Source organism: Vicia villosa, unplaced genomic scaffold, assembly GCF_029867415.1.
Source record: "Vicia villosa cultivar HV-30 ecotype Madison, WI unplaced genomic scaffold, Vvil1.0 ctg.003413F_1_1, whole genome shotgun sequence".
NCBI lineage: Eukaryota > Viridiplantae > Streptophyta > Magnoliopsida > Fabales > Fabaceae > Vicia > Vicia villosa.
Genome location: NW_026706200.1, coordinates 43,897 through 115,985, shown reverse-complemented (window position 1 = coordinate 115,985; position 72,089 = coordinate 43,897). Strand labels below are relative to the sequence as shown.

The following is a 72,089-nucleotide window of genomic DNA, read 5'->3' as shown; positions in this document are numbered from 1 at the left end:
AAATTTAATTTTTTTATAGTAAAAAAAACTGCATATTTAAGAAAAAGTAAAAATAAATGATTATTATTGTTTGATTTATTATTCAAATAATTATACTTTTTATGATGTTGAGCCGGCCCCATGCAAGAAACAAACTCTACACCATAAAATTCTAAATTTTAGGAGACCCAAAATTTTAAAGGATCCAATATTTTTATAAATATTAATAGAAATAAATAATGTTATAATAAAAATTTAAGTTAAAAAATGACATGACAAAAACTCAATATATAAAAAAAAAGAAAAGAGATTGATCAAAAAGTCAAAATAATAATTATTAATTATATTTTTAATACATGTTTTTTAATTATTAAAATTATGATATTTTTTTAAATTTAGATCATTTTTAAAATTAGAAAATGCCTTCGAATTGATTGAACAGTACTGCTAATCAGGGGTTCACCTACTATTATTATTATTATTATTATTATTATTATTATTTGGTAATTGGGGTTCACCTATTGATTAATGATTCACATCTGAATATTATGCATTTGTTAGAAGAAACTTGATATCTCTAAAGAGTAAAACACAAATGTAACCGAAAATTCCAATAATGAGGCAAAAAAAAAAAATAGAACCATGACACTAGTATCACGTGAAATTATTTGATTGAATGAATTGCTCAAAGACTTACATAATTAAAAGAGTGAAGATCAATAATACTAATCTAGGATAACCGAATTGCAATTCATATTTCCTCATATAATAGAATTCACGTAATGATATTTAAACCTACGGTTTTGTCACAAGAACAAACCCTTAAATTTTAAAATAAACTTATTTTTGTTTAATAATATATTTATTATTGAATTAATAATAAATACACTATTAGATTTATTGATTTTTTTTATATTATTAAACTTTAGTGCATCAATATAAAAATATTGATTCCTATTTTTAACATTTGATTAAACATGTGCAACGACGTGTTTCTTGCACCAGATCTTGACAATTACATTGATGAACCATGCGACTTGCTCCATAGGTGTCATTGAGTTCGTCCCAACACGATCGAGAAGAATCACTGCACTTTCCAGGCACGGTCAAACTTTCAGGACAAAAAGGGCCAGGGCCAACTTCATCTACATCTACAACGTTAAGGAAAACAAAAATATGTCAAAATCACTTAACTAATTTAATTTAGAATTTTGAAATAATTAGGAAAAATATTTAAAATTACAATATTTATAACGATAATAACATTAAGTTATGAAAAGCTTACCAATAGGACCTCTAGGTGTAGGAGATCCGTAAGTGTGACTCAAAAGAGCAAACAAAACAAACACCATTAGAGACATGCTTCTTAGCTTCATCATGATATATGCTTCAATAAACCAAAACAAAAAATACTTCTAAAACAGACAATATCAACTAAGAGAATACAAGACATATATATATATATATATATATATATATATATATATATATATATATATATATATATATATATATATATATATATATATATATATATATATATTATTTTTTTCAATCTATTATAATTATTAGATTATATAAAACGAAATTTGTGATTTCAAATTGTATCTTACTTAAAATAAACAGAACCAACAATAATACTCAATTTCTTATTTTAAAATGTCAATATTAATTAGAGAATCTATTTAATAAAGTCAATCAATTCTTTCAATATGACACTATTGATCAAATATATTTTAAAAATATTTTAATATAATAAACTCTCATGATTTTTTTAAAAAGAATTTCTCAATAATAATTTTATGAAATCTATTCAAAAATACTTTAAATTATAATAATATTTTAAAATATTAAAAATAAGACAAAAAATATATATAAAAATTTAAATCAAATTATAATGAGAATTAATTTAAAATATTTTTCTTAGGAGTTTTAAAAATCATGAAAATAATTATTTTAAACTTTTGTAGATAATCAAGTATAATTGTTTTAATAAAATATTTAGTTAATCAATTATAATTTGATGTTTTAATATAATTATTTTAAAACTTAATTACTATGAGAAACGGCAATAATCAATTATAATTATTAGATTATATAAAATGAAATTTGTAGTTCAAATATTTGAAGAAACTTTCTAATAAAATTAGATAATTCTTTTAATATGACTCTTATAATATTTATCTATTAATGATTCTTTTTTTAAATAATTATTTTAATGATTTTTAAAATTTTAATATCTCAAAAAAGAAACTATTTTTTATTAAGAAGAATAGTGAAAAATATTTAAGAATTTGATTTTTTAAAATATTAAAATGAATAGTCTAAAAAGTTATTTAATAACCTTTAAATTAAAATAAAATTAAAGATTATAAAGGAGTGTAACTATTAGTGTAACTTAATGCTGTAATTTGATTCTTCCTCGTATATGATTTCAAATTACACTTATAAATCACACCAAAAATTACACTCTCTATTAATCCTTGTTTTTTTTAATCTAATGATTATCATATCATTTTTATTAAAATAGTTTCATCTTATTTTGGTAATAAATAAATTCTATTTTATCAAATCATAATATCTTACTTTTATAAAACAAAATAGTCTTTTCTCACTTTTCTTTAACAGCTCGCGTAATTTTTTAATTTTTTTTTAAAAATGTGATTCAAAATATTATTTTTTAAAAATTATGATTCTACATAAAAAATAGTTTTTATTTAAAAAATTGCACTTTTTAAAATTAAATTATATTCTACTAACTTAAAATGATTAATAAAACTGATTCATTTTTATAAATTATTAAATAATACAAAAATTATTTATAAAAAATTAATTATAAATAAAGAGTATATAAGAAATTTTGAAATGAGAGAAATCTTATCAATTTCATTATTTTTCAATTTACAAATTAATTATTATAAGCTCATTACTCCGAATTTTATTTTTATTTTTTACGTAGATTTCAATATAATTTTCTATTCTATCTAAAATTCTATAAAATTGTATAGTTTAATTTAAGGGAATTAAAAATGATCTATTAAAATAAAAGAAAATATAATTAAAATGATCTATTCATTTAAACTAAAATATTTTTTTTTACTAAAAGTGAAAGATTATTAAATCAAAATATTTTTCTCTAATATTTGTTTACAACTCTCATAATTAATGTGATTCTTATTAACTTTTTTTCTTAATGAATTATTTTTTTAATATTTTAATAACAAATTTTTTATAAACATTTGTTTCCTAAATATTTTGAATAAATTTTACAATTTAATATAATATTTTATTTCAATAACTCATTTTCCATTCTATTAAATTAAACCATATATTTTATAGAATTTTAGATAGAGTAATAAATTATATTAATATTTATATAAAAAAATTATGAGTAATGAGTTTATAATAATGAATTTGTACATTGAAAAATAATGAAATTGATAAGTTTTCTTTATTTTAAAATATTATTAAAAAAATTTCATTTAATATATTTAAAAGTTATTTTAAATTCACAACTTTATTCTTATGTACTTATTATTTAATATTTAATTATGTATACACATTTTTATCGCTATTTTGTAATAAGAAAATTTATTTCTCTGATTATGTTATGCATAATAATAATAATAATAATAATAATAATAATAATAATAAAACTCTTTTTTATTAAACTAATTATAATATTTTATCATATTTATTCAAAATTTACCAAAAAATATGCCGCAACAAATTATTAACTATAATAATAATAATAGTAATAATAATGAAATATTATTTTACTTTATTTTATTTTATATTTTTTTATAGATTTTTCTACATATAATTAACAAATTTTTAATTTAAAAATATTTTTTAACATAGTATAATCATCTCAATAAATGGTATAAATAAATTTAAAAAATTTTCAATATTACTTTGATCCTATTTCTTAAATATTTTTATTTAAATTTTAATTAACTAATATATAAAATTAATTTTAATTTAAATTTAATATTTATGGAATAAGATCAAAGTTATATTAATAAATTTTTAAATATATTTATACCATTTATTGAGATTTTTATACTTAATGAAAAATATTTATAATTAAAGTTTTATGAGATTGTAGTTAGAAAAAATTAAAAAAGTAAGTATTGTATTTAAAAAATATTAATTATAAATATATAATAATTTATTGAAAAATTAAAAAATTATTTTATTTGTTGGAATTTTTTTTTGAATAATAGAGACTTTATTAATTCAAAAAATATATGAAAGTACAAAGCGATCGCTTGGATCCAGTTCACTCAAAAGACAAAAGAAAACAAAAAGTAACTACAGCATCATCAGATTCACAATGAAATCCTTTATTTTCTTACTATACCAACCTCAATAGATCATCATTTCTAGAATCGTGTTAACTATCTTTGTATTATCCACACTATTACCATAACATATGTCGTTACGGTATTTCCACACATCATAAATTATTTCAGCCACAACCAATTTCTATAGTCTACCTTGTTTACTCTTCCCACGAGTGGATGCAAGAACCCACTCTAGCTCCTCATTCCACTCTTTTGGTTATCTCTTCACTTGAATCCAATCAAGAATTTTGGGTCAAATAATATTGAGCTCAATGCACCCAAATAATAAATGGTTCAGAGTTTCCTCCTCATTACAAAAACAACACCGGCTATCATCAATCATTACAAACAGGCCTAATTCGAAATACTAATAACCATAGTATTTCAACACCCACATACTAGAACATACTTCAACAACAGTATGTAGGTCTTCGACACATTCTATATCGAAATAAGAAGCTACTCTTCGACCCACTAGAGTTCGATTCAATTCTCACAAGTTACTTGAAAGGAAATAATGACATAATTTATATCTCATCTTTCTTAGGCCCGACTAGAAGGATAATAGGACTAGAGATGGCCTCAGTTGATTTAAACATGGATTATTTCTTTGACGAAGTGATGAGCTTTTGCTTTGTTTTATCATCAAGTTCGGCCCGACGTGTCTTCGACGCAACTGTTCTGTCTCGGTCAAAGACCCGAGATCCATTTCTCTATGTCGGCCAAAGGCCCATTATCTAACCTTTTCATCAAGCCCAATTTATTGGCAACATGTGAAGCGAGATGTTCTGCTGAGGTGTGTGACATCTTGTCTCTATGTGATCAAAACACTTTAGTATAATGCAACATGTTAAGCATAATGCCCTACAGAATATGAGACATCTTGTCTCTCTCTGGGTTGCTTCGCGCACAAGATTGCTTGAAGTTATTCTCATGCACTTTTGATTTGTTTCCTATTAGATTGAGTTTGTACATTTCTGGATTAAGGAAAGATTTAATCTCATTCAAATTTAGAAAGATTGAATTTTTACTTTTTAGAGTTTCAGATTTATTTAAGACTTTATCATATCAATCAAGATTTAGGGTCAACCATTATTGAAGATTAAATTTGTGATTTTGAATGTTCAACCACTTTCAAGAGCTAAACCCTATTAGGCTTTAGAGCTTGAATTTTGTTTCTATTTAAGGAGTCATTATCCTTTTTGAAAATTCGTACCTTGCACTTCTAAGATTAGTGTGTTGTATTGTTCTTAAGTCTTTTGTTTGTTTGTGTAATACTTTATTCCTCCGTCTTAATTCTAAGTTAGAAAAATATAATATTTAAGTTATAATATAATTTCATCATTCAAATAATTTTGTAACTGTCGAAACACTTGGGAGAGTGTTTGTATGAAAGTTAGATGGGTATCAAATTCAGGGGGGGCCTGGATCGAAGTTCACGGGTAGTATTAGGAAAAGAGGAATTGAACTAGAAGAGTTCAAATCAGGCCAATTTGTACTTCTGACTATTGAGAGTGAATTTAATTTCACTGGGTTAACACATCCCAAAGGTAGTAGGTTTTCCATCGAACTGGGTTACTAACTAATGTGTTATTTATGTTCCACCTTTATTTTTCCTGTCGCATATTATACTAGCCATACACATTGTTCCAACATTGTGTCTGATATCTTGTTATTCATACAACATAATTTAAATTTGCATGAGAGCATGCATCTTATTCTGATTGGATGAGCTCCAAGGATTCTATATATTTTCTTCATAATTTACAAGGCTAAAGAAGGAGAATATGTAAACCGGCCACCTATTCTTGATGGCACGGACTATGGGAAAACTTGCATGATTTTCTTTCTTAAGCATATGGATAATAAAACTAGGAAAGCATTCATAAATGGATGAACACCTCCAAAGATTACAATTGAAGATGGAATTGAATCTTTGAAGCCTTAGAATGACTGGTTGAAAGAAGAAGATTAAGAAACACGTGGTAAGTCTCGTGCCCTCAACGAAATTTACAATGGAGTTGACAAGAATATCTTTAGACCCATAAACATTTCTTTTGGCATCAAGAAACTTGGGAAACTCTCCTAACTTTACATAAAGGATCCTCCAAGGTTCGCATGTCAAGACTTTAACTCCTCACAATAAAATTTGAAAATTTAAGGATGAAATAGGGTGAAACTAATGCTGAATTTAATGTTCGTTTCTATGACATTGCTAATAGCTTATTTTCCCTTTGTGTGAAAATATCTTTTGAGAAGCTGGGTAGAAAAATCTCAGTTATCTTTCTATGAGGGTTCATATGAATGTCATATCCATGTAAGTACTATCTAATTGACAACTTAATTGGTTCTCTACTCACCTTTAAAATTGAAGATGTTTTTCATGTTGGCTGCATTTGTGGTAAAACATACCCGAGTATTTAATGAATGATGTCATGACATGTTTGATATTGTGTTATGCAGGCTGAATATGTGTTAAGCTAATACAGGTTCTGTAGTGAATGTCATGAGCGATGTCATGACATCCTTGTGTGACAGCAGGAGCTGTTATATTTTATTAATTGTGTTTCCTGATTTCTCTCAATCTACAATTTAGGAAACCTTTTATTGTGTGCTGAATATTTCGTCCAGAAGATTTCGCTGAAAGCACATACTGTAACAACCAGATGGTGTGTAAATTAGGTTAACTTGGTTAACCCTAATGTGTTTCTAAAAAAGCCCAAGGCCCAAGAGCTGCATATAAAAAGTCTGCAATCCTAATTTGGAATGCAGAGAGAGTAGATTGTTAATTGTGAAGAACCATAGTTCTGTAGATGTCTCTTGTACTCCAAGCAATTGTCTTTGATGATTATGTTGGAATAGGTTGTGTTGGAATAGGTTGTGTTTGTTAATTGTCACTCTAAGATTTTAAGCACGAGTGTGTGTCTCTTGATTGAAGCTTATAAGCAGATCAAGGTGTGTTTTTGAAGTGTGTCTTCTCTCTGAATTTGTTTAATGTGTATTTGTAATCACTGTTGTGATTGAAGGGGGGGGGGGGGTGAGTGGAGATACTTAGGTCTAGGAATAGATTGGAATTATATTGGGTAGGTTTTAAGTGAGGAGTTGTAAACGAGGGAGTTTAACTCCGAATTAATTCTGCTTATATTGGATTCCCTCTCTGGCTTGATAGCCCCCAGAGTAGGTATTGTTGTATACCGGACTGGGTAAACAATCTTGTGTGTTCTTTATTATTTTTATTTGTTTCTGTTTTAATGTTTTGTGTTGTGTGATTATGGATGTCATAACATCCAGTAAGACATCCAACGTGAGTTACTAGAATTTTCAATTAGCATCAGAGCAGGCACTCTGCCTGTTTACATCTGGGTGAGATCTAGGCACAACAAAATTCTGGTACTATGGAGAAGGAATAGTTAGTCTTTGGGAATAGACCATCCATCCCGGATGGCTCTAACTATAACTACTGGAAACCTCGTATGGTAGCAGTCATAAAGTCTGTGGACATCAAGGCCTGGAGAGCTGTGGAAAGCGGATGGAAACATCTTAAGAAGGTTATGGAAGATGGAACAACTGTTCTAATTTCTGAAGCACAATGGAACAAAACTGAAGAAGAGGTAGCTTTGGGCAATTCCAAGGCCCTAAGTGCCTTGTTCAATGGAATTGACAAGAACATATTCAGGCTTGTGTAACACTGTGAACTAGCTAAAGAAGCTTGGGATATTCTCAAAACAGCACATGAAGGCACATCGAAGGTAAAGATGTCGAGACTTCAAATGCTTACCACTAAGTTTGAAAATCTCAAGATGAAAGAGGATGAAACCATTTATGAGTTCTATATGAATGTCCTTGAGATTTCAAATAACTCAGGAGCCTTAGGAGAAAAAATGTCTGAATAAAAATTGGTAAGAAAGATCCTCAGATCACTGCCTAAGCGATTTGATATGAAGGTGAGTGTCATAGAGGAAGCCCAAGACATCAGAAACTTGAAGCTGGACGAACTAATTGGATCTCTACAAACCTTTGAGTTGAGTATCTGTGAGCCTGTTGAAAAGAAGAACAAAAGCATAACTTTTATTTCCAACACAGATGATAATTCAAGAGAAAGCAATGGTGGAAGTGATGAAAATCTATCAGAAGCCATAGCCATGCTTGGAAAAAAAGTTCAACAGATTTATTAAAAGGGTTGATCAGAAGTCCAGAACCAATGTCAAGAACACTTCCAATGACATCAGCAATAACTATGATCCAAGCAGAAGACTCAAAGCTGAAGAGAGGCCCAATCAAGGGAAAGGAGTTCAGTGTCATGGATGTGAAAGATTTGGACACATTAGAGTTGAATGTCCTACCTACCACAAGGAGCAAAAGAAAGGACTGTCGGTCACTTGGTATGATGAAGACTCTGATTCTGAAGAAGAAACTGCAAGACATGTCACAGTTCCAACAAGAGTCTATGCATCTGATGATGATTCCAGTGATGATGAGCTAACCTTTGATGAACTTGTTGCCTCATATAAGAAGTTGTGTGTGAAGAATGCTGAAGTCTGCAAAAAGGTGGAGAAGCAAGAGATAATCATAAGAGAGTTAGAAACTGAGAAGAATAGACATCTTGCAACCATAGAATCTCTCAGTAGTGAAGTAAGCATGTTGAACTACAAACTTGATCAAATGACCAAGTCCTTCAAAATGCTGAATAATGGAACTGATACTCTAAAGGAAATTCTGGAGTCTGGACAAAGAACAGGAGATATGTCCGGGGTAGGATTTGTGGCTAAAGAGGAATTCAGCTCTGGGTTCAGGAGAGAAAAGCCCGAAACATGTGTGACTAACCAGATGTCAGCTCCAATGTCACAACATCAAGGAAACAGAAGAAGGAGCCATTAAAAGAAGAAATTCCAAAAATGGAGGTGTCATCACTGTGGAAGATTTGGTCACATAAATCCATTCTGTTTCAGACTATTTGGATATCCAGATCAAATTCATCAAGCCAAACCTGAATATGATACCTGTAACAGAAAGCAACGGTCGGTGGCTAAGAATGTTGCTCTAGTAGCACACACTTCTTTAAGAATGCCTGCCAAAGAAGATTGGTACCGTGACAATGGTTGCTCAAATCATATGACTGGGAGAAAGAACTCACTAGCAGACCTGAAACTTGAGGGAACCAACTATGTGACTCTAGGTGATGGAGAAATAAGAGAAGTCATAGGTGTTGGCAAGACAGAAGGTCAGGGTGTTCCTAATCTAAATAATGTCTTACTTGTACAAGGACTGGCTGCAAATCTTATAAGCATCAGCCAACTATGTGATGAAGGATTCAATGTCAGGTTCACTAAAGAGGAGTGTATTGTCACTAATGAAGCAAATGAAGAAGTCATGAAGGGATTTAGGTCTAAAGATAATTGCTACCTATGGAAGCCTAACACCCCAAACTACCCCTCCGACTACTCCATGATCAGAGAGGAGATAAAAGTTGACTGCCAAGAATCTGATGAATCTGATGAAGAATCATATGTTGGAGATCTTACCATAAGTGAACTAGCTGCTGGTTTTACTGAGACATGTCTAATGAATGAGAAACTGTGTGCAAGAGTAAGGGAGTACAGAAGTATCAATAGAGCCTAACACCCCAAACTACCCCTCGGACTACTCCATGATCAGAGAGGAAATAAAAGTTGACTGCCAAGAATCTGATGAATCTGATGAAGAATCATATGTTGGAGAGCTCACCATAAGTGAACTAGCTGCAGGTTTTACTGAGACATGTCTAATGAATGAGAAACTGTGTGCAAAAGTAAGGGAGTACAGAAGTATCAATAGATTCCTGCTAGAAGAAAGAGTAAGCCTTATGATAGACATTACTGATCGGGAAAGAAAACTAGATAAGTCAAATGTGAAGGATAGAAAAACACTTAGAAAGGGGGGGTTTGAATAAGTGTAGTCTAAAAACTTGAATGATAAAAACAATTTGCACAGTTATTTTTATCCTGGTTCGTTGTTAACTAAACTACTCCAGTCCACCCCCACGGAGTGATTTACCTCACCTGAGGATTTAATCCACTAATCGCAACAGATTACAATGGTTTTCCACTTAGCCCACGACTAAGTCTTCTAGAGTATCCTGATCACAACCTGATCACTCTAGGAACAAATGCTTAGACACAAGCTAAGACTTTCTTAGAGTATCCTGACCACCACGTGATCACTCTAAATACAACTGCTTAGACACAAGCTAAGACTTCCTAGAGTATCCTGATCAACACTTGATCACTCTAGTTACTTACAAATTAATGTAATCAAATAAGAGTTTTACAATGCTTCTGAAAAGCTATAATCACAACAGTGATATTTCTCTTAACGTTTAAGCTTAATCTCACTAATATATTACAACAGCAATGTAGTGAGTTTTGATGAAGATGAAGTTTCTGAGCTTTGATTTGAACAGCGTTTCAGCAAGTTAATTGTTAGCGAATTCGTCAAGAAATTGGTAACCTTGCTTCTCATCAGAACTTCATTTATATAGGCACTTTGAGAAGATGACCGTTGGGAGCATTTAATGCTTTGCGTATGTTGCACCCCAAAATTTGCCCTCTTTATTTGAGCTATAAGTTAATAATGACGTTTATTTCGTCATTCAAAAATGGAAGAAAAGTTATTAAAGAGTTTTCATGAGTTTAAGAAGATAAGGTGTGAAAAATGGTTTAAACGGTGGAAATACGAGAAATTTCGCAAGTCATATTTGGAAGGTGATATGAGCTGAGTTACCGCGTTGTCCCCACTGTTTCGACGATATCTACAACTTTCGTGTTCGATTCGGAAGCCAATTCTTTGAGGAAGGTCGCCAGATTTGCAAATTATTTGAGATTTCACAGTGAAAAACAGTGCTGAATGTAGGGTTTCGGACCTCAGAAAATTCATATCTCCCAATCCGCTCGTCGGATTCACTTGAAAATTTAACTGGAGCTCCGTACCATCATTACCAAGATTTCATATGTTCGGACCGAAGGCCAATTATGCACGGAAAACTCCCAGAATTTTAAGGATCGTAACGTTCTTTCGGTAAAAAGTGTGTTTTCGAGTATGTCGCGCCGAGTTCGAAAATTCATAACTCCTTCGATTTTTATTGTATGAAGTCCATTCCAGCGGCATTCACTCGGAAATTTCGTTATCTTCGATTCTTCGTCACACGTGCTAAGTCAAATTTCGAGCCGAAGTTTGAGTTTTATCACGTTCTTTGAACGGTACTCGCAAAATTCTGCACAGTCGCATCAGATGAACCGATTTTTCTCGTCATTCAAACGCGCATAATTTCCTCACCGTTTGTCGGATTGGGACGATTCTCGCGGCTACGATTCACAAATTTGGCCATCTTCACAGTGATGTTCGTTTTATTTCCGAATTTCGCACCGATTCACGTTTCCCCGAAAATGAGCAAAAAAGAGATACGTCGGGGGGATTTTTGACATTTCACCATTTAAACTATATATACTTTTTCCCTCTTTTTCTTTCATAATTTTCATCTCACCCAAAAATTGAAAAAAACCTTTTCTCTATTCTCTCTCAAGTTTCTCAAAATCAAAACTATAGAATACTAAAAATCTCCAACAACTTCATACATATTCATCAAGAACATGAAGAACAAATAACAAAAATTCACAAATTCAAGCAAGAATCTCACTCTCTCATCTTCAATCTGCGACCAGCCACCACCGCCGGACTCACCTTCTCCGGCCAGCCATTGCGATTGCGTTCTTCTTCTGCCAGCAACCACTGCGAAGACGCGACACTTCCTCCCTTCGGCTTCGCACAAGCGCGCGACTTCTCGCTTTTGTTTTCGAAGCTCCAATTGACTCTCTTCTTCGGCAATCTCCTCTTCGCATCTTTCGGTAACAATTCTCGCGTCTAATTCTTGTTCCGTTTGACTATGAGCCTTAATTGTTTGGAATGAAATTGAGTTGAACATTGATTATGTAATATTCGTTTTGAGTTATGCGAATCGGATGCTGAAATGAATTTGTGATGATGACGCATGATGATGCTTGTTATAATTGATGTTTGATTCATTTTAATTAGTGATAATTGTAGTGTTTGTGTTGATAATCTTGAGTTTGACTATGAGTGGTTGATGTTGAGAGGTTGGATTAAATCGATGCACATTAAGTGTTTGTGAATTTGAATGTGAGAATTGTAGTATATAGGTTGCATTGTAGTGTTGTTGATTAATGTGTATGGTGCTGGATTTTTTGAAAACAAACTTGTGTTGGTGCATTTTGGAACATAATTCGTGACTTAAGCATGACAATATGCATTGATACTAGAGGTCACAATTATATGAATGTTGCTGTTTTTTTATTGTCAATTTTGGTTGTTTTGATGCTTGATGACAATGATTGAAGATGGACATAATACTTGCCAAAATATGAAGTAATTGGTGGTGACACTTGGTATTGATTCATGACATTTGAACTTCATTGCTTAATTCTAGATGCTTAACTTGTTTCGTGAGAAATTTGATCGTGAATTGTTGTGTTCATAAACAAATAAATAAGAGTTGCTCAAGGTGTGGTTGATGGATAATTGTTGTGAATTTTCGGTGTTGATTGTTGTTGTATTTTGTTCAAGAAAACTAGTGAAAAATGTGTTGATATGAACTAAGGTAGTGCTGGAAATTTTATGTGAATTTGTTGATGTTTGTTTCATAAGAGATTTGGAATTTGGAACTTGAGTTTGATTGTGAATATTTGTTGCTAAGTGTTGTTTGATTCATGGAATAATTGGACTGTTTTTTTGGTAGTTTCTCTATTTGAAAATCTTGTTTTCATGCTATTTCTCTATTTGCAAACATGTGGTATCTTATACCAATCAATTTGAGACTTTGCATTGAACTTAAACATGTTTTGTGAGCATTCATGGGACTGTTTTAATATCAGAATTATGCAGAATTTTTGCTTTGGTTCTATTGCTTAGCATTTCCATTCTCATAACTTCTAAATTTGCCATTTTCTTACACTTTTGACATGAAAATTGATATGTTTGGTTGTTGGTTGATTTTGAGTGATTATATGGTTTGATTAAGTGCTAATAGATGTGTTAGAGGTGCTGGAATTTTTCTGTTTCACTTGTTTGGTGCGTTTCTACTTGTTTTTGAGCTTACGCGCGCGGTATGTCGGCTTTACCAAATTGGTCATAACTTTTGATTTAGGAAGAATTTTTGAGCATGTGAATATTGTTTTTCACACGTAATAATATTTTCAGAGTTGTTTGTACAGTTTATTTTCGGTTTTGGCCGACTTTTTTTACCGTTTTTGCTTCTGCCCCGTCTTGAAAGTCGCGCTTCCGGGCCGATTTTGTAAATTCTAATCGCATATTTGACTTCTTTAGCACGTTTTAACCTTGCAATAAAATTTTGGTTTAATTCTGACGACTTTAGTTTTCACTGTTTTTACCCGGTTTCGCCGTTTCGGTGTACTGTTGTGCATGTAAATACTTGTTTTGCCTTCCGTTGTTTTAGTGTACATATCTGATTTGCTTTTGAATACTATCTCATGTTTTTTCTTATTCGCTTTTGTTATGTTTTCACTTTCTATTCCGTTATCCATTTCCGGTTCAGCTTATAATTCAATAACGTAATTCCGATTGCGGTGTCTTGTTATCTCTAACGTGTGTGCTAGTATGCAAGGCAACATGGAGGCTCTGGTCGATGCCCGCTCTCGTGTTCCGTTTTATTTGCGGGACACGACATTTATCCTCTCTCTGATTCGCGTTTCTACACGCATCCTTTATACTTGCTTGTCCGGATTTCTGTTTCCCTTGCAGGTGTATGGTATTTGTTGTGTCCGATGCACACGTTGGCGCGTGATTTACTTTCATCGCGCCGACTCTTGATTGCTTATGCGGATTTTAATCGGAGTGCTGACATGTTTGCTGTTGCTTTTGCTAGCTCGCTCGCGGGATCCTAGTTTTCTTGCTCTCGTCGCTATAGTTTACGGATCATCATCCGTTCGGTATTGATCCCGTATCATTTTATCTTTTCTCGCACTTTACCGCTTTTCGCATCATCCTATAACATGAGAAGTAGGACTTAGACATGCATCTGGCCAAGTCCTCGAAAGAGGCTCTGTTTTTGTCGGTGTGTTTATATTTGTGCTTTGCGGCAGGGAGTCACGGTGTAATAAGTCCTATATGGTACTCCGTTAAGTCCTCATGGAAGGCACGCGGAAAGGGTTAACAATCAACCCCTGCCTAGTCTCATCGAGTCCGTTCGGTATGCGCACGCTACGCGTGGCTCGCTTTTGAACCTGCACAAGATCTTGTTATCGAGTATGTCAGGAAAAGGGTTCATGCAGCCGGACCCCCGCCTTTCCTATAGCTCGCGTCGCTCGACGTTGATGCTCAGTGTACGCACGCACCGTTTTCCTTTACGATCCGTGACGACTTGGTTGCTGAGAGGGGACCGCCCTCTTGTCTATGGCCCGATCATTTTCGCGAGGTCTAATGCTTGGTTGGCTTGGGTTGAGCTGCTCCCCTTGACTATGGCGGGACCGCTTTTCTACCATTCGGTCAATACCGTTGGTTTGTTTGCTTTACGAGCGGATGCTCGTTTGTGTGATATTATTGTATGCTTCCCCTTTTTCTCGTAGGTTGTTAGTTTAGTTTAGATTTGTACCCTTTGTATGATAACATTAGGTAGCAAGCTTTCCCCCTTAGCCTAGGTTTTCCTCATGCATCTTTTAAAACACAAACCACACTCTTTGATCTTCTTTTCTTAAGAGCTTGTTATTTCCGCTCCATTCCCAAGCATAAGTCTCCAAAGGTCGAGCAGCGGAGTGTGAATGTAACTCGTTCACCTAAAAAATACAAAACAAACAGAAACTAGTTAGCCGAGCTACGGTAGCTCTGATTCTGCAAAACAGATACGTAGGCAGCGGGGTAGGGCCCGTGCGAGCACAATCCTTTCTTTTCCCTACATTCTGCATTCATTTTAGTCCAGATTAGCATAGATTTGTTACACACCCATAGACTTAGACACAGGCGTGGTTACCATCGAGTACGATGGGCGCGAGGGGTGCTAACACCTTCCCCTCGCGTAACCGACTCCCTTACCCTTTTTCTCTGGTCGTGAGACCGTTGTTTTGTTTTGTGGTTTGCTGGCATTCCCTTCCTTTTCAGGATAAATATGTTAGTGGCGACTCTGTTAATTTTCGCGGGTAGCGACAGCTGGCGACTCTGCTGGGGACGTCTTGACCTATTGCGGGTCCGGACTTAGTGAGTCGATCCTAGCGCTTGTGTGTTTACCTTTGGGTGATTTTATTGCTTTGCATATTTGCCTGTTTGCATTGCATTCTATGTGCGCTTTTACTTTTCTGCATCATATTCTGGGCTGGCTGGATCTCTGTCTGTTGGGTGGGTGTTTCAAGAGGTAAAAGGCCCAATACCCAGGCTATGAGTGTTACCATAGGAACTAGGAATAGAGTGGCCGTGACGGACAGAAGGCGTATGCCTGATTGATCTGATCACGTATCCACGGGCAGAGCTTGGTGGAATGAGGCAATATCGTATGATAACGCCTACATTGGATCCACTATTTGCTTTTTGACCTACCCTGACCTAGATTTACCCGTGAGTGGGGTGGGAATCAATGATTATATAACAGGTACATTGTTGGTGACCGCTGTTCTCGTTCGTGGGTTACCGCTGTTCTCGTTCGTGGGTTACCGCTATCCTCGTTCGTGGGTTACCGTTGTTCTCGTTCGAGGGTTGTTACCATGGTCCTTGTTCGTGGGTTACTGTTGATCTTGTTCGAGTGTACTATTGGTTCCTGTTCGTGGGGTACTATGGTTCTTGTTTGAGTGGTAATCTATGTTCTATTCCAGTGTGTTGGTGACTACATGTTCTGGTTCCGATGGTAACTTGTTCCGTTGTTGACTTGTGGTTTGTGTGGTGATATGAAGCTGCGCCGAACCTTTGAACTTGCGCCGTGTGATCTCTCGGAATCCCAGATATATCCAGTATTGTGGTTCTCACCACTTTGCATCATTGCATATTTACTTTCCAAAAAATGATGTACAAAAAATAACTAGCATACATGTTCCTTTCATTTCCAAGGAATCATATCTTTAACGTGTCGAGCTTTTCCATCTCTTGCTTGCTAAAAAATCAAAACACGAGGATTCCTTGAAAATTGAATGAACATGGCATATCATGCATCTCATACATTTCATTCATAACAGGTGTTCAGGGTCGAGGATTTTTTATTCAGACTTGGTATTCTCACCAGACTCAGAGGCTTGATTTGTTCTTATTGTATGTTCAAAGATCATTCATGGAACAACTTTGTGGGGTGACCAATATGAAAGCTCAGTTGAGGTTCTTTTTGAAGACTTGTCTTATGCTCTCTTGCTTCCATGCTTGCTTTATTTGCAACTGGTTAAGCTTCATATGGTGTGAATGTCTACAGATTCTATGCTTGATGACGATGACACTAGGTGCGAGTTCTATTCTGGGGAACCTGGTCCTGATTTTAGTATCTTCAAGTCTTTGAAATTGCTTGGGGCTCCCGCACGAGGGATAAGCAAGACATTGTCTATCTTGAGCATTGCACCATTTGCATTGCTCGAATCCCTAAAGCACTTACAAATTTCGTGTGACTTCGTCGGAATCTTCTACCAGATAGTAATCAAGAGTGATCTACAGAGACGCCTCTCATTCTCAAGGTTCGGCTTCATATTCCGAGTCATCTCCTCATCCTGGAGTTTCCTTGTTAGTAGCTTTCGCTTGTCAACAGAGACGGAAAGAGTATAAGAAGCAAGCTGATGTGATCCTAGTGCCATTATGTTCAGTTTCTTCTGTGCTTGATGGAATTTCAGTTGGTTAAGATTCTTGCTTTGGATCTTTCTCACCACAGATAGCTCTCCTGATTTTGAAGACAATACTCAGTGTTTTCCATTCTCGAGGCACCTGATCATAATGTCAAACCTTACAAGGTGTTGAGGTACAAAGAGTCCAAGACTTACTCGATGCAGAGATGTTTGAGTTTATTCATAATGGTTTCTACTGCTCAATCCATTTTCATCTGCTGCAAGTAGAATGTTTGATCCTTCTCGAGGAAGTAACTCATGAGAATCACTTGCAATTGGTACTGCCAGAAGTTTTCTTCTCTAGCTATTGTATGTTCCAAGTAACGACTTTCCTGGATAAACGTCAGAGGTTATTGTTGTACGCCGATAGTAATACAAAGTTTCTCCATTCATAATAGTGATTTCTCTTTCAGCATCTATATTTGGGGCTCCCGACCGAGGGATAAGCAAGACTCCGTGTTCTTGAGTTTGCAACATTGGCAACTCAAATCCCTAAAGCATTCACAAAATCCCGTCGCTGTTTTTGAGGGCTCCCGACCAAGGGATAAGCAAGATGCCTTGTATCTTGAGTTTGTGCACCACTGGCACAACTCAAATCCCTAAAGCTGAGCACTTGCAACTTCTGTATGACTTTGCCGAAATCTTCTTCTGTGAAGTAATCTAAAGTGTTCTACAGGAACATATGTTGATGCTTGGTGTGTTCTCCATGCTGGGGCACCTGGTTATCTGATTGAGGATTGTCATCCGTTCAAAGACAAGGTTCAAGACCTGATTGATTCAAAGGCTGTCACATTCGCACCTGAAGGCCAGAATTGAAATTCTCTTCTATCTCACTGGATCTTCTGAAGCAATAAGTTAATACGGAGAATCTCTTCAACATTGGCAATTCCTAAATCATCATGCATGTTCATGTTTAAGCTTTCTTGTTTTGTTCAATACTGTTTGTATGTAAAACTTGTTTATTTTTGAACTATAATCATAATGCATTGGATATGTTTGTCTTAAAAAAAAAATCCATTCGCTTTTGCTCTTATATGTTTTTATGTGCTTTTTGTGATACTAAACTCTTGTTAATAAAGCATGATAACTCCGTAGGGAGAATGATGAACATAATACCAATAACCTCAAATGGTATGCTTTTGAGTAGAACCCTGTTGATGATGTACATGCATTGTTTCAAATTCCCAAACACTGGAGATATAAGGGAGTGAAACCTTCATTAACCCCTCTGAGCCTTCGAAGTAGGAGTTTCTTTTCTATTAAAAAAACCCTTATTTTTAACCCAGGGGCCGGGTAGTGTTCAGTTAACCTGGTTGAGCATTCAAAATTCATCAGGAGTGTGCACTTAAGGATACAACAATGGTTATCCCTCGCATCAGGAGGACGAAACGTCAAAACCACAACGGTTATCCCTCACCTCAGGAGGTTGAGACATCAAAAAATTATTCCTCACCTCCGGAGGTTGAGACCAGCATCAGAGTCGCGGTGGTTATCCCTCATATCGTAAGGTTAAACGATGAGGATACCACAATGGTAATTCTTCATCTACCAAGAATTCAGGCAGTCACAATCACTTCAAACAAAGCAGAGGTATTGCGGGATCACACGACTTGGTAAATAAAAAAAAAGAAAAAAGAAAAGGTTAAAAAAAAAAGAAAGAAAAAAAAGAAAGAAAAAAAAGAAAGAAAAAAAGAAAGAAAAAAAGAAGAAAAGGGAAAAGGTGATGAGAATGGATGATAAGAAAGAAAAAAAAAGGAAGGGAGACTAACAATGAAGTGAATAATTTGATGAAATTGCTGAGCAAGGACGAAGTCGTGTGATGTTAAATCAGGGGATCAAGAAAGGTGAAGTGATTGCCGTGTCCAGAATACCTCATTGACTCCTCAATCATTTTCAAACTCCTGTTGAGAGATGAATGCTCGTGTCAAGTTAACTGAACTTAGAAATGGAGAACATCACGAAGGGGGTGGGCACCAAATAATTTGAGCCTAAAATCTTTTTTTCTAAAAACCGCGAACCTGGCCACGTTACAACCCTGAAAAGTCCTAATTGAAGCAGGGTTAATTCGAAAGCAAGCTATACATGAGAATACGGTAAGCTGACTCCTAGAAGATCCGCTAAGCGCTTGAGTTGGTATCACACCATCTTTCTTTCATAAAAACTCGATGTTACGACATCCTTTCAAAAAGTTTCTTTTAACTTCGAGACAAACATACTCTTTGCATTAGAGTTATATTTCTCATAATAAACATTCTTTGCATGTGAACAAGTGCTTAACATCAAGAAAGTTTCCATCATGAACTTCAGATGAAAAGTTTATTCCTCCCGAAGGGCAAGTTGTCTTCAGAACTCCGTTGAGTTGAAGCAAGAATATTTCAAAGTTTGATCACCCTCAGGGGCACAAGAAGCGTTTGAATACTCTATCGATTAAGTTTTCAATCAATCTGAGGCAATCAGGTCAAGATTCAAAGAATCTCTCAAAATATTGAGTAATCAGGGGCATTCACCCAAGCACAGTCGAAGCTACTTCCAATACAGGTCAATCAGGGGCATGATTTCAAAGTACATGATACTGGGGCAAGTTGGATATGATAGCACAGATCTCAGGAAGTATTGGCAAGACAATTTTCTTCAAAATCCATACAGGCTGAGGCAAGACACTATGCATTGGCATTTTTTTTCTTCTCATCAGGAGGTGTTCAGTTTAAAGTTCGGGGGTAAGCTAAACAACTTATGAACTTGAGAACCGTCAGGGTTGTTATCCTCAACAGTTAGAAGCTGAAAGTCCAATACTTGTTGGCATTCTTACTACCAATACAAATATGCAGAATGCTATAAAAGCCAATGCCTGTTTGGTCCCTTTGAAGTCAAACACTTGTTTGACCTCTTAAGCCCACTTCCTGGTGGTACTCTCTCGGAAAGTCAATGCCTGTTTGATACTCCGACTGATACTTGTTTGGTGTTCTACTAAATGCTTGCCTGTCAACTCATTGAATCCATTGCCTGTATGGAAAGTTTCAAAGCCAAGATGGCTGACAATCTGTTTGCTCTTGCATTTTCCCGTTGTGGGTACATATTTTTAAGCGCATCACATTAGCACGGTGGCGGATCTAGCCTAATGAGGGATTCTCACTCCCCAACCGAGTGCTTCCTAATGAGAGATTCTCATTCCCCAACTGAGTACAATCAGATGAGACTTTCTTTGTTCCAAGATTCTCATATCCTCAGTAAAGCACATCTTGATGCATTCTCCCTGCTCCAGAAGTCTTGTTCCTGGCGGAATGTCTTCTCCCTAGTTGAATCATGATAGAATGGTATCTGATTCCCCAGCAGGCTCTTAATGAGGTTTCTTGCCTGAATCCCTCGTTCTCCCTAGTAGAGCGCTTCTCTCTCCAACAGATTGACCTGTTTTCCCCAAGAGAGTCATCTTGTTCCCCGGTGGAATTTTCTTAACAAAGGGTTCTTATGCTGAGTTTCTTATCCCCATCGGATCTCTCATACCCCCAGCAGCTCGCTTTGCAGAAGTATTCATCTTCCCCACTGAGCTTCTTCCCTCAGCAAAGAGTCATTTGCATCCTCAGCAGGATCTGTTCTCATCTAGGACTTCCCCAGCAGAATGCGTCCTATACAAGCAAGTTGGTCACTCCTCATCAGAGTTATCTTCACGACTTGCTCTTATCTCCTCATCCCCAGTGTGTCGAGAATTTGCTTCTCCAGTGAAGTTTCCAGGGTATTCCCCAAGCAAGTAAGTGGGATGTTTCTTATCTTCAAGCAAGATTTATTCCCCAACCAGAGCTCGCGTCTAGATTTGATCATCTCCAGCAGATTTCTGATCCATCTTTGCCAGCTCGCAGTTTGTGACCCTTGGTCACTCATCTGGTCCTCCCCACAGAGTTCCATACTCTCTCAAGGACTTCTTCAGCAATTCAGTGCTCCTCCGTTGTTTCCCCAAGCAACGTTCGAATCATGCATCATTTGCATTGCATTCTTTAAGCGTGTAGCGTCTTCCTTATCGGAAACTTTATTCCGTACACCTTCATACATGCATCATGCATAAATCATATCATATCTGTTTCTTTCTGCAGGAAAGTTATCCAGATTCAAATGCTCCCTAGAGAGCAATATTCGCCTAGTCATTACAGGCGCTTATCCTGATGTTTTGGATCAGAAGAGGATTGTTCTACTTATTTTCTGGCATAGCTCAGATCAGTTCAAAGACATTCCTATTCCCGATGCCCCCAGATCGGTGGAAGATATTTGTTCCTATTCCTGATAAATCAGACTTTCAGTTGAAGGAACCGCCTCCGGATCTCCCAAGATCTTACGAAGGAGCAAGCCCTCTGATACATCAGATCAGTTGGAAATATCTACTCCCTGACGATTTAGTTCGTTCAGAAGAAGAAACTCGTTTGCCCAGTCCTGATGCCTAACCATCAGTTGAAGACGCTTTCTTTACCCGGCGTACACAGTTCGGAAGAGATATCTGTTCCTATCCTAATATTCAGATTCAGATTAGTTGAAGGAACCGCCTCCGGAGCTCCCCAAGATCTTACGAAGGAGCAAGCCACTGATATCATCAGATCAGATGGAGATGTCTACCTGATCGAATTTGTCTTTTAGATGAAGATTGTCCTACTTATTTTCTGGCATCATGTCCAGATCAGTTTAAAGGCATTCTTTCCCCAGCGTACACAGTTCGCAAGAGATATTGTTCCTATCCTGATTCCAGTTTAGTTGAAGGAACCGCCTCCGGATCCCCGTGGTCTTACGAAGGAGCTAGCCGCTAATTCCCAGATTAGTAGGAATATCTACCTGATGATTTAATTGCATCAGAAGAGATGTCTGCCCAGATTCCTAGATCATGATTCCCAGATCAGAGATACCTATTACCCGTTGATGTCCGATTCAACCGATGTATCTCCCTCGATTCCCAGATCGACTTAAGACATCTATCCCGATGCAAGTTCGGAGACATCTGCTACGTCTGATACTCAGATCAGTCGAGATGTTCCTTCTCTTGATGCCCAGATCATTTGAAGTGTTTCCCCTGCCTGTGGGTGCCCGTTCCTTCTTAACGCAAGTTGGAACTTATTTAATTATCCAGATCAATTGAAGTTTTTTCTCCCTGCCTGCGGGGTGGTACATTCCTTCTTCATTGCGAGATGGAATCTTCTATTGATCAAGAGCGCAAATTTTCGAGTTCATTCTGGTATTCAATCTCCTTCCACCTCAACGGTTCGAAACTTTCGTTTCTCACTCGTCAGGTTCAAGAAGTTTGAATAGGGGCAGCTGTTGCACCCCAACATTTGCCCTCTTTCCTGTGCTATAAGTTATCAAAGACGTTTATTTCGTCACTCAGAAATCAAGAAAAATTAAAGAGTTTCTATTGTTTTTAGATTGTTAAGTCAAGAGGTTTGTGAGGTGAATTATAAAAGAAATAAGTCAGGGTACAGAGTTATGAGCTTAAGGAGAGCATTGTGTTCAAGGAGCCGCTATAAGTTCAATTTGTTGGTGGTTTAGTTTGAATTAAGGAATTGAGATTGAATTAGATCCTAATGATTCGAGGATGAATTTGATGTAATGATCTGTTAGATTCTATTTCTCAAATTTCGTTCAAGACATCTTTGTTCATCAAGAATTCAATTCAAGATAGGATTCATGAGTTTTATTCGAAGTTTCATCCACTGTTGTCATCATTTTAAAGTGCCACGTTCCGTCCATCATTCAAGAATAAGAGAATTCATGAGCATGGGTTGTTTTGAGTTCAAGCTTATCATTTCATGAATCGTTCTCTCAACTTTTGGATTATTTCAAATACAAGCTATTGAGGGATGATTCGTTTTGAGGATTATGGGTTAAGTGCGTTGTTGTTGCAATGTTCTTATGGAAATAGAAAAATGGTCAAGAGTTGGATTTAAATTCATTTATCAAACATTCAAAATTCAAATAATATCTCAATCCAAATATTTCTACAAGATCAACAATTCATCATAACATTCATTCAAATGTTCATCGATTCAAGCTTCATTTGTTCCTTGTGTTGTTGGTTTACAAAAACATACTCCAATTGAAAATTCCATTACAAAATTCAAATACAACCATTCAATTTCAAGTCCTAACTCTTGAAAGGATATTTCTCACAAGCCAGACAAAGTCCAATCTGCACTGCACAGTCCATGAGCCTCACGAAAATCCAGCAATGTTAACCGCATAAAATAGGTTCAATGAAATTAACCGGAGCGGCAAAAAACCGTGTTCACAATTAAACCGAATGGGTTCGGTCCATGCTCACTTTCCATACCATAACAAAAGGCCATAACCGAAAATAAAAGAAAAAGAAGGATAACATAAAAAGGAAAAAAACGGAGAGGGAAGATCAGAAAACTCAGAATCGAAAAAAGGAAACGAAACCGTAACAAACTTCTTCATCTTTCTCTCTCGATCCTGGATTCAACTCTCCAACCTTCATAACACTCTTCAACCTGTAACAGAATCTTCATTCTCTTTCAATCTTCTTCATCATTCATTAACCAAAAACCACAAAAAGTGATAACAGAACAGAAGATGGAGGAAAACCGTAACAAACTTTTGCAGGGAAGATTCGTGCTCTCGATTCATTCAACCTTCAATCAGGATCATTGAACCTTCTTCTCCAATCTTCAACATTCTTGAATCTCCACCTCTCTCTACAATCGAATTTCCACATTCTTCTCGAATCGAGTTCATCATCAATAAATCTTCATTCACGCAGCACGTTTTTCGCAAGCATCATCAATCAACAATCCGCCGTTGCTTCATCACCTCGGCATCAGCAGCGATTCAACGCATACGCAATCATCATCGCGCGACATCTACAGAAAACTCAAGAACAACGCTCATAATCTTCATCAACATCACAATCAGTTCCACGCAATCCGAAACGAAAAATAGAGAACCGAGAGCGAGAGATTGAGATGAAGAGAACCTGAATCGCGAGAGATTTGAGTTGACGAGAGAGAACCGAGGGGAGAGCAATAAGAGTGAGGAACGAGTGCCGCCGGTGCTATGGTTATCGCGACGGTGTTGTAGTTCTTCGTCGGAGACTGAGAAGATCTTGTTTGATTGAGTGAGATCGGAATCACCGAGAGATGAATGCAAGAGGAGACAAGAGATCCGGAACGAACTCTCCAGTGTCGCCTCCGGCCGCTGCGCCGCTGGTTCGTTGAGGTCTGAGAGAGGGAGAGAGTCCATGTCGTTCAAACCATTGCTGCGAGTTCATCGGAGAAGAAGATGAACCGCCGTCGTCGCGTTTTCATGAGAGGGAGAAGAGAGATTCAATCTGGGACGTTACAAGTAAATCTAATCCTTTTCTAATTCAATTGTGCATTAATTGTGATTTTAATCTGATTAAGAGTTGATTAATGTGGATAATAAATTTGTTAATTGATGATTAATTTGAAAATGATATAAAAAAAAGTCAGAATAGCATTGGATCAAACATAATTGAACAATCTTTTGGGTCTTATTGCGAATTACTAGATTCACACCCGTTTAAGCCCAATGCAACACCTCTTTTGACAAAAAAAATCTGAAAACTATAACAAAAACAAGTTGATTGGGCTAGACTCCCTGGGCCTTGCGCCTTTCCTTAGGATGCACACCTGATTTCAATCTGAAACCCCCTGTATGCATAATTCATGTTAGATTTAGTGTTTTTTTACTAGTTTGTTTCTTACTATTTTTAGTATAACAAAATGTATGAAAAACATTGATCTTTGTTAGATTTTTGACATGATAAAAAATAAATAAAAGCATGTATTCTTTTCTAGTTAGAATTAGATTCTTGTTTTCTATATTTGTTTTAAATATTCAAAAAAACATGTAATATATTTTTTTTGTTAGATTTTAATTGTTTTGTACATAGTTTAGTTCTAATTCTTTGATAAAATGTCATAAAAAAACAATTTAATCTTGCTAGATTTTCTTTTAGAATTCATTTAGAATTTAATTGCTAGTATTTTCTATGGTCGGTGCATGCTTCCTTTTTATTACTGATGCGTTTGCTGAGATGTGCGAGGTACTTCGAGAGAGCCTTCGATTGCGATTCGACTTGCTTCGTGTTCCACTTTATTTGTGGGACACGAATTCGCTTCTGGTGCGATTGATTTGCGTCGTGTTCCACTTTATTTGTGGGACACGAACCTATTTCCGATGCCAATCACCTGCTCTCTCATTCATTGAGATGTAAACTCTTGTATTGCTTGGCTTGTGTTCTCTTGCAGGTTGCTTGTGTGGTTATGCTCGACGCGTGCCACATGTCGCTTGTGATCTATTATCACGACGACGCTTTCTGACTTGCTTTGCTTGATGCTAGCTTACGAGAAGTATTTTGGACTTCTCTGCTTACGCTTGCTAGCTCATTGCGGATTTGCTATCCGTTTGGTATTGTCTCCCGTTTCATTTTATTTCTCTTGCACTTTATCGCTTTCTCGCATCATCCTTTAACATGAGAAGTAGGACTTAGACATGCATCTGGCCAAGTCCTCGAAAGAGGCTCTGTTTTTGTTGGTGTGTTTACATTTGTGCTTTGCGGCAGGGAGTCACGGTGTAATAAGTCCTATATGGCACTCCGTTAAGTCCTCTTGGAAGGCACGCGGAAAGGGTTAGCAATCAACCCCCGCCTAGTCTCATCGAGTCTGTTCAGTATGCGCACGTTACGCGTTGCTCGCTTCTGAACCAGCACAAGATCTTGTTATCGAGTATGTCAGGAAAAGGGTTCATGCAGCCGGACCCCCGCCTTTCCTATAGCTCGCGTCGCTCGACGTTGATGCTCGGTGTACGCATGCACCGTTTTCCTTTATGATCCGTGACGGCTTGGTTGCTGAGAGGGGTCCGCCCTCTTGTCTATGGCCCGATCATTTTCGCGAGGTCTAATGCTTGGTTGACTTGGGTTGAGTTGCTCCCCTTGGCTATGGAGGGACCGCTTTTCTACCACTCGGTCAGTACCGTTGGTTTGTTTGCTTTACGAGCGGATGCTCGTTTGTGTGCTCATTGTTTGCTTCCCTTTTACCTCGTAGGTTGTTAGTTTAGTTTAGACTTGTACCCTTTGTATGATAACATTAGGTAGCAAGCTTTCCCCCTTAGCTTAGGTCTTCCTCATGCATTCTTTAAAACACAAACCACACTCTTTGATTTTCTTTTCTTAAGAGCTTGTTATTTCCGCTCCATTCCCAGCATAAGTCTCCAAAGGTCGAGCAGCGGAGTGTGAATGTAACTCGTTCACCTAAAAAATACAAAACAAACAGAAATTAGTTAGCCGAGCTACGGTAGCTCTGATTCTGCAAATCAGATACGTAGGCAGCGGGGTAGGGCCCGTGCGAGCACAATCCTTTCTTTTCCCTACATTCTGCATTCATTTTAGTCCAGATTAACGTAGTTTTCTTACACACCCATAGATTTAGACACTAGCGTGGATACCATCGAGTACGATGGGCGCGAGGAGTGCTAGCACCTTCCCCTTGTGTAACCGACTCCCTTACCCTTTTCTCTGGTCGTGAGACCGTTGTTTTGTTTTGTGGTTTGCTGGCATTCCCCTTCCTTTTCAGGATAAATATGTTAGTGGCGACTCTGTTAATTTTCGCGGTAGCGACAGCGTATTCCGTACCGCATTGCATTTAATGTTTCACGCTTTTGTCAACTACCTCGAGCCTTGTTCACGCTGTGTCTACTGACGTTGCCTCTAATAAGCTTCCAACGTTCCTTTTGTCAGTCAGCGTAGCCTGCCACCTGTACTTTCTTCTGATCTGATGTTTGTGAATAAAACGTTTGAATATCACCAGAGTCAAACAGCTTGGTGCATAGCATCTTCTTGTCTTCTGACCTTGAAGTGCTTCTGAGCGTGATACCATGAGAACTTCAGTGCTTCTGCTTCTGATCTCAAGTTCTTCTGATGCTTCCATAGACCCATGTTCTGATTCTGCCTTGACCATCTTCTGATGTCTTGCCAGACCATGTTTTGATGTTGCATGCTGAACCTTCTGAGACAAAGCTTCTGAGCGCTGATTTGTGCATACTCTTTATATATTTCCTGAAAGGTAAATTGCAATGTATTAGAGTACCACATTATCTCACACAAAATTCATATCCTTGTTATCATCAAAACTAAGAATATTGATTAGAACAATTCTTGTTCTAACAATCTCCCCCTTTTTGATGATGACAAAAACATATATAAATGATATGAATTTGCGATCAGAAAGAGCAGACGGCTAAAGACAATTTACACAGCTATAGCATAAGCATGTGAATATGTCTCCCCCTGAGATTAACAATCTCCCCCTGAGATGAATAATCTCCCCCTGAAATTAATACTAGAAGAATTTTATAAATAAAAGACTTCCCTGAGTATTTCAGTAGAGACGTTCACAGTGCTTGATCTTCAGAACATTCATGACTTCTGATTTCTGCTTCCATAGGACAGCTTCAGAATATTGAATTTCTTCTTACATCACTTCATGCTAGATTGTATCAGAACATTGTTGAATGTACCAGAGCATCATCAGAGCATCTCTACATCCTGAAATGTTACAGAACAAAACTAAACGACAAAAGTCAGCATGAATGAATCAGAACATAAAATATGTTTCAGAACACATAATATGTATCAGAGCCATATAAGCCATATAGAATGTATCAGAACAAATAGACATAATGTTTCAGATCATATTCTATCATCAGAATATCTGAACATTCTTCCTTCTTGCTTCTGATTCTGAAGCTTCATAGCACTCAGCTTGCTTCAAGAATCCAAGAGCTTGATTCATCTTGTTGCTTCTCATGTTGATCTTGAATCTTCGATTCTTGCAACAACACAACTTAAAGTGTAGAACTTTGCAAGTTCTGTTAGTAATGTGGGGCCTTTTTACCCGGTAACTGATAATATTTAATCAGATTATTTATCATATATTTTCTCCCCCTTTTTGTCATAACATCAAAAAAGAATATAAAAGATTCAGATGTAGAAAACGACAAAGGAAAGAAACAGAATTAAACTTTTCATTGATTAAACAAGCAGGATTACAAAAGATGTATGCAGAATAACAGATGCAACAAGGAAAGAAAAACTACAAAGACCAAAGACTAAGACCCTAGCCTAGACAAAATCTGTGCCAGAATGTCATGAACCCCGTCAGTGCTTGCAGTTTGCCTTGCCATGAAGGAGCGAAACTCAGCATTGGCTGCTTCTTGCGCGTCCAAACGAGAAGCCAGCATAGCTTGATTCTGATGCAGAGCTTCCAAGGTCTCCATCAGAGCTGAGGGTACACCAGAAGAAGAAGCACCAGAATTTCTGCCGACAGGGACAGCAATCTCAGCAGGACGATCTTCTGGGAGGTCTTCAGCTTCTGTACCTTCCATCTCAACATCTGAGTCTGACTCAGGAGCAGCCTCAACATATTCTGGTTCAAGCAACACAGAAGCTCCAACTTCCAACGCCTGAAGAATAGCTGCTAGGTTTGTTGGAGGAGTAGGACCAGCAACTTCAGCAGGATAAACCACTTCTGGAAAGACCATGTGAGGAGCACTTTCAGAAGGGTTCATTCTGAACCAATCAAACAACCATTGAAAATCTCCAGCCAGCACAAGTTACCTTGGTCTCCATACCACGATGTCTCTGCAGGGATTTTCTTCTACCATCTCATCTGCAGGTATCCTCTCTTCAAGAACTCTTCTGTTCCTGATGAGATGGTGATAGCTGCTTTCACCAACTTCCAAGAGACGACCACGAGCACCAGGTGCGTCAGTCATGATCCTTCTCTAGACGTCCGTAGCCCTAACCAGAAAATCCTGATGAAATGCATCCCAGAGGTTGCAAGTAGCATACTCATCCAGATGGTTAAGGTGAGCAGCCCCCAGAATTTCCAACCAGCTATTGACATCAGAATGTAAAAGCTCTAGAAATGATTGAGTGGTAGGTGTTGGAGGGTTGACAGTGAACCTGGAGTCGGGAAACACAAAACTGTAGGGGTTAGGTGTTATGGTGGGAAAAGGGTGTGAGAGAGATGAGGATATATCTGAGGGATGGGTTGAAGGAAAGGAGATATCAGATGGTGAAGAAGGTGGTTCCAGAGACATGAATGAAGAGGAAGAGGTGGTGGAAGTCTGTGAAGAGGAAGGTGATTGAGGGATACCGTCAAGAGGTTGATACACACGTCTAGATTAGTTTCCAGACATCATAGCTTCAAACGGGTTCACTTTGAGAGGGTCATAGGTGATCCTTACTCTTTTTGGTTTGATTTCTGGTTCATCAGTTTCCTTTCTCTTTTGTTTACGATCAGTTTCTTGATTTGCAGAACTTGACGAGGGATTCATGATGAAGTTGCAGATAGTGAAAATTGCTAGGGTTTACGATATGAATGCAAAGAGAGAGAGAGAGAGAGCGAAAAGGAAACTGAATGCAAGAGAGAGAAATATAAGAGGGAAAAGAATCGTTTGAAGAGTATAAAAAGAAACTGAAATGATGAATGGCATTAAATGTACATGACGTGAGGAGAGATAATAATGACAAAAGAAGTGATTAGCACAGTTACCTAAGTAGGCGTCCCCTCAACTGCACGCACGCTTGTCCAGAAATAGTGAACACGTGTTTACCATCTGGATAGCCAGTTACAGCTGTTTTACTTTTAAAGAGATTCCGAGTCAACTTAGACAATGAAACATTAGTAATAACAGAATCACTACTTCTAATTGATTACAATCAGAACTTCTTATAAAAGACTAATCCAATCTCATTTCAGAAGATACTCATACATAAGATCTTCTCATCTTCTCATTCTGGGCATAAATCCATACTGATATTCTTCAGAATGAACTTAAACCTATCTTCGGCAAGGGGTTTTGTAAAGATATCAGCCCATTGATGGTCTGTATCCACAAAGTTTAAAGATATAACACCCTTCTGAACATAGTCCCTTATGAAATGATGTTTAATCTCAATATGTTTAGCTTTTGAATGTAAGATAGGGTTCTTAGATAAACATATAGCAGAAGTATTATCACAGAAGATAGGAATGTTACTCTCATATATCTGATAATCTTCTAGCTGACTTCTCATCCAGAGCATTTGTGTGCTACAACCAGCAGCAACAACATATTCTGCTTCTGTTGTTGAGAGGGCAATAGTAGCTTGCTTCTTGCTGTACCATGAGATCAGGTGACTTCCAAGAAATTGACAACTTCCAGAAGTACTCTTCCTTTCTATTCTATCTCCAGCATAGTCAGCATCACAGAATCCTACTAAGTTGTAATCTTTGGATCTTCTGTAAACTAAACCAACATTAGTAGTACCTTTAAGATACCTCAGAATTCTCTTAACCGCAGTTAAATGAGATTCTCTCGGATCTGATTGGAATCTAGCACACAAACAAACACTGAAGAGAATGTCAGGTCTAGAAGCAGTTAGGTATAGAAGAGATCCAATCATACCTCTGTACAACTTCTGATCTACCTTCTTACTTACCTCATCCTTACCTAGGACACATGTCGGATGCATAGGAGTTTTGGCTTCTTTGCTTTCAGAAAGATTAAACTTCTTCAGAAGTTCTTTCACATACTTCGTTTGATGAACATAAGTTCCATCAGAAGTTTGGTTGATTTGAATCCCAAGGAAATACTTGAGTTCTCCCATCATGCTCATTTCAAATTCAGCCTGCATAGACTCAGCAAACTCCTTTCCAAGTGTAGCATTAGATGTTCCAAAGATAATATCATCAACATAAATTTGACAAATTAAAATATCCTTTTTAAATGTTTTACAGAAGAGTGTAGTGTCCACTTTTCCTCTAGTGAAACCATTTTCCAGAAGGAAAGAACTCAAACGTTCATACCAAGCTCTAGGAGCTTGTTTCAATCCGTATAATGATTTCTTTAATTTAAAAACATGATTTGGAGACATGGAGTCTTCAAAACCAGGAGGTTGATGGACATAAACTTCTTCATCTATGTAACCATTTAAGAAGGCACTCTTAACATCCATCTGATAAAGAGTGATGTTGTGTTGAGTGGCAAAAGAAATTAATAGACGAATAGATTCTAACCTGGCCACTGGTGCAAAGGTTTCTGTGTAGTCAATTCCTTCTTGCTGACTATAACCCTGAGCCACCAATCCGGTTTTGTTTCTTACCACTTCACCTTTCTCACTCAGCTTGTTTCTGAATACCCACTTAGTGCCGATGATGTTAAATCCTTTTGGTCTAGGAACCAAGTCCCATACATCATTCCTTGTAAACTGATTTAGTTCTTCTTGCATGGAAATTATCCAGTCTGGATCTTCTAGAGCTTGATCAACAGAAGTTGGCTCGATCAAAGAAACAAGACCTAATTGACATTCTGCATTGTTCTTAAGGAATGCCCTTGTTCTGATGGGATCATCTTTCTTCCCAAGGATCACATCTTCTGAATGAGCTGATGCAAGTCTAGGTGATCTTCTGACTGTTGGTTCTTCAGAAATCCTGAGATTCTCTAAAGATGCAGCAACTTGATCTTCTGATCCATTGCTTCTGAGACTGTCAGCTTCTGCAGTTTTGCTTCTTGGTTCTACTGCTTCTGATATATCAATATCATAATCTGCAAAATTCTCAAACTGCTTTGGTTTTTCAAGACCAAGCTTATCATCAAACCTGATATTGATTGATTCTTCTACAATCAATGTTTCAGTATTGTATACTCTGTAGCCTTTAGAGCGTTCAGAATATCCAAGAAGGAAACACTTTTGTGCTTTAGAATCAAACTTACCAAGATGATCTTTAGTATTCAGAATAAAACATACACATCCAAAAGGATGGAAATATGAAATGTTGGGCTTTCTGTTCTTCCACAATTCATAAGGAGTCTTATTTAGAATAGGTCTTATAGAGATTCTATTCTGAATATAACATGCAGTGTTTATTGCTTCTGCCCAGAAATGCTTAGCCTTATTGGTTTCATTGATCATGGTTCTGGCCATTTCTTGTAGAGTCCTATTCTTTCGCTCTACAACTCCATTTTGTTGTGGAGTTCTAGGACAAGAGAAATCATGGGCAATACCATTTTCTTTGAAGAACTCCTCAAAGAATCTGTTCTCAAATTCGCCACCATGATCACTTCTGACCTTTATGATTTTGCACTCCTTCTCAGATTGGATCTGAGTGCAGAATTCAAAGAACACTGAATGAGACTCATCATTGTGTTTCAAGAACTTTACCCATGTCCAGCGGCTATAATCATCAATGATGACTAATCCATATTTCTTCCCTCTGATAGATGCTGTTTTGACTGGGCCAAACAGATCAATGTGCAAGAGTTTTAATGGCCTTGAGGAAGAAACAACATTCTTAGACTTGAATGCAGGTCTGGAGAACTTTCCCTTCTGACATGCTTCACAAAGAGCATCTGATTTGTATTTCAGATTTGGGAGTCCTCTGACCAGATTTAGTTTGTTAATCTGAGAAATCTTTCTCAAACTAGCATGTCCTAATCTTCTGTGCCAGACCCATTGCTCCTCAGAAACAGACATAAGATAAGTCACCTTCTGATTCTTAAGATCAGAAAGATCAATCTTATAGATGTTGTTCTTTCTCTTGCCTGTAAATAGGATTGAGCCATCCTTCTGACTTACAGCCTTGCAAGACTTTTGATTGAAGATTATATCATAACCATTGTCACTTAATTGACTTATGGACAATAAGTTATGCGTTAATCCTTCTACAAGAAGTACATTAGTTATGGAAGGAGAGTTACCAAGACTTATGGTTCCAGAGCCAATGATTTTTCCCTTCTGATCTCCTCCAAACTTGACTTCTCCACCTGGTTTAAGCACCAGGTCTTGGAATGTAGACCTTCTTCCCGTCATGTGTCGCGAGCACCCAGAGTCCAGGTACCATGACATTTTGCTTTTTGTCCTCTTTGCTGCCAAGGATATCTGCAACAGAAATTATCTTCTCCTTAGGTACCCACAATTTCTTGGGTCCTTTCTTGTTAGTTCTCCTCAAGTTCTGATTGAACTTGGGTTTAGCAAAATATTTAACAGGAGGAACAGCATGATATTCTTTAGGTTTGTCAGCATGATATTTCTTAGGATGTGTCACAAGCTTCTTGGTGTGAACAGTGTTAAACTTCTGTGCATGTGAAGTGAGCCTAATATCATGTGCATGGCCATATTTGAACTGATCATACAATGGCTTGTATGTGATCTTCAGATCATCAATAGGTCAAATTTATGTGAGGTATCACCCTCATAGCCAAAACCAAACCTTCTGTTTCCAGAAACACCATATATCATAGAAGCAAGATGACTTCTATCAATACTTCTAGATAAGAACTTTCTGAAGCTCGAGTCATATTCTTTCAGAATATAATTCATGCTAGGAATGAATTTTTCTGTTTCAGAAGGAGATCCACTATCTTTGGATAGATTTAAAACTTTTTCCTTTAGTTCAGAATTTTCCACTTCCAGCTTCTTAGTTTCAAATTCAAACTGCTTTTTCAGCTTTTTGTATTTGATACTAAGATGAGCCTTGAGTTCCAGAAGTTCTGTTAAACTGGAAACTAACTCTTCTCTAGATAGTTCAGAAAATACCTCTTCAGAATCTGATTCTAATGTAGATTCTGATCCATCATCTTCTGTAGCCATCAGCGTGAAGTTGGCTTGCTCTCCTTCAGAGTCTGATTCTGATTCTGATTAAGAATGATCCCATGTTGCCATAAGACCTTTCTTCTTATGAAACTTCTTCTTGGGATTCTCCTTCTGAAGTTTTGGACACTCGTTCTTGTAATGTCCAGGCTCATTGCACTCATAGCAGACAGCCTTCTTCTTGTCAGATCTTCTGTCACCAGAAGATTCTCCTCGTTCAAATCTCTTTGAACTTCTGAAGCCTCTGAACTTCCTTTGCTTGCTCTTCCAGAGTTGGTTTACCCTTCTGGAGATCATGGACAATTCATCTTCTTCTTCAGATTCTGATTCTTCAGGATCCTCTTCTCTAGCCTGAAAAGCGTTAGTACATTTTTTAACATTTGATTTTAACGCAATAGACTTACCTTTCTTCTGAGGCTCGTTTGCATCCAGCTCTATTTCATGGCTTCTCAAGGCACTGATAAGCTCTTCCAAAGAAACTTCATTCAGATTCTTGGCAATCTTGAATGCAGTCACCATTGGACCCCATCTTCTAGGTAAGCTTCTGATAATCTTCTTTACATGATCAGCCTTGGTGTAGCCTTTATCCAGAACTCTCAAACCAGCAGTTAGAGTTTGAAATCTTGAGAACATCCTCTCAATATCTTCATCATCCTCCATCTTGAAGGCTTCATATTTCTGGATTAGAGCAAGAGCTTTAGTCTCCTTGACTTGAGAATTTCCCTCATGGGTCATTTTCAATGACTCATATATATCATGGGCAGTTTCCCTGTTAGATATCTTCTCATACTCAGCATGAGAGATAGCATTCAGCAAAACAGTCCTGCATTTGTGATGATTTTTGAATTCTTTCTTTTGATCATCAGTCATTTCGCTTCTTGTGAGCCTTACACCAGTAGCTTTAACAGGATGTTTGTAACCATCCAACAGAAGATCCCATAGATCAGCATCCAGACCAAGAAAGTAACTTTCCAGTTTATCTTTCCAATATTCAAAGTTTTCACCATCGATTACTGGTGGTCTAGTGTAACCATTGTTACCATTGTATTGCTCAGCAGAGCCAGATGTAGATGCAGTTGGATTTGTTTGAACTTCACCAGCCATCTTTTACTGAAGCATTTTTCTCTTCCTGAATCTTTTCTAAACACGGTTAAGTGCTTGCACCTTAGAACCGGCGCTCTGATGCCAATTGAAGGATAGAAAAACACTTAGAAAGGGGGGGTTTGAATAAGTGTAGTCTAAAAACTTGAATGATAAAAACAATTTGCACAGTTATTTTTATCCTGGTTCGTTGTTAACTAAACTACTCCAGTCCACCCCCACGGAGTGATTTACCCCACCTGAGGATTTAATCCACTAATCGCAACAGATTACAATGGTTTTCCACTTAGCCCACGACTAAGTCTTCTAGAGTATCCTGATCACAACCTGATCACTCTAGGAACAAATGCTTAGACACAAGCTAAGACTTTATTAGAGTATCCTGACCACCACGTGATCACTCTAAATACAACTGCTTAGACACAAGCTAAGACTTCCTAGAGTATCCTGATCAACACTTGATCACTCTAGTTACTTACAAATTAATGTAATCAAATAAGAGTTTTACAATGCTTCTGAAAAGCTATAATCACAACAGTGATATTTCTCTTAACGTTTAAGCTTAATCTCACTAATATATTACAACAGCAATGTAGTGAGCTTTGATGAAGATGAAGTTTCTGAGCTTTGATTTGACCAGCGTTTCAGCAAGTTAATTGTTAGCGAATTCGTCAAGAAATTGGTAACCTTGCTTCTCATCAGAACTTCATTTATATAGGCACTTTGAGAAGATGACCGTTGGGAGCATTTAATGCTTTGGGTATTCCGTACAACATTGCATTTAATGTTTCACGCTTTTGTCAACTACCTCGAGCCTTGTTCACGCTGTGTCTACTGACGTTGCCTTTAATAGCTTCCAACGTTCCTTTTGTCAGTCAGCGTAGCCTGCCACCTGTACTTTCTTCTGATCTGATGTTTGTGAATAAAATGTTTGAATATCATCAGAGTCAAACAGCTTGGTGCATAGCATCTTCTTGTCTTCTGACCTTGAAGTGCTTTTGAGTGTGATACCATGAGAACTTCAGTGCTTCTGCTTCTGATCTCAAGTTCTTCTGATGCTTCCATAGACCCATGTTCTGATTCTGCCTTGACCATCTTCTGATGTCTTGCCAGACCATGTTCTGATGTTGCATGCTGAACCTTCTGAGACAAAGCTTCTGAGCGCTGATTTGTGCATACTCTTTATATATTTCCTGAAAGGGAAATTGCAATGTATTAGAGTACCACATTATCTCACACAAAATTCATATCCTTGTTATCATCAAAACTAAGAATATTGATCAGAACAATTCTTGTTCTAACAAAATGTGCGCAATGATTCTAAAAGTCTATCTGAAAGTAATGTCATAGAGAATGTTTTAACAACATCTGAAGACATTGTGAAGGTAAAGGGTATGTTAGGTATTTGTAACCAAAACATATTATAGCAATTAACCTATATGGGGGAATACTTTTTGGGCTTTTTAAATATCCACGATTTGAAACTTCCCTCACTCAGTATGCATATAAAGCTCCCTCGCTCTCCTATTCTTCTACAAACGGCAAACATCCTTGTTGGTCCTTCTCGCTACTTATTAAGGTTGAACTGCTCGGATTCTTCTCACAAGTGTGACACAAGTTATATCTCAAAGAGTTTCAAAATGTCTCAGCAATCGTGTGATGCATCTCCCGTATCTGACTCGGCAACACCGGATGAGTCCTCTAACCCTAATAGGAGTCTGGAGGTTGTACCTTTAAGGACGATTAGTAGTGATGATGTAAAGGCCACAAAGCCTAAAACAGCACATGCAAAACGACCCAAGGAGGGTATTCATAACAAGGGCGCCAAACCTTCTACATCTAATACCATAGAGGAACTTAATAAAGAAGGAACCAGATATGTCGATAAAGCAATTACCAGAATTGTTACACGCATTCTGAAGGAAAACCATCAAGTTCCTGGGATATCTGTCCCTCTTCAAACCATAATGCCTAATCCCTTAAGAACACCAGTAAGGCTGAAGTTGCTCACACCTCTGGTTGTGACCCAACTGAAGAGGAGATCATTAATAATGGACAAGGAGGTGCTGAGAATACCAATGTTACTGAGGATGTCAATGACATTGAAGAGAATAAGCACACTAAGGTCAATACTGAAACAGGTACCAATGTGGTAGACTTAGATGAGTATTCTGACAACGAGTTACTTGCCTCATTAAATCCGAGTGTAGCCAACAGGATGATGACTAGAAGAAAAGCCAAAGCTATTTCCCAAAGTTCCCCTGAAAAGAATGTAGAAGCTAAGAGCACTGTTAAAGACTCTGTCAAGAAGAAGAGTAATTCTGCTGGTCCTATCAAGAGCAGAGCTGTGGCTAAGAGTGTAGGGGTTAGTCCCTCAAATTCCTGGAGCAAGGTTGTTCCAAAGAAAAGAAAGGAGAGGGAAATTGTTGAATATGAGTCTGATGTTGAATGGGATGTCCCTAACATTCCATCAAGGAAGAAGCCTACAACAAGCAAGCTTGCTGCAAGTATTCCTGAAATACCTATTGATAATGTGTCATCCCACTATGCCTCTAGTGCCAGCAGGTGGAAATATGTGCTCCAAAAGAGACTGGCTGTTGAAAGGGAGTTGGCTCCAAATGCTCTTGAGAACAAGGAATCTTAGAGCTAATTCAGGAAGCTGGACTATTAAAAACAGTGTGCAACCTTCCCAAATGTTATGAGAGGCTGGTAAAAGAATTTATGGTGAACTTATCTGAAGATTGTGGAAACAGAAAGAGTGTGGACTTCAGAAAAGTGTTTGTGAGAGGTAAGTGTGTTTCTTTCTCTCCTTCTGTGATTAATAACTTCTTGGTAAGAACAAATGAAGCTCAACCTGGGCTTGAAGTGACAGACAACAAGGTTTGTCAAGTGATCACAACCAAGCAGGTAAAAAGCTGGCCCTTAAAAGAGAAACTAACTGCAAGTAAGCTGAGCATCAAGTATGCAATGCTTCACAAGATAGAAGCAGCTAATTGGGTACCAACAAATCACAAGTCCACTATTTCAACTGTTCTTGGCAGATTTTTGTATGATGTAGGAACAAAGGCAAAGTTTGACTATGGAACATATATTTTTGACCAAACTATGAAGCATGCTAGAAGCTTCAGTGTTAAGGGTCCAATTGCCTTTCCATCCCTCCTGTGTGGCATAATTCAGACTCAGTATCCCAACATTCTCAATGAACATGATGTAGTATGCAAAAGAGAAAGTCCATTGGCTTTCCACTATAAATTGTTTTAGGGTACGCATGTTCCAGACATTGTCATGACATCGGCTGAAACATCCAAGTCTGGAGCATCAGCCAGCAAAGCAAAAGTCATAGCAATGTTAAAAGAGACCTGCAAAGAGCTGGAAGCTAGGAAGATATCCCTTGAAAAGATGATAAGCACTCTGGAAATGGATGAGAATGTGGATTTTGCAGATGCTGTAGAGATGGCAGATGAAGATGAATAAGAGAAGGAAGTAGAACCTGAAGAAGATGTGGAAGAAGTGAGTACCAGTCCTACTGATGGCTCTGAGAAAAGAAGTTATGCAGACACCTCAAGTGGGTCTGACTCAGGGCAGTAAATGCGGCTAGAGTTCTGTTTGTTTCTTTTGCTTTTTTTTGTTTTTTTTTGTTTTGCCCTATTTCGTTTAGTTTTGTTTGCATTTTATTCGATTTAATTCAGTTTAAGTTTTGTTTGAACCTATTTGAATTTTGGAGAGAAGACAGTAGTTTGCTTTGGCAACTTTTATGGCCAAACAAGGGGAGAAGTAGTAATGTCACCCCAAGACAACAAGTATGGTGTTGCGTGATCAACAAATTTGATGTGCTTATTTTTGTGTTAATCTGTTTGTGCTTGTGCTGCTCTTGTGGTGTGGTTGGTTTTGATCTGTTTGAGCACTGTGTGCATACTGGTGGTGTATGTTGTCTGTACTGTATTAGCTCTGTTTGTGTTTGCTTTATTTCTGCTGCAAGTGTTTCTCTGATATGGTGTGACAGATTGTTTTAGCCAAAAATTTGCCAAAGGGGGAGATTGAAGATGTTTTTCATGTTGGTTGCATTTGTGGTAAAACATACCTGAGTGTTTAATGTCATGACATGTTTGATATTGTGTTATGCAGGCTGCATTTGTGTTAAGCTAATACAGGTTCTGTAGTGAATGTCATGAGCGATGTCATGACATCCTTGTGTGACAGCAGGAGCTGTTATATTTTATTAATTATGTTTCTTGATTTCTCTCAATCTACAATTTAGGAAACCTTTTATTGTGTGCTGAATATTTCGTCCAGAAGATTTCGCTAACAACACATACTGTAAAAACCAGATGGCGTATAAATTAGGTTAACTTGGTTAACCCTAATGTGTTTCTAAAAAAGCCCAAGGCCCAAGAGCTGCATATAAAAAGTATGCAGTCCTAATTTGGAACGCAGAGACAGTAGATTGTTAATTATGAAGAACCATAGTTTTGTAGCTGTCTCTTGTACTCCGAGCAATTTTCTTTGATGATTGCGTTTGAATAGGTTGTGTTTGTTAATTGTCACTCTAAGCTTTTAAGCACGAGTGTGTGTCTCTTGATTGAAGCTTTTAAGTAGATCAAGGTGTGTTTTTGAAGTGTGTCTTCTCTCTGAATTTGTTTAATGTGTATTTGAAATCACTGTTGTGATTGAGGGGGAGTGAGCGAAGATACTCAGGTCTAGGAATAGATTGGAATTACATTGGGTAGGAATAGATTGGAATTACATTGGGTAGGTTTATATTGGATTCCCTCCCTAGCTTGATAGCCCCCAGAGTAGGTATTGTTGTATACCGAACTGGGTAAACAATTCTGTGTGTTCTTTATTATTTTTATGCGTTTCTGTTTTAACGTTTTGTGTTGTGTAATTGTGGATGTCATAACATCCAGTAAGACATCCAGCGTGAGTTACTAGAATTTTCAAAAATGGGAATCAATGATAATTCTAAGAGAAGAAACAGAAGTGTGGCATACAAAGCTATCGTTTAACACGATGAGGAGAGGGGAGAAGAAGATATTGATGCTAACCTGACTAAATCTATTGCCCTTCTTGAAAAAATATTTGGGAAGGACAATAGAAGACTTGACAGAAGATCAAGAAATACTGTTAATACCAATGTCAAAGACAATCTGCCTCTCAATGCCAAAGGCTTCAATCCTCAGCAAAAAGGTAAAAAATGGGATAAACAAAAAAAGGCAAGGGAATTCAATGTCATGAATGCGGAGGTTTTCGCCACATTCAAGCACAATGTACCAACTTCCTTAGGAAAAAATAAGGGACGAGGATAATGAAAGTGAAAAGACAACAATGTAGTTGCCTTCATAACCCATGTATGATCCAAATCCAAAGTGCATGATAATGGAGAGCAAAGTGATGAAGATATCTTTAATGATGATCTTGTTGAAGCCTACAAGTTGTTGTATCTCAAGTGCAAAGAAGAATGAATAGCTGGTGACAAACAAAAAGAAAAAAAAATAATGTTCTACTTCAAGACAAAGCCCATCTTACAAGTGTGGAAAACTAAAGAAGAAACTATAAGCCACATATCCTACACCTCCTTTAGAGCTTTCTACATGGAAGACCTGCATTTTGACAGTGGTTGCTCCAGACACAAGATTGGGGAAATAACTACTTGAAAGATCTGAAGTCTTACTCAAATAACTATGTTAACTTTCGTGATGGGGCTAAAAGAAAATCGTGGAAAAGGAAACTTGGATTATCTAGACCTCCCTTGTCTGGATGATGTTCTCCTTATTGAATCCCTCACTTTAAATCTCATCACCATTAGCCAATTGTGTGATAATAAATTATATGTCAATTTTGACCGTTCTGAATGCACTATGAGTTATAGCTAGTTTGAAGGAGTAAATTTCCCTCGAGGGTCGAGTGTTGGATGGAAATATCTACTTTAAAAATATGCTAAGGCTTTTGGTCCTTCTTATATGGCACTTAGTGAAATCCTTCTCCATAGACAACCTTCGACAGAGATGCAAAGCTTAAATTTATATGGACCTCATGCTCCCAATTATGGTTATTTCTTTTTATATGTTGGCATTCTCTTTATGGTGGAAAACTATTTCCCAAGAACTCAGAATGAGATAAGAGACAACTCTTTTGTGTAGGATTATTAAGAGACATTGGATACTTTCTTTCCCTTCGTCGGAAAGGGCGGTCCGTATCATGCCTTCACTAAGGTGGATCCTCCATCAGACTGGGGGGTACTTTTCCCTGAAGGAAATAAGAGGATATGCATCAAGTATTACAGGCGTGTCTTCCATCAAATGTTGATAAGCTTATGAACAAAACTTTTAGGATCACCTTTCCCATGCTATATTTATTCAGTATCACAAGTACTCTCAACTTAGATTTTTACTTCATGTGAAGTATCTGTATTTTAAACCTAACCTTTTTTCAATTTCTTTTCCTTTTATGTATATGGAAAAAAATATGAGGTTTTCTTATATGTCTACTCTAATGTGCATGGAATAAATTTTATTATTTTATAATTTATAGATAAGGTTAGGAAAATTACCATATAAGTACACCTAATACACATATGTGAATAAATGATTGCTCCATGACCATACTTTCTAAATATTAATAATAATAATAATAATAATAGTAATAATAATAATAATAAATAATAATAATAAAAATAATAAAACCATAACAATAAGAATATCTTTACATAATTAAGGAGAATACAAGGAGTAGTTTTTTTAAAAGTAATTTGCACATAGCAAAATTTGAACTTAAGACCTTGAAAGAAACATACTCTCAAAATCAAAGCTTTCATCATTAGGCCCCACACATAAGAAGGTAGTTGTTATAATCTAACATATACCATGGTGCCTAAAACTCTCTTTTGAATTTGTTCTCTCAAAATAAAATGAAAAGTAGTGAATAATAACTTTAGTTTAGTTTATGGAGAGTTTTTCTCCTTTGCTTCCATACTTCCTTTAATTCTATTTACTACTTTTTATCTATCAATCCTTTATTTAGGGAGGGCTACGGTTCGATCCCCCGCAACTACGATCGGAAGGGGGCTAGAACCACTTGATGCCAGAACTGAACCCCGAACCGGACTAAATCGGTGGTGATAAACTAAAAAAAATAAAGAGAAAAAAAATCAACAATCTCCCCCCTTCTAATTTAGTGGTAGAGCTCCAAATTCCATAAGCTTTCGTGCATAACTCCTATTTTTTCAAGTAAGATTTTGGTCACCATATATTCAAACAATTATTATCAGTATGAATTTTATCAGGTTTTAATTATTAAGTTTTGAATATATCACATATCTAGTGATATCTCACATAGATGTGTTTTGACCTCGAGTGAAAACTCAAATTTTTACTCAAGTGGGTTGTGATCTGACTATTACAATACATGACATCCTTCGGTTGTTCTTGCCTTATACCTGAGTCAAAAGCTATTAAGCTCAGTTTTCAACTTGTACACTCATTTGTTTTTTTGTTCTCTCATACCTTTTTAACAAATCTACCAATATATAAATTATACTTTCATGCAGGGATTATATTTCTTTTACGTCTTTTAACCACTCCTTCTTATGGTCATCTATCCTAAATTTTTCATAATACTACGGTCCTCCCCCATTGGCGAGTAACTCATATTTCGTCTAAGGATATATGGTTTATGACTCTTGAATATCTTCTTCTTCATCCTCATAGTCTTCACCATATATTTATTTTCATCACAACTTATATTATCATATGTTACTTTTGTAGTTCGATTATTATCAATTTGAGGTTCATTTTCTACATCTCCTATATCTTCTATTTCATTTCTCTCATAATTCTCTAGAATTAGAATTGGATCCATAATTCTCTAGAATTGGAATTGGATCCAAGTTAATTAGATGTTCTCTAGATATAACAGACTTAACTTTCTTTTGAATATGTTCAATATTCTAGTCTTTTAAAAGACAACTTCTTCTAATAATATTTTTCTCGACAGGATCCCATAACTTGTACTAAATACTTCATTTATAAATCCTAAGGAGATAAATCTCTTCGACTTGGACTCGAATTTAACTCTCTCACCTTTCGAAACGTAAGAAATATTTTACAACTGAACAATTTCAAATGGTTGTGGGATACATCTTTCCCTGTCCAAAAATCGTTTGGACTATCACCGTCCAAAGGAGCTAGAGGGGATAAGTTGATCAAATCTAGTGCGCTCATCTAAAGCTTTGCCTAAATTGTTCCCACCCTTTCAACAATAGTTTTTTTATCCTCTCAGCCACACTATTTTGTTGAGACATCCTCATAACATATCTTTCATGTCAGATTCCATTGATCATCCAATACTGTTTGAAAACTCTCATTTCTCCTTTATTGTCAATGCATACACATTTTAACTTTTGACCAATTTCTCACTCAACACTAAGAGCATCTCCAATGGTGCAACTCATTTTTGAGATTTTTGTGGGACCCATTTAAGACACATCATCTTAAAGCAACTCACTTACTTTTTACTCCAATGGTGCAATTCTAAAGAACCCATATTGGGTCCCACAATTTTACTTTATATATTAATATTTTATTCATATTAAATTTTTTTGATTTAAAATAATAATTTAAAATATTTAAATTTAAATTAATATAAAATAAATAAAATTAAAATTAAACATAAAATTTAAAATGATAATTAAGATTAATTTCAAATACATGGCATAATTAAAAACAATAAAAATAAATAACATGATAGAATTACTCAAATTTAAATTTCTTCATCCTCGTGTCCAAAATGTTCCCAAATATGTTCGACTAAATCTCTTTGAAGTTGGCGATGAACTTGTTTTTCACGAAGACTTGCTCTTCTTTGCAGTCTTGTTGCAAGATTCAGATGAGGACCGTTAAATGTTTCAGTCGGTGAGTTGTTGTTACCTACATTATCATAAGACTAATCAAAATCACCTCCATATGTGTGCGTTCGTCTTCGACAATCATGTTGTGCAATATGATACAAGCATATATGGTATGCTTGAGGGTTTCTATGTGCCAAGCACGCGCTGGACCACGTATTATTGCAAATCGAGATTAAAGCACTCCAAATGCCCGTTCCACATCCTTTCTAACTGATTCTTAGTGTTGTGCAAATAGTTTTCTCTTTTCTCCTTGTGGCATTGAAATGGTCTTGACAAATGTAGCCCACTCAGGATATATACCATCTGTAACGCCCTGATTTCGATATTTATTTTATTACTTATTTATTGGTGTGTTTAGTGTTTAAATTGGTGTTTTGTTATTATTATATTAAATTTGTTAATTTAACTATAATATAACAATAGGATGATTTAATTAAATTAGACTAAGTGTGTAATTAGTAGATGGGGGGTGTGTACTAAGCCCATTAGTAACTTAGTAATTAGTATGTTTTAATAAAAATAATAAGGGAATTAAGAAAATAAAAAGAGAAGTTATTGAACATTAGAAAAGAACGTAAAATTCAGAGAAGAGGCTAGGGCAAGAGGTAGAAGAACTCCACAATTGTTGAGGAAAAATCAAGCTTCAATCCAAGGTAAGGGGGGAGAATGGGTTCTTTAAATGGTGACTCAAGCATGAGAGGGTAGTGAGGGTTCCTTCCCCTCTTTAGGTTTCATAATTGATAAGTTTGATTTCTTCCTTGATATGTTAATTGATTTGTTTTGTATGTTGTTCTTCTTGACTACTGATTTACTGTATGATTTCTAGACGAAATTCTGGTTTGAATTGATGAATTATGATGTGGATTTGGATGTTGGTTGAGTTGTTATGTTCATAGGAGAAACTAAATCTGAGTGTATAATTGTCCAATTTGACGAGTAGAAATTGAGTTGTTATCATGTAAAATTGATGTAGAATAATAGGTTAATGAATCTAGATGAAAGGTATGAGTTAATAGGTGAAAATATGTTGTTTTGGACCTGAAATCGCAGACTGGAAGTGATGAAAATGAGTGAAGAACGAACTGGTGCGAGTGCAGATCTGGAAAACTGATTTTTCTGTCAGTCTGTGTATGATACGCGAATGGGTTGGGGCCATACACATATGAGGGACAAGCCTAGGGGCTATACGCGTATGGTACGCAGCCCTGTCCCAACACAGTGCAGCCTTTCTGGTAGAACATGTATGGTACGCATATGGAAGGGGGCCATACGCGTATGGGGAAGTGATACGCGTATGGGGGAAATTTTAGTGGAAATCAGGTTCTGGTGGTACGCGTACGGTACGCGTATGGGCAAGGGGGCATACACGTATGTGCTAGCTGTACGCGTATGGTCAGGCTAATGTGCAGAATTTCCCATTTTTGTGATTTTCTTACGATTCTTGAGTATAATGAGTACCCTTTCGAATTCCCTTGACCAGTGAGACTTAAGTAGATATAGGAAGGCTATGCAAGTTATACATTTGGACACAGAATGTTATGATAAGATTTATGATTGATTGTTGTGAATGTTGACTATAAGAAAATGAAATCATCGTTGCGTGTTGTTGCACAAGTTGATAGCTTAATGGCAATGAGTTGAAGGCCGATGCCTTGTGTTGTTGGATTGTGTTGATTTTGATGTCCATATTGCATACATATGTCGTTGAGGACTTATGCACTGTTGTTGGCCTGGATTGGCATTGTTGAGGGGGAGGGGAGGGAATATTTTGAACAAATTTTATCTTCCTTTTATATTTTTTGTATTTTTATATCTTTATCTTATTATCATTATATGCGTTTAAATTTTTTTATTTTACTTTTTATATTTACTGTTACTTTTTAATTGTCGTAATGTTTTTGTTTAAAATAATTTTTGTTAGAATTTATTGTATTCGATAATTTTTTTAAAATTATATATTACTATCATTACGTTTTTATAAAATCTTTCATGATGAACTCTGATTGAATACTCAATGAATTTGTATTTGAATTATAAACGGTAAATATTATGAGTCTTATGGTAAAACAACAAGGATAAAAAAGTAAATTAGTTTAAAAATACCTTCTCTCTCTTGTGAACTAAACATATTTGTAAATAAAATTCCTCCTCTCCCTTCCCCTTTCATATTTTGAACCAAATATATAACTAATTAAAATTTCTCCTCTCCTTTTCCCTCACCTTACCTCCCCTTGATAAAAATCTCTCCCCCCTCGATTTAACCAAACACACCCTTAGATAACAGAGTCTTTTATGATTAGAGGACACCCTTAAGTAGTTGGTTATTCATATACTAATTAGTAGGGCCGACCCAAAGCAAGTGCAACCAGCTCTAATGCACAAGGCCCCCAAATTTAACTCACATAAACTTTGCAAGACAATTTTAACTCATCCATAGCGTGACATACTTCATTTATAGCTTATTCTTCCTTTAGACATTTGAAATACTCAACGTGAAACTTTTCTTTCTTTTTCTCTATCTTTGTTCTCTTTGGATAAAACAATGGAAATCATTACATTGGTATGCTGAGATTGAATTTTTTAATTTTATTAATATCAGTTTTGGTGAAGCTCTTTAGCATTTAGCTTTTTAATCAATTAATTTTCAAAATTGATTATAACGACTCATTGATTGCTACATAACTGTTCATGTTGTAGTTAGAATATCTTAAGGCGCCGTCTTTGGTGCGCGAGGTGCCTAGGTCTCTCACGTGAGAGATCTTTTTTTTTTTTTTTTTGTTTTCAAATGAACAAGGGCCATTAGATATGAGATACACCATTGTTATCCTAAACCTCTCCACACCCAATAAATCACTTATTAATAATCTCTCCACAGCCAATAAAATCACTTATTAATATTTATTATATTTATTATAATTATTAATTTTTGTTTCATCTTCCCCAGTTTCGTTCTCAATTTTTCTTTAACAATCTTCTCAATTTCTCAAAACAATCTTTTCGTTTCGTCATTCCTTCCCGTTTCTTTCCAATTTCTCTTTTTTCATTTTTCTATTTTTAGCTTCTTATTTAGGGTTTTTTAGCTTCTGATTTCTTTCCAATTCATTTTTCAAAGCTCGATTCGAAGATGGATGGTGGGGATGTTGATGGGCATGATGAAAGTTTACGATGTAAGTGAAATTAATGGGTGGGAGTCTACCTGGTTCATCAATTTTTCTTTATTTTTTGTTAATTTCTTCAATCAAATTAATGGTTTCATGTTTCAATTTCAGTAGGAAATTGGGAATTTGTGAACACGATAAAGAATCAAATTTGGTTGTTTTATGTGGAAAATGGTGTTTTTATCTTTTTAGGGACATGGGTTTCTTTTTTTTTCGGAACTTCATGAAAAGAAATCAGATGATCCTAAAAAGAGCAAGGTTGAGAAATCTATGTACTTAATCTTAGTGAATATTTTATTTGTCTGCAAGAAGTAACTGATTTATTACCCCAATCTTTCTACTCTTGTTACCTGTGTTGTCTGTCATGTTAGGCCTATTTAAAATGTGTTTTATTTGATGTGTTTGCATAATGATTGTATAACATGTCTACTTGCTTCATACACAATTGCTTTTAACTTGATAGCTGTCGCCTCGGTTTTTCTGTGGGATGCGAACTGACTTTTCTTTTATTTTTGAGTTGTGAAAATCAGAGAGTCGCCACCGACTTATATTTTATCCAATTAAGAAAAGGTTTATAAAAGAAACAGAAAAAGACCTTAAAGAGATTTTGGGTTCGGGGGTAGGTTATACAAAGGGAAGGTGTTTGCACCCTTTGTATCCATGGTTATCCATGGGCTCTTAATTGCTTAGGTCACTTGTTTGAATCGTTTGCCTTGTTTTGAAATGCTTGTATGTGGTTTTAAATATTTTTGTAAAGAATTAACTTTGTAATGATCCTTGTGCGGATGTATACAAAGTGTTTATCTTTCGAAAGATGTTTTGATGGTTTAAAAAAGATTTTTAACTTTGTAATGATCCTTGTTTGGATATAAACAAAGTGTAGTGTTTTGAAAGTTTGTTTTAAAAAACAGTGACGTGGAAAAGCTTTTGTTGTTTTTGAATGAGCAAGTAATTAGGAGGTATACCTGTCGCGGGGAAAAATCGTATCTTTTTCGGGATGAGACACCTGATGCCTTCTTTGGGCTCGAGTGCTCAAAAAATGATTTTTCTTTTGTTTCGACCAAACTTTTTATTGTTTCCAAAGTAGGAAAAGGAAAAAAGTTGCAATAACCTAAAAAGTGGGGGAGAGATTCCGGGTAAGAGGGTTGGTTATACGAAGGGAAGGTATTAGCACCCAACGTATCTATAGTACTCTATAGGTTTCTTTGTTATGTTTGTTTCATTCTATGTTACGGTGGAGGTTCTTTTGAAATAGGTGGGACCTAAGGTGTTTGTTTGATTATGCTCGCAAAGATCATCGCGATCTTCTGCATACATATCCCTTAGAGGGAATCAGAGCATTTGTAGCTCGGGGTCTACGGGTGCTAAGGTTTGAGTGGTTTGAGGGAGAAGTTTTGCTCGCCAAGGATACGACCTTGTGCCTACGTATTCTCAAAGGGATGTTGAGAAAGTCAGAGCAATCGTAGTTCCCACTTATGCTAGTGGAAGCAAAGGAAAAGAGACAAATGTCATCTTAATGCTCGATGTATCTAATCTATATCATCACATACATCTGTTTGATTTTTTGTTTGAAATCTTTTCATTATAAGCCCTGGGCTGTGCCACTTATGGCGCTTGGAATGATAAAGATGTTTTTTTGTTTAGCCAGCCTTGTGGCAAAAACTTTCAATGAAGTCAGCCTTGTGACAAAAAGTTTTGATTAATCAGCCAGCCTTGTGGCAAAAGTTTCAATGAAGTCAGCCTTGTGACAAAAACTTTGATTAATCAGCCAGTATGGTGGCAAAACGGTTTGATTGATTAGCCAGCCTTGTGGCAAAAAAAAGTTTGATTGATTGATTGTTTTTGATGATATATAAGAGATACTCCTATCATAGAGATGATAAATGTCTAATCTCCTAGGGTATTTGATTTGGATATTGGGGATGCTTATAAGAAGCCCGTGGGTCCTTGTACGAAGCCCAAGAGGAGGCTATCCGAGGGTCCTTGCATTGTAAGCCCAAGAGGAGGCTATGGGAGGGACAATCGAGGGTCCTTGCATTGTAAGCCCAAGAGGAGGCTATGGGAGGGATAAGTCGTTTGTACGAAGCCCAAGAGGAGGCGTGGTATAGTTGGTTTGAGCTCTTAGAGCGATTTCACCGGGAAACCATACTCTATGTCCTAACCTAAACTAGGGAGATTCTTTGCACGAAGCCCAATAGGAGGCTATGGGGAACCTAGTGTTGTACTAAGTTAAACAAGTATATATAACACGATCACAAATATGAACAAGTATGAACAAACATGGACAAACATGAACAAATATGAACAATTACATATATATGACAAGGTGTGCGTATATAATGGAGTTTATGAAGGAAATATACCTGTAAGCATGATCCATTTGTATACACGGGGCTCGGGACTTATACTTGGGGAGAGGCCCATTGAGTTCATTCAAAAGCTTATGTAAACAAGTATTTACAAAAGATGTTGGGACTTATACCTACATGGAGGCCCATGGTATTTTTGGGAAGATTTAAAGAAAACCTTCATTTTTGATTTGTTATTCGAGGTTCAAAACCAACTTGAATCGAGGTATGTACAAAAGTGTATGTACAATGATTGTTTTGTTAAAACGCGAGGTTTCGTCGTTTGAAAACAGTTTGAAAGTTTTGAAAGAAGTTTTTAAAGAAAAACTGTACAAAGAAAAAGGAATGGGACTTATACTCTCTAATATTCGAGAGGCCCAGATTAATTTTTGAAGAAAAACCCTAATTTTGATCTTGTTATTCGAGGGTTTAAATCAATTTGGTCGAAGTATAAAAGATAGGTATATACAATGAAAAAACCTAAATTTATACAAAGGAATGGTTTTGAAAATCAATTGATCAATCCAAAGATTTAATCAAGAGTTTTTGAAAAGAAAAATCAAAAAGAAAAGGTTTATTTGTTTTAAAACGGTGATCGCTTGTTTTTTTAACGGTTTGAAATTTTTGAAAGAAATCAATTTAATTAAGATGAAAGCAAAGATTATACTTAATTAATACCTAAATGATTATGGTTTTGATCACAAAATATTTACAAGTAGTTAATTTTGAAAAATCAAATGAAAAACAATTTTTAAAGTATTTAAAAACATGTCATTTTAAATCTATTTAAAAATGTATTAAATAAATATTTTTTTGTGATTTTTTTGAATATTCATAAAATACATATATTAAATGATAAGTGTGCAAAAAATGAAGTAAAAATGAATTGATTTGATTGGTTAATTAACTAGTTAAAGTCGTAAAGAAAATGATGAAAATAGGTGTCAAAAAATTGGGTTTTGGTCCTGCCAGGGTTTGAACCCACGCCCTGAGGTTCACTACTCAAAACAACAACCAACTGAGCTGCGCGCGCAGCTTGTTAGTGACACACGTTCCATTCAATATATTGAAAAAACAAACATTTGAAATTTATGAACAAAAAATGGCGCCAAGAACACATCCCTATTCTGATTTTGAATTTTTCTGAAACTGAACCAATTTGATCAAGTGAATAGCCTATCTTGCTCGATTTTTCACAAGGAACATGATGGTATCCTCATAATTCATTTATTTCCTCTCTAAGATCATCAATTTTCTGGAAATCGTGAAGAATCCTAATTCTATGATTCAATCTGAAATCGTGTATGTGCAAGTTATGATGCAATTGATTGAGGGTTAATGATCCATATGTATGCAGAAACATGATGGTAAACCAGTTTTCCATTTATGATGCATGAATGATGGAGTTTGAAGTTCAAAGCACTTACCTCAAAAACTTGCAAAACTGGAAATTGAAATCGTGCCTGGAGGTGTTACAGATGTTGCTTCTTGATCTGGACAACTTCAATGGACCTTATGGAAGGTGTTTGAATGCCTGGAATGATCTGAAAACTCCTGGATCAAAGTGTGGAACTTGATCTGCAGTAGGAGCCAGTGAGGATCGAATTTGATGATGGAGATGTTTCAGATTGTTGGTGAGTGTTTGGATAGTTCATATGTGACATATATGAGGTGTTGGAAGTGTTAGTTTGGACAGATATGAGCTTGAGTGAAATTTGGCATGATAAGGCTCAATATGTGTTCATATGGAAGTGAGGTAGTAATTTTGAGATTTAGGGTGTTTTGGGGTGTATGAATGGATCAAGCACATCCCATATGATGTTTATGAGTTGTGAGAAGCATTACTTTGGCTAGAACTTCAAGGGTTTAGAGGTTGAGATTTCTACCTCTCTGAAACTTAAGAAACTTGCAATTCAAGAAAGAAAGAGAAAACCTATCTTTTGTGAGGTTTTGGTGTGATTTTGAATGAAGTTTGGACCTCTATTTATAGGCCAAGAGTTCTGAACTCAGACCTTTGCAAGTTGATCAAGAAGTGATGATTTGGCTTAAGAGATAAAATGGAATCTTTTACATTTAATGCAAAATGGTTAAAGTGACTTAACCATGGTTATTCTTCCAAGCTTCTTATCCTCTTCCATTCTGATCTTCAAATCGGAAAATATCTTTCAATTATTGCTTTGATGTGTCATTACTTGCATTAGAGGCCATATAGCATTGAAACTTAGTGAAAAATGGTGAAAATTCAAGCATAATGGTCACTAATGTCAAAATTCAAAACCATAGCTATGCTCCATATTTTTTCATGCTCTTGGACATTTTGGAAAGCTCATGTTATGTACTTCAAAACCCTAGTTGAAAGTTTCTTCAAGACCTTTAAGGAAATGGGTGAAAAAGATCCATGAACTTTGAAGAAAGTGAGATTTTAAGTGAAATTTTCAAAAGATACCAACTTTGAAGCTACATATCTCTTAAATGGTTGATCTTTTGGAAAATCATTATATGTGACAAAGTTGTTCATTGGATCAAAATCTTGAAAAAACCATTGAAAAACACTTAGAAATTTTTCTAAGTATGAAAGTCAAACTTTTGACTTTCTGATTCTTGATTGATTTTCTTGATTTTTCTTGATCAAATGACTTCATATATCATATATTGATGATTCAAAACTTCAAAAGTCATGGTTGACCAAAATTTCCAAAAAGTCAATGGTGATCTTGTACAGTTGACTTTTTCAGACGAATCGCGTTTCTGGAGATTTCAAATGAACCAGGCTATCCTCACCAAATGAATGGTATGAATGAATCATGTTGATTTATTGGAGGACCTTGAACCATGGTTTAAGTTTTGGCACCATGTTCTGATTAAAAAGTCAGTGGTTCAGGTGAATTAGGTCAAAAACCCTAATTGTCGACCTGATGAAATTGATGACTGTGGATCTTGAATTGAGATGTAATTTCCATTGGATATTGTCATAGGGATTATTTGAAGATGATTGAAACCTTTGAGTGATCCCCTGGGGATTTTTAGGGTTTCCCAAATGTGATCCCTGATTTCAGTCCCTGATAGTTCAAAACCCAAATCTGATGATTTGAAATTTCACTGTTGATTAACCCTTGTGTAGGAGATGTCCAAAGCCAATGAATTAGGTCAACATGATGCACTTGGGGTCTCGAGGTCATGTCCCAAGTCATTAGGTCAAACCCTGAGCAAAAGTCAGGAGTATGCTATCTTTAGTCAAAACCCTAATCTGGTTGATTCAAAGTCTCTAAGCTTGTTGAAATGAATTTTTAAGGACCAAATGTTGATTGTTGATGAAGATAGTCCATTTGAGATGAAGGGAGAACAAAACCCTAATTGGTTGTTGCTTGTACTGATGAGTGATTTCTTGATTAAACCCTGCTGAGCACAAGTAGCAAACACAAGCTATGCAATTTGTTAGAGATGCAAATGATGCATATGCATATGATATGAGGTGGTATCTTAGGTCAAAAATTGGGGTATGACAGATGCCCCTATTTAAGTTTCTTCAACCTGAGATATGAAGATTGAAAATCTCCGTTTTGATAGGGTGGAAGAGACTTAAATATCAGAAGACGCGAATTTTGGACCTAAGATACCAAAATTGCGAATGATGCAAGGATATCTTTACCGACGGGATATCAAGAACTGACTCCACTGGGGACAAAAGACCGGGAAGGATGTCTTAATCCGTTTTAGGAAGAGAATCCGTTTTCTTTTTTTTTGGGAAAGCAAGTGTATGCTTCACTGGGGATTGATAGCTTTGTGAGAAAAGCTTACCTATCGACATTATCGACTATCAGCATGGGGATAGACTTGTTTAATAATGCGAAGGTGAAAGGTATGAAACTATATTACCGACTATCAGAATGGTGATAGACTTGACATGGTAAAAAGAGTTTCAAAGGTTCGGTTAATATTACCGACTATCAGCATGGTGATAGACATGTTAAATAATATAACCAGAACAAAAAGGTTACCGACTTCCAGCCTCGTGATAGTGGTTCTGAAGACATGATCAATTATCAGCCGAGTGATAAAATGATTCTAGAGACTTTTCTAGGGAAATTACTGGTTATTCAGCCTTGTGAACAGTAATAAAGCCCTGATTGTCACATGGTCTTCATGATTGATTTCCTAAAGAGGAAAAATCTTTTGAAAGAGACATAAGCTGCTCGGATGATGAGGCTATTCCTTATTGTCTGTTTTTCACGACTCTGTTTGGGGAATCGGAATTTGAATTTCTGGTAAAGACAGGGTTCTATCCATGAATGAATTGGAAAGAAACAGTCAAACAAGACTTTGTACCCAATGAGGAATGAACTCAACTGGGGATTTTCTCCTTCGTTTTGAGAGGAGAAACTAAAGCAACCTTCTTCCACGAGGAATGATCTCAGTGGGGAACTGGAGAAAGAAGATGTTCTTTTTGCTTATGGGTGACAACCTACTGGAGAGATGACACGCCCATACCTGTTTCTTTTTTCTTTTTCTTCTTTTTTTCTTTTTTTTCTTTTTTTGGGATAGATATATCCTGAACAAGTGATTTTGAAGCAAACATTGAAAAAATGCAAGAATGCATAAATGATGCAAATATGTATGAATGATGAATGTCATGAATGTAGCATGCATGCTGACGAAATTGACAGACAAAGAAGCGTATACTGGAGAGGGACCGACGTCGCAGTACAACCAGATACTTGGCAAATGTTCTTCAGCGCGGTGTAGATAACACAGGTGATGAATGGTGCTGCATGTTTTAAACTTCTCTGGGGAAGACAAGCGTCTTTTCTCACTAAGATGGAAGAACTTCTTCACTGGAGATAGAAAATCTTGGTTACTGGGGATAAAAGACCTTCTTCACTGGGGATAGAAGAGCTTTTCCTATCATAATCTTTGATTCATCCTATGGAGATAGTTGTTGATGTTCCTTCTGTTGTTCACCACTCAAAGGAAAGTTTCGCTTTTATTTTGAAAAAGAAAAGTAAATTCATTTAAAACTTCTTTTTTCTTTTTCTTTCAAAAGTGAATAACACAACTAAAGCGTCATTTTGCAAGCTAGAAGAAATCAAGAATTGCAAACAAATGGGCACAAGGCTCAAATTTATTTAATAGGATGGTAATCAGCTAAAGGCGTGATTCCATAGAGTATTTACAAAAGTTAGAAATGGTAAATATACGGAAAAGGCTACATTGAAAGCAATAACCACCATTCCCCCTAACAACTTTGAGTTCCAACTGTGCTTGTTGCTTCAGATTGGCGATGATTTGATTGAAGATCCTTTGATGAAAAGACTCTTCAGGTGACGAAGTACAGACTGATGCAGTTACTTTGTCATAAATCCTTAATTTTTGCCTAGACTGCCCTTTCAGGTTCTCAATCTACCAAGATGAATTTTTTTCTATTTATTGTCTCTAATTTTTTCCTGGACCGCCCTTTCGGGTTTTCAGTCCACCGAGACGATCATTTTTGCCTAAGTCGCCCTTTGCGGGTTTTCGACTTACCGAGCTGTTCTTTTGTATTTTTTAGACAAAGTATTTCTTGATTGCATCAGCATTCACAGGATGTGGGAGTTCATCACCATCCATGGTTGCAAGAGTCATGGCGCCGCCAGATAATGTTCTTTTGACAACATACGGGCCTTCGTAATTAGGAGACCATTTGCCCCTAGAATCTGGTTGAAAAGACAAGATCTTTTTAAGCACGAGGTCGCCTTCTTGAAATTCACGAGGTCGAACCTTTTTGTTGAAGGCTTGTTTCATCCTTGCTTGGTATAACTGTCCATGGCATAGAGCAGTCATACGTTTTTCTTCGATTAAGTTCAACTGATCGTATCTGCTTTGACACCATTCAGCCTCTGATAACTTAGTCTCCATGAGGACTCTCATTGATGGTATTTCAACCTCTACGGGGAGTACAACTTCCATGCCGTATACTAGAGAAAAAGGGGTTGCCCCTGTTGAAGTACACACTGAAGTACGGTACCCATGTAAAGCAAATGGCAGCATTTCATGCCAGTCTTTATAAGTGACGACCATTTTCTGGACGATCTTCTTAATGTTCTTGTTAGCAGCTTCAACAGCGCCGTTTATTTTTGGTCTGTAAGGAGAGGAGTTATGATGCTCAATCTTGAATTCCTCACATAATTCTTTCATCATTTTGTTGTTCAAGTTCGAACCATTGTCAGTAATGATCTTGCTGGGAACACCATATCGGCAAATGATGTTATTCTTGATAAACCTCACAACCACTTGTCTTGTAACATTGGCGTGAGATGCTGCTTCGACCCATTTGGTGAAGTAATCAATTGCCACCAAGATGAAACGATGACCGTTTGAAGCTTTTGGCTCGATCATCCCAATCATGTCGATACCCCACATGGAAAAAGGCCATGGAGATGAGAGAACGTTGAGTAGAGTCGGTGGCACATGGATCTTATCTGCGTAGATCTGGCACTTGTGACATCTCTTCACGTGTTTATAACAGTCAGATTCCATTGTCAACCAATAGTATCCTGCTCTTAAGATCTTTTTGGACATTGCATGCCCATTTGAATGAGTTCCAAAGGACCCTTCATGCACTTCATGCATTAACATGTCTGCTTCGTGTCTATCCACGCATCTGAGCAAAACCATGTCGAAATTTCTTTTGTATAGCACATCTCCGTTCAAGAAGAAACTGCCAGAAAGTCTCCTTAGAGTTTTCTTATCTTTGTTTGATGCCCCAAGTGGGTACTCTTGAGTTTGAAGGAAGCGTTTGATGTCGTGAAACCACGGTTTATCATCGATGACTGCTTCGGTTGCAAACACATAGGCGGGCCTTTCAAGGCGCATAATTCTGACTTTAGGCATATCATTCCAATGATTGACTTTGAACATGGAAGATAGAGTAGCCAAGGCGTCTGCCATTCGATTCTGATCTTGAGGTATATGATGCAATTCAACCTTGTTGAAGAAAGTCAACAGACGTCTTGCATAATCTCTGTAAGGAATCAAGCCAGGGTGGTAAGTTTCCCACTTGTCTTTGATTTGGTTGATCACGAGGGCTGAATCTCCATATATGTCGAGGATCTTGATCCTTAAGTCAATGGCTTCTTCGAGACCCATGATACAAGCTTCATATTCTACGATGTTGTTGGTACAATCAAATAGCAATCTGGCAGAGAACGGGATATGAGTACCCTTGGGAGTGATGATGATTGCCCCAATTCCATTGCCAAAAGCGTTTACTGCTCCATCAAAAATTAGGCCCCATCTTGATCCAGGATCAGGACCTTCTTCAGGTAACGGTTCGTCACAATCTTTCATCTTCAAGTACATGACATCTTCATCAGGAAAGTCAAACTTGAGAGATTGATATTCATTAATTGGCTGATGCGCCAAGTGATCGGCGAGAATGCTTCCCTTGACCGCTTTTTGAGCACGGTACTCGATGTCATATTCCGATAACAACATTTGCCATCGGGCAATCCTTCCTGTTAATGCTGGCTTTTCAAAGACGTACTTGATTGGATCCATTTTGAAGATTAACCAAGTAGTATTGTTGATCATGTGGTGGCGGAGACGTTTTGAAGCCCAAGCCAAAGCATAACATGTTTTTTCGAGCATGGAGTAACGAGACTCACAATCTGTGAATTTCTTACTCAGGTAATAGATGGCATGCTCCTTCTTACCGGTTTCATCTTGCTGTCCAAGCATACAACCCATGGATTCTTCCAACACGGTAAGGTACATGATTAGTGGTCTTCCTTCAACTGGAGGAATCAATATTGGTGGTTCTAACAGGTATTCCTTGATACTGTCGAACACTTTCTGGCAATCTTCAGTCCATACAACCCCTTGATCTTTGCGGAGAAGCTTGAAAATCGGCCCACAAGTAGCAGTCATTTGAGAGATAAATCTGGAGATATAGTTTAATCGTCTGAGAAATCCTCTTACTTGCTTTTCAGTTTTTGGTGCAGGCATCTCTTGAATAGCTCTGACTTTGTCGGGATCTACTTCGATACCTCTTTGGCTGACAATGAAACCCAAGAGTTTTCCAGATCTAACCCCAAAAGTACATTTGTTAGGATTCAAGCGAAGCTGATATTTCCTTAATCGTTGAAACAACTTCAAAAGGTATTTAATATGTTCTTCTTCTGTGCTGGACTTCGCTAACATGTCGTCCACATAAACTTCAATTTCTTTATGCATCATGTCATGAAAGAGAGTAGTCATTGCCCTTTGGTAAGTTGCGCCTGTATTCTTTAATCCAAATGGCATCACTTTGTAGCAAAAGGTACCCCATGGGGTGATGAAAGATGTCTTCTCCATATCTTCAGGAGCCATCTTGATCTGATTATAACCGGAGAACACGTCCATGAAGGAAAAGACATTGCACTTAGCGGTGTTATCAACCAACATGTCGATATGTGGTAATGGAAAGTCATCTTTTGGACTGGCTTTGTTCAAGTCACGGTAGTCAACACACATTCTGACTTTTCCATCTTTCTTCGGAACTGGCACTATGTTGGCCAACCATTGAGGATACTCAGAGGTGACAAGAAAACCTGCATCGAGCTGTTTTTGAATTTCCACTTTGATCTTGTTAGCCATATCAGGGTGAGTCCTTCGCAATTTCTGCTTAACTAGCGGACATTCTAGCTTCAATGGCAAGTAATGCTGAACAATATTGGTATCCAACCCAGGCATGTCTTGGTAGGACCAGGCAAACACGTCAACATATTCTTTGAGAAGGTCTGTCAACTTACTCTTGATATCAGCATCAAGCAGCGATCCAATGGTCACTTCTTTTTTGTCTTCTTCAGAACCCAAGTTGATCTTTTCTAGAGGCTCTTTGTGAGGCAGAATGGCTCTTTCCTCGTGCTTAAGTAATCGGGAGATCTCGTCCGGGATCTCTTCTTCGGCTTCGAACACAGGAAACTCAAAGTTGGGAGAGGGCATAGGGTTATTGCATTCAATGGGTTTATCAATAGTAAATCTGCACATATGATTTATATTTATTTTAGAAAATTTATGAATGCAAGAGTGTATGCAGATTTTTTTTGAAAATTTTTTTTTTTTTTTTTGGTTTTTTTAGGATTACCGTTTCCAGAAAAAAGCAAAAATAAAACATATAATGTAGGGAATTCAAAATGACGCTTTATTTATGATTCACCTTTGAAACAAAGCCCTAAACATAAACTCATTTGTCTTGGGCAGGACAAAGAGGGAAACTTTTTAAACAAAGCCCTATACACAAAGTTATTTGGGCGGAACATTTAAAAGCAAAGCCCTATAAAACATCTCTCTGCTCTGGGCAAGGCAGGAGGTCAAAATAACAGCGAGGTGATTACTTTGAGCGGCGAACAATATTCGGAACGTCAACAGCTTTCCAGTAGCAACGAACTCCTCTGTGTATTATGTATTCAGGAAAATTCTCCTCAGAATTATCTTCAGTATTGACATTGACCGCTGGTCGAGCAGGATTCGAAGGTCCTGGTTTGTCAACCTTGTTCTTTGTAGAGTTGAAACGGTCTTCTTCTACTTCTTGAAGAGCATAAGATGAGTCACAATCTTTTGAATTTTCAGGATGTATTTCCCAGTCTTCAGGATGAAGAGACTCATTGTCAGAGACACTTTCCGAGTCAACTGCGGGGCCATCTTCCCCTTCATCTTCAAAAATGGAATTTATGTGATAATAACCATCTTCAGGATTATAAATCTTGGTAGATGCGTTGAAGCCGAAATCTTCAGTAATTTCAGGCTGCTGAGAAAATTGACAGGGCTGATAAGCCTCTTCTCGTTGACTATTATATTCAAAGGAATCTCCCCATCCAGTTGGTTGGATATCTTCAATCGCAATCTTTGAACTTTCAGGTGCAATGTATTTCATCATATAATCATATTTGCCACTTGGTTGTCCCAAGGTGTCCCAGATCTCTACAGGAACAGGCTCAGTTTCTTTGCCTTTGGATTTCTCTGAAGGAGGATATGGTTCTTCCTGAGATATGTATCCCGAGTCATTGGGATAACATTTCCATTCTTCTTCAGGATCAGGTAGACCTTCTTCGATGCATTATTCGATAAGGACATTAACCTCTTGAGGAATTGGGTTAAGGAATCCTCCACTAATGAATGTTTCTTTGATCGGACGAAGGGTTTCATCCTTCTTGGTGCAGTTTGAGAACGTTGGTGAACATCCGAGTCCTGTTCTGGTTTCATTGTTGGTAGGGATCACAACCTGCCCCCAGCCAGTGGTAGTTCCATCTTTCACTACTTTTACTGCCTCTTTGTAAGAAGAGATCGATGCTTTCTTTTTGGAAGATTCGTCTTCTAAAGAGAGACCTTGGAACTGCGTTCCTTCCACATTATCAACACTGATGAAAGAGAAAGTGGATAAATGGCTCACCATCAAGGCTTGTTCTCCACTTATTGTTACCAATTTTCCATTTGTTACAAATTTTAACTTTTGATGGAGCGTAGACGTTATTGCCCCTGCTTCATGGATCCATGGGCGTCCAAACAGACAGCTATAAGCAGCTTGAATGTCCATGACCTGGAAGGTGATTTGAAATGTATGTGGACCAATTTTCATGGGAAGGTTGACTTCACCGATAACAGATTTTCGCGATCCATCAAATGCTTTGACTACTACACCGCTGAACTTCATAGGCATTCCTTGGTAAGACAAGCGAGCAAGAGTCGTCTTTGGCATCACATTCAAGGAAGATCCAGTGTCTACCAGCACATTGGACAAAGAATCTGACTGACAGTTCATAGAAATGTGTAAAGCAAGGTTGTGATTTTTTCCCTCCTCGGGGAGTTCTTCATCACAGAAGCTTAAATTGTTGCAAGCTGTTATGTTGGCTATTATCCCATCAAAGTGGTCAACAGTCACATCATGATCTACAAAAGCTTGATCTAAGACTCTCATCAGGGATTCCCTGTGGGCTTCAGAATTTAAAAGCAATGAAAGTATTGAGATCTTTAAAGGAGTCTGCATAAGCTGATCCACAATCTTGTATTCACTTCTTTTGATAAGCTTCAAAATTTCATCAAATTCAGGATTGACATTGGTTCCACTGGATTAGCCAACATCAGTGCTTGTATTACTGACAGGAGTTTCCTCACGATTCCCTACCGGTGTATCAACAGGATTTTGCCTGGTTCCAGGAGCAACAGGCTGCTTTGGAGGTAGTGGAGTATACACGCGTCCACTTCTTGTTACTCGACTCACATCGGCAATATTCACGACAGATGAAAGAGTAGGTAAAGGAACTTCTTGTCCATTCTTTATCATTGTTGCATTGTAATTGTATGGAACTGCCTTGTCAGAGTCATAGGGAACAGGTCCAGGTAGACAAATGATCAGAGGAGCAACATGGATCTTTGGCTTGTTGTAGGTGACTTCTATGCGCTCGGGCATGTTGAAATGAGGAATGATGACGTTAACTTTAGGCATTTCCGAGTTGATATCTGAGACTAAAAGCTCATGCGGATAACATCCTATCATGTTAACTTCATCTTCATTCCTATTTCTATAGATCTGAATAGTACCATTATCTAGCAAGACTTGAAGATCTCTTCTCACAATCGAACATCCGTGAGGATCTACACAACATATGCTGCAGGAACCGTAGTGATGCTGGCGAAAATTCTGCCCTTGACATAGAGTAGCGTGCATTTGTACCAAATCTGCTCTTGAGAAATTGATATTATAGACTCGATATGGACCAGGACATCCATACACCATGTTTACAACATGCCTTCCATGATTGGGCAGCGGATTTGCTTGCACATTTTGATTCAAATTTCTGAAAGAGAGGAGATTAGATCTAACCAACCTCTGAACTTCATATTTCAAAGCTATGCAATGCTCAAGATCATGGCCAGGTGCTCCTTGATGATAAGGGCATGAGACCTCAGCTTTGTACCACCATGGTAATTTCTCAGGTACCGGTGGTGGTGCTTTAGTTTGAACAAGACCTCTTTCAACCAAGGCAGGGTACAACTCTGTGTAGATCATTGGAATTGGATCACACTGTGGAGCTCTTTGCACACGATTCTGATTGTTGTTGAACTGCTGAGCCTGTTGTCGAGGCTGTTGTTGTTGAAACTGCGGAGTAAATCTCGGATTAGGTGCTGTATTAACGACTGGCGCGATAGCAGAAATATGTTGTTGACGATTGATGTTCCCTCTTGGCTTTCCTTGGGATACCATGTCAACACTTTGTTCTTTCTTCTTTTGGAACCCACTTCCGAACTTTTTGGTTCCGCTTGAAGATCCACCTTCTTTAGTTAGACGTCCGGTTCGGACTCCTTCTTCTAGACGCATCCCCATGTTTACCATTTAGGTGAAATCACTTGGAGCACTAGCAATCATGCGTTCATAATAAAACGGGCCAAGAGTATTCAAGAAGATCTTTGTCATTTCTTTCTCTTTTAACGGTGGATTAATTTGAGCAGCAGTTTCTCTCCATCGTTGGGCATATTCTTTGAAAGCTTCATGATCTTTCTGAGCCATGGATCAGAGCTGATCTCTGTCTGGAGCCATATCCGAATTGTATTTGTATTGTCGGACAAAGGCCTCACCTAGGTCGTTGAAAGTACGAATGTTGGTGCTATCCAAACCTGTGTACCACTTCAGTGCGGCACCAGTCAAACTGTCTTGAAAGTAATGGATGAGCAACTGATGATTATCTGCATAAGTAGACATCTTCCGGGCATACATCACGAGATGGCTTTGTGGACAAGAACTACCTTTGTACTTCTCAAAGTCAGGGACCTTGAATTTAGCTGGTATTTGTACACTGGGAACCAAACATAGTTCCTGGGCATTCTTTCCAAACAAATCTTTGCCACGAATAGCTTTGACTTCCAGCTGAATCTTGTTGAACTGTTCTTGGAGATCTTCCACAAGATTACGCTGATTTGTGCTATCACCTTGATCATGATAAATCTCATTGCCATCATAAGGAACAGTGTGAACCGTAGGGGTCGAAACTGTCACAGTGGGTTGAGAGAGTGCCATAGTGATTTGGGAAAAAGTTACCCCTGAATGTGGAATAAACGCCGAACCTTGCGTAGCAGGCGCTTCAGTTGTGGTTGTTTGAACCCCAGAGAAATTATGGCGGAAACCTGCACCGAAGCTGAAAGGTGTGCCCCAACCTTCTGGCATAGAGAAAGATGGAATGTTGAATACAACTGTAGAAACTGGAGTAGTGACTTTAGATGTTACCGTTGCTTGACTGTTGGGTGGCGACTGCTGATTTTGTGCTGCCATTAGGAAGTCAACCAAAGTAGTGAGACTTTCCAATTTTTCTTGAAGGGTGGTCACTGTACCACATAGCTCAATATTCTCTTGTTCAGAGTGTTCCATTACTCTTCTTCTGCTTGAACGAGTATTGTATCTGTGATCTGATTGCGAGCGCGGTCGAGAAACTTTGAGACGCGACAGCTTGACGATCTATTGGAGAAAGATCCAAAAGATGAGACTCTATACTACAGACTCGATATGCAGAATGATGTATGCAAAAAGAAGTTTATGATTTTTCCAAACATTTCTTGCAAACATTTGAACACAAACTGTTCTTTTATTTTTTTTTTAATTTTTTTTTATTGCAATAATGGGAAATGTTACAACATTAGAGCGCAGCTCCTTACAAAAGCAAATGATTAATAAAAAGCTAAACAAATCCTAAACATCCTCATCGGACGAAGAACCAAATGCGTTATGCAGCTTGAGCTTCATGATTTCTTGCCCATAATAAGCTTTCAACTCGGCCTTTTTGGTCCTTAGTTTATCAACAACATTCTTCCAATTGTCAGGCATCGGAGCGTTGCTTGTTGAACCTTCAAGCTTTTTCTTGCTTTCTTTGATGTACCTCCTGATTGCGGCGTCTTTCCGACGGATTTTCTCATCTTTGCTCATGAGCCATCCATCTTGATAATAGAGAGTTTCTTCGTGATCTTTCACTCTTTTCTTCAACTTTCTGTTTTCCATATCAATTTTACGAAACTTATCTTCCCAAGCGTCTTTTTCTAACCTCATCTTGGCCAAAGTCTCTTGGTATTCTTCTATAGTGTCAATGGGAATATTGGGCAGTTGAGATACCACAGGGAACATGGGTTTTTCATAATCATAAGGCATTTGAAGCTCCGTTGCTCTTTTCTCCACCCAACAAGTATAGGCGTTCGTAGCAATGCAGCTTCTTATCCCACATTTTTCTTTTCTTCGGACGTCGTACCAAGCTCTTATCATTCTTGTTTTCACCCCTTGAGGATCCTCTCCTTGGTAGAAGTAGTTTTCCACAGCGAGACCAATGGGTTTAACTGAATTTGCATACCCGAGTTGTCGTCGGGCTAGGACTGGATTGTAGTTAATTCCTCCTTGTGTACCAATGAGGGGTACGTTGGCGAACTCTCCACAAGTGTCAATGGTTTCCGCACCACAGGGAGCCAAGGTATACCAATGAATATCATTATTAGTAAGAGACATAAGCCTCTGAGACCAACGCAAACCTTCTCGTTTTTCCGTGAAAGTAGGAGACTTAGGTAAGTGTGAAACAATCCATTTGTACAAAAGAGGTGCACAACATACAATGATTCCACCTCCTTGGCGATTCCTATGATGAATAGAGAAATACATGTCACCCAGCAAAGTTGGAACAGGATTTCCAATCAGAAAGATCTTTATGGCGTTGATATCAACAAAGTCGTTGACGTTGGGAAACAGAACCAACCCATAGATGAGCAAGGCTAATACAGCTTCAAAAGCTATCATGCTACCAGTTTCGATGAAATCAAAGGCTTTCTTTATTAGAAACTGAGAAGTCAAACCCGGAAGGTTTCCTTTGGTAGTCCAATTGCTCTCTACTTCAGATTTCTTTAAGTGAATACTTGCTGCAATGACTGGTGACTTAGGAATGGCTTCCAAACCATTGAAAGGTATTTTGTCAGACACAGGAATACCCAAAAGATTGGCATATTCTTCCAAGGTTGGTACCAACTGATAGTCTGGAAAGGTGAAACACCGGTAGACGGGATCATAGAACTGAACCAGAGTTTTGAGAAGTCCTTCATCAACATGAGTGTTCAAGATAGGCAAAAGCTTTCCATAACTTTTCCTAAAATCGGAAGGATCTTGTACAAAAGATGCTAACTCTTTCAGTCTTTCCACATTAGGCTCTTTGAAACCGTACTTCTTGGTATGCCTTTTTACCCACTCCATAACTTAATCCTATAATGTTTGCAAAGAAAATTCTCTAAATTTTTTGGAAAAATCATGTTTTTATGGAAAAAGATGGATTTTTTTTTGGATGTATGAATGCATGGATGCATGAATGCCACATATCCAAACATGGTGAAGCAAACACGATAATGCAAACATGGTACTACAAACATGGTAATACAAACATGGTACACACAGGTTCAAAGGTCCAGCGTCACGAGCATGAGGTCAGATAATCAAACACGGGATTGTACTAGGGTTTATCACCTGCACAACATGTTCTACTGATACGTCAGAGTCTACATTTTTCTTTCGGATATTACCGGCTTGCACAATTGAACTTGTGAGCTAGAAATATTCTCAAGAAAAACTCGTCTGAGTGTGGTTCTCCGCACGACAACTAATCCAAGTCTTCACATGAATAGTTTCTGCACCACAACCTAATAAGGCCAGGATGGGTTATGGGTTCTACAGCCAACTCAGCTTCTACAGTTCAATGAAAGCAGTAATGTCTTCGCAACTAAACTTGCTAAACATATATTACCAACAAGGAACCTCCACTGAGCGGAAGGATTCTCATGCCAGCTTTTTAAGGACTGACTCCTTGTATGCCATACATGACTATACCCTCCACCTAATTCTTATGTGTACTTAATCCGGGTTAGGATTTGTCCATAATGTATCACTTGTAACAGAATCACACAAGTAACAGAACCAAAGAACCAAACATGTAACAAAAATGAAATAACAAACATAAAAATTAGAATTAACCCTTTCTTTGGAAACAATAAAAAGTTAAATCCCCAATGAAGTCGCCATTTTTCTGTCGCGGGGAAAATCGTATCTTTTTCGGGATGAGACACCTAATGCCTTCTTTGGGCTCGAGTGCTCAAAAAAATGATTTTTCTTTTGTTTCGACCAAACTTTTTATTGTTTCCAAAGTAGGAAAAGGAAAAAAGTTGCAATAACCTAAAAAGTGGGGGAGAGATTCCGGGTAAGAGGGTTGGTTATACGAAGGGAAGGTATTAGCACCCAACGTATCTATAGTACTCTATAGGTTTCTTTGTTATGTTTGTTTCATTCTATGTTACGGTGGAGGTTCTTTTGAAATAGGTGGGACCTAAGGTGTTTGTTTGATTATGCTCGCAAAGATCATCGCGATCTTCTGCATACATATCCCTTAGAGGGAATCAGAGCATCTGCAGCTCGGGGTCTACGGGTGCTAAGGTTTGAGTGGTTTGAGGGAGAAGTTTTGCTCACCAAGGATACGACCTTGTGCCTACGTATTCTCAAAGGGATGTTGAGAAAGTCAGAGCAATCGTAGTTCCCACTTATGCTAGTGGAAGCAAAGGAAAAGAGACAAATGTCATCTTAATGCTCGATGTATCTAATCTATATCATCACATACATCTGTTTGATTTTTTGTTTGAAATCTTCTCATTATAAGCCCTGAGTTGTGCCACTTATGGCGCTTAGAATGATAAAGATGTTTTTTTGTTTAGCCAGCCTTGTGGCAAAAACTTTCAATGAAGTCAGCCTTGTGACAAAAAGTTTTGATTAATCAGCCAACCTTGTGGCAAAAGTTTCAATGAAGTCAGCCTTGTGACAAAAACTTTGATTAATCAGCCAGTATGGTGGCAAAACGGTTTGATTGATTAGCCAGCCTTGTGGCAAAAAAAAGTTTGATTGATTGATTGTTTGTGATGATATATAAGAGATACTCCTATCATAGAGATGATAAATGTCTAATCTCCTAGGGTATTTGATTTGGATATTGGGGATGCTTATAAGAAGCCCGTGGGTCCTTGTACGAAGCCCAAGAGGAGGCTATCCTAGGGTCCTTGCATTGTAAGCCCAAGAGGAGGCTATGGGAGGGACAATCGACGGTCCTTGCATTGTAAGCCCAAGAGGAGGCTATAGGAGGGACAAGTCGTTTGTACGAAGCCCAAGAGGAGGCGTGGTATAGTTGGTATGAGCTCTTAGAGCGATTTCACCGGGAAACCATACTCTATGTCCTAACCTAAACTAGGGAGATTCTTTGCACGAAGCCCAATAGGAGGCTATGGGGAACCTAGTGTTGTACTAAGTTAAACAAGTATATATAACACGATCACAAACATGAACAAGTATGAACAAACATGGACAAACATGAACAAATATGAACAATTACATATATATGACAAGGTGTGCGTATATAATGGAGTTTATGAAGGAAATATACCTGTAAGCATGATCCATTTGTATACACGGGGCTCGGGACTTATACTTGGGGAGAGGCCCATTGAGTTCATTCAAAAGCTTATGTAAACAAGTATTTACAAAAGATGTTGGGACTTATACCTACATGGAGGCCCATGGTATTTTTGGGAAGATTTAAAGAAAACCTTCATTTTTGATTTGTTATTCGAGGTTAAAAACCAACTTGAATCGAGGTATGTACAAAAGTGTATGTGAAGGATAGAAAAACACTTAGAAAGGGGGGGTTTGAATAAGTGTAGCTTTAAAAAAAACTTGACAGATAAAAATAAATTGCACAGTTATTTTTATCCTGGTTCGTTGTTAACTAAACTACTCCAGTCCACCCCCGCAGAGATGATTTACCTCAACTGAGGATTTAATCCACTAATCGCACGGATTACAATGGTTCTCCACTTAGTCAGCAACTAAGTCTTCCAGAGTCTTCTGATCACACACTGATCACTCCAGGAACAACTGCTTAGATACCCTCTAAGACTTTTCTAGAGTCTACTGATCCACACGATCACTCTAGTTCCTTACAACTTAATGTAATCAATTCTAAGAGTATTACAATTGCTTCTTAAAAGCGATAATCACAAACTGTGATATTTCTCTTAACGTTTAAGCTTAATCTCACTAATATATTACAACAGCAATGTAGTGAGCTTTGAAGAAGATGAAGATTCTGAGCTTTGAATTTGAACAGAGTTTCAGCAAGTTAATTTGAGTTGTTTTGTTCAGGATCGTTAACCTTGCCTCTCATCAGAACTTCATATTTATAGGCGTTGGAGAAGATGACCGTTGAGTGCATTTAATGCTTTGCGTGTTCCGTACAGCATCGCATTTAATGTTATACGCTTTTGTCAACTACCTCGAGCCTTGTTCACGCTGTGTCTACTGACGTAGCCTTTAGTAGCTTTTAACGTTCCTTTTGTCAGTCAGCGTAGCTTGCCACTTGTACTTTCTTCTGATCTGATGTTTGTGAATACAACGTTTGAATATCATCAGAGTCAAACAGCTTGGTGCATAGCATCTTCTGATCTTCTGACCTTGAAGTGCTTCTGAGCGTGATACCATCAGAACTTCAGTGCTTCTGTTCTCTTGTTCTTCTGATGCTTCCATAGACCCATGTTCTGATTCTGCTTCGACCATCTTCTGATGTCTTGCCAGACCATGTTCTGATGTTGCATGCTGAACCCTTTGAGACAAAGCTTCTGAGCGCTGAATTATGCGTACTCTTTATATATATATTTCCTGAAAAGGAAGTTGCATTGGATTAGAGTACCATATTATCTTAAGCAAAATTCATATTATTGTTATCATCAAAACTAAGATAATTGATCAGAACAAATCTTGTTCTAACAATCTCCCCCTTTTTGATGATGACAAAAACATATATAAATGATATGAATTTGCGATCAGAAAGAACAGACGGCAAAAGACAAATTACACAGCTATAGCATAAGCATATGAATATGTCTCCCCCTGAGATTAACAATCTCCCCTGAGATAAATAATCTCCCCCTGAAATAAATACTCGAAGAACTTTAATAAAGGACTTCCCTGATTATTTCGGTAGAGACGATCATATAAGCTTTTGTCTTTAGAGAATTCCTAGCTTCTGACTTCTGCTTCCATTGGACAGCTTCAGAACTAGAATTTCCTTAGATCCCCAGAACACTCACAGCTTCTGATTTCTGCTTCCATCTAGGACAGCTTCAGAACTTGAATTTCTTTGATCTTCTGAACATTCACAGCTTCTGATTTCTGCTTCCCTCGGATAGCTTCAGAACTTTGAGTTTTCTGGATCTTTAGAACATTCACAGCTTCTGATTTCTGCTTCCCTCGGATAGCTTCAGAGCTTTGAATCACTTCATGCTAGATTTGTATCAGAACATTGTTGAATGTACCAGAGCATCATCAGAGCATCTCTACATCCTGAAATGTTACAGAACAAAAACTAAACGACAAAAGTCAGCATGAACGAGTCAGAACATAAAATGTATATTAGAACACATTATATGTATCAGAGCCATATAGGCTAAAATAATGTCTCAGAGCAAATAGAATTTTGTCAGAACAAATAGACAAATATGGATCAAATTCTATTATCAGTGCTTCTGATTCATTCTTCTTTCTTGCTTCTGATTTCTGAAGCTTGACAGCACTCAGCTTGCTTCAGTTTCCATGGTTTAGCTTCTTGTGTTTGCTTTGAAGATTCTCTTCACTTCTTTATACCTGCAAAACACTTAAACCATATAGAACTTGCAGTTCTTGTTAGTAAATGTGTGGGAGCTTTACCTAGCAACTGATAGATTAATCAAATCATTTATCATTTATCTTCTCCCCCTTTTTGTCATAACATCAAAAAGCAAAAAAGATTCAGAGATAAACAAACGAAACACACGGAGGAAGGAGATGATTTCATTGAAGTTTAAACAGCAGGTATGGAAGTACATGAAGACAAGAAAGATCAGATGCACAAAGACAGATGCAACAAAAAGAAAGAAACAACACAGACTCAATCTAAGATGGCCCTAGTCTTGACAAGATCTTGGTCAGCATCTCTTGAACCATATTGTTGTGTCCTTCTTGCCTCACCATGAAAGCGCTATACTCAGCATTGAGTGAGCTTTGCTCATCCTGTCTTTTCTGAATTTCTTCCAGAGTCCTTGCAAGACGAGAAGATTCATCAGAAGAAGCTTCACCGCTTTCAACCACAGGAATAGCATGTTGATCTGCAGCTTCCATAGATAGATCATTTGCAGGGATTTCCTCAACAGGAACAGTTTTAGCAACATGATCTTCAGCATCTGCTTCTTGCATAGAAGCATCTCCATATTCTGCAGCAGGAATTTCCGAGTCTCCATTTTCAAGTGCCTGAAGAATGGCAGCTAGATTCCTTGGAGCAGAAGGACCTTCAACTTCTGGTGGGTCAACAACTTCTGGAATGACCAAGTTTGGATCTTTCTCAGAAGGGTTTTCCCTCAGATAGTCAAAGAGAGTCTTGAAATCTCCGAGCAGAACAGGGTATTGAGGTATCCAGACCACAATCTCCCTGCAAGGATTGGCTTCCAATGCAGCAGCGAGTCTTGCTACTTCCAATTCATCCACAAAGGGCTTCTCCTCAGCAGCAACGCAATTTCTGAGAGGATGGTAGTATATACCATTGTCTTCCTCCAGAAGGTAACCAGGGTAACCAGGGGCAGCAGCCACTAGTCTTTTCTGTACTCCCATTGCTTCTACTTGAAAATCCTTGCGAAATCTTCTCCAGAGATTTCTTGTAGAAACATCATCCAGACCATTTAGGAATGCATCCTTTAGAAGGTCTAGACTGCTAATCACCTCATGTCTGAAAAGTTCCAGGTAGGTATAGGGTTCAGGTTCAGGCGGATTGAAGGTGAATTTGTAGTCAGGGTAGAGAAGACAGTAAGGTTTGGATTTTCTGGTAGGTAAGGGATGGGATATAGAAGGTGGAGGTACGGTGGATGAGGAAGAAGGGATATCTGAGAGAATGATTGATGAGGATGGAATATCAGAAATGATAGATTGAGACGAGGATGGAGTGTTTGTAAAGGGAATTGGTGAGAAAGATTTATCAGAAGGAGTTGGGGGAAGAATACTTAAAGGTGTGGGGTTTAGAATGGGAGAGGAGAAGGATGATGGAGAAGGATTTGGTAAGGTGAAGTTTACTTTTGGTTCAGAAGGAGGTGATTGGGGAGAACGTTTAGGGACAGAAGGAGGTGGAGTAAAAACCTTTCTGGAGATTTGTACAGAAGAAGAAGATCTTGTTCTGCGAAAGGAATCTCTGATCCTTTTATCTCTTCGTTCTTCAGAGTCCACCTTGTCAGGATCATAGGTGACCCTCAACTTCTTGGCTTTCTCAGCCTCATCTTCTTGGGCTTTTCTTTTTAGCCTAGCCTTTAGTTCCTTCTGATCCTTCTTCAGAAGATCAGCCTTGGACGGAAGTAATCTGCCACGGATCCAAGCAGGATCAATATCTGATTGCTTCCTAACACAAGCTTCCAGGTAAGACTTGACAACCTGATGCAGTTCTTCTTGAAACAGGGAGGCAAAACCTTCAGCAACAACTCTTCTTGAGAGAATGTCAGGAAAACTTGGGCACACAGAAGGTACATTTTTAATGAGTTCTAATCTGAACAGATCCACACCATTAAAAATGGGACCTTGAACTACTCCAAGCAAATGGGATGCATTGAGTTTTCTGATGGAGTCCAGCACTTTGCTTTCAGTAAGAATGTCTGAAATCATTCTTCCAAACGGAATAGTCGTTCTTGGAAGATGAGGGTACTTCGCCCTTTCCTCTTCTCTTGACTCAAGGATTGAAGTCTTCAGATTCTCAAACAGAATGTGAGAGATGTTGATCTCAGTCTTTTTGCCAATGCAGAAAAGAGTGTGCTTGTGATCTGGACTGATGTAAGAGGAGGAGAGCATCCTTTTTCTGTGGTGAAGAGAACCCAGAATAATCTCAGCCCATACTCTATAAAATGGCCTCAAGGTGCCTGTGTTATTAGAGTCAATCCCAGAAGACTTAGAGATTTGTTTTTCAACTATTGACCAATCAACAGATGTATATCGAAAACCAGACCAACCTTCTTCATCATTCAGATTGTATAGCTTCCTGATCAGTTTTTCAGAGATAACCACTTCATGCCCTAGCACGAATGAAATGATGGCCGTTGGGGTAACCGTTGCATGTACCCAGAAATCCTTCACAAGATCAGGATAAATTGGACCAACCAATCTATTGAGATACTTGGACCATCCTTGCTCAAGGATTCTTGCATCACACTTAAAGCCATTCGCTTTAAGATTGTTGAAGTCCACAGCAGTTTCACATAAAACCTCCAAGTCCTTCGTGGGTATCAAGCAAGTTTTCAAAGGAGCATACTCATAATTTCGTAGAAGGATTTGTGAAGAAGTAAGTCTTTCTTTTGAGGAAGATGAACAGGAGGAAGAGTTCATGATGATAATGCTTTGAGATCAAATAAGAAAACTAGGGTTTGAAGAGAAATGCAACGAAGTGAATGCACAAAAGAGAGAGAAAGAGAGAAAAAGAGGGAATGAAGATGAAGCGGGTTATTTAAAAGATTTAAAAAGAAATCATTATGCATTTAATGAGAAATGACATTAGGAGAGAGAACACAGTAAATGAAATGATTTAATACAGTTACCTAGGTCGGCGTCTTTTCAACTGCACGCTTTGTACAAACCGTACAGACACGTGTTCACCATCAGATAATAGATGACAGCTGTAAATTTTAGAATAGA

At 37.4% G+C, this 72,089-nt stretch overlaps 2 protein-coding genes across 2 annotated transcripts; both read left to right on the top strand.

The window, feature by feature from the left end:
• Positions 1-36,361: 36,361 nt before the first annotated feature.
• LOC131640944 (uncharacterized) lies at positions 36,362-37,566 on the top strand. Its single transcript, XM_058911295.1, has 2 exons — positions 36,362-36,856; positions 36,907-37,566. The coding sequence occupies exons 1-2, from the start codon at positions 36,362-36,364 to the stop codon at positions 37,564-37,566; spliced, it is 1,155 nt and encodes a 384-aa protein (XP_058767278.1).
• A 77-nt stretch (positions 37,567-37,643) lies between these two features.
• Positions 37,644-38,396, top strand: LOC131640943 (uncharacterized). Its single transcript, XM_058911294.1, has 2 exons — positions 37,644-38,135; positions 38,184-38,396. Exons 1-2 carry the CDS (start codon positions 37,644-37,646, stop codon positions 38,394-38,396), a joined length of 705 nt encoding a protein of 234 aa, XP_058767277.1.
• The last annotated feature ends 33,693 nt before the right edge of the window (positions 38,397-72,089 follow it).

Bases quoted from the DNA above. Each gene is read 5' to 3' on its own strand.
- LOC131640944 (XM_058911295.1), top strand. From the start codon at position 36,362: ATGGGGGAATACTTTTTGGGCTTTTTAAATATCCACGATTTGAAACTT. The intron at 36,857-36,906 runs GTTCCTGGGATA...TAATCCCTTAAG, and splicing joins TTCTGAAGGAAAACCATCAA to AACACCAGTAAGGCTGAAGT.
- LOC131640943 (XM_058911294.1), top strand. From the start codon at position 37,644: ATGGTGAACTTATCTGAAGATTGTGGAAACAGAAAGAGTGTGGACTTC. The intron at 38,136-38,183 runs GTATGCAAAAGA...AAATTGTTTTAG, and splicing joins TTCTCAATGAACATGATGTA to GGTACGCATGTTCCAGACAT.